The 72,089-nt window shown below is 42.1% G+C and overlaps 4 protein-coding genes across 4 annotated transcripts; 3 read left to right on the forward strand and 1 right to left on the reverse strand.

Annotated features, from left to right (window-relative positions):
• Positions 1-16,981: 16,981 nt before the first annotated feature.
• Positions 16,982-18,217, reverse strand: LOC140128689 (olfactory receptor 1500-like). The gene is made up of 2 exons (XM_072150388.1): positions 18,191-18,217; positions 16,982-17,914 (listed from the first exon to the last, which is right to left on the reverse strand). Exons 1-2 carry the CDS (start codon positions 18,215-18,217, stop codon positions 16,982-16,984), a joined length of 960 nt encoding a protein of 319 aa, XP_072006489.1.
• A 60-nt stretch (positions 18,218-18,277) lies between these two features.
• Positions 18,278-29,114, forward strand: LOC140128690 (olfactory receptor 5G9-like). Its single transcript, XM_072150390.1, has 3 exons — positions 18,278-18,365; positions 19,342-19,466; positions 28,182-29,114. Exons 1-3 carry the CDS (start codon positions 18,278-18,280, stop codon positions 29,112-29,114), a joined length of 1,146 nt encoding a protein of 381 aa, XP_072006491.1.
• A 133-nt stretch (positions 29,115-29,247) lies between these two features.
• LOC140128691 (olfactory receptor 5G9-like) lies at positions 29,248-39,274 on the forward strand. The gene is made up of 2 exons (XM_072150391.1): positions 29,248-29,391; positions 38,342-39,274. The coding sequence occupies exons 1-2, from the start codon at positions 29,248-29,250 to the stop codon at positions 39,272-39,274; spliced, it is 1,077 nt and encodes a 358-aa protein (XP_072006492.1).
• Positions 39,275-47,237: 7,963 nt separating this feature from the next.
• Positions 47,238-52,124, forward strand: LOC140128692 (olfactory receptor 2D2-like). Its single transcript, XM_072150392.1, has 2 exons — positions 47,238-47,276; positions 51,195-52,124. Exons 1-2 carry the CDS (start codon positions 47,238-47,240, stop codon positions 52,122-52,124), a joined length of 969 nt encoding a protein of 322 aa, XP_072006493.1.
• The last annotated feature ends 19,965 nt before the right edge of the window (positions 52,125-72,089 follow it).

Below are 72,089 nucleotides of genomic sequence, written 5' to 3' on the forward strand. Positions count from 1 at the left end.
GTGGGGTGTTTAGCATTCATATGCCTGCGCATACTGGTGGTAGTTAAGCTAGTAGTGGTGGAACCCCTGCTGAGCCTGGTTTGGCAAATGTTGCACACCACAGTCCGTCGGTCATCCGGTGTTTCCTTAAAGAACCTCCAGACTTCTGAAGATCTAGCCCTCGCCGCAAGAGCCCTCGCCACGGGAGCTTCACTAGTTGACACATTTGGCGCTGATGCACCAGCTCTGGCCCTGCCTCTCCGTCTGGCCCCACCACTGCCTCTTCCAACCTGTTCTGGTCGAGGACTCTCCTCCGTCTCAGAAGCACTGTGTTCACCCGGCCTCTCAACCCAGCTTGGGTCTGTCACCTCATCATCCTCCGATCCCTCAGTCTGCTCCCCCCTCGGACTTCCTGCCCTGACAACAACTTCCCCACTGTCTGACAACCGTGTCTCCTCATCGTCGGACACCTCTTTACACACTTCCACTACGTCAAGAAGGTCATCATCACCCACAGACTGTGACTGGTGGAAAACCTGGGCATCGGAAAATAGCTCAGCAGCAACCGGACAAGTGGTTTGTGACTGTGGGAAGGGTCCAGAAAACAGTTCCTCAGAGTATGCCGGTTCAAATGCCAAATTTTCCTGGGAGGGGGCAGACTGGGGGGGAGGAGGCTGAGGTGCAGGAGCTGGAGGAGTGGCGATTTCGGTGACATGGGTGGACTGCGTGGAAGACTGACTGGCGGTGGACAAATTGCTCGAAGCATTGTCAGCAATCCACGACATCACCTGTTCGCACTGTTCTGGCCTCAACAGTGCTCTACCACGAGTCCCAGTAACTTCAGACATGAACCTAGGGAGTGTAGCTCTGCGGCGTTCCCCTGCTCCCTCATCAGCGGGTGGTGTCTCACCCCGCCCAGGACCACGGCCTCTGACCCCTGCAGTAGTTGGACGCCCACGTCCCCGCCCTCGTCCTCTACCCCTAGCCCTCGGGTTAAACATTTTTAAAATGAGAGTTATAACTTTATTTTTTTTTTAACTTTTTTTTGTTTTTTTTTGTGTTTTTTGTTTTTTTTTGTGTTTTTTGTTTTTTTTTGAGTTTTTAAAACCAAACAATGCTATCCTATTGCTATGGCTATTTTCTAGCCAAGTATCAAAGCACACTACTATGCCAGATGAGATGACACTGAGTTAGTGCCTAATTGAAATCCAACCCCTACTAAATTTTCCCACTTCGGTCTATGCTATGGATATGTGCGTCACTAAGCGCAGAACACAGCGGTCGCAAGTCTCACTACAAATTGCTCAGAATTGGCTAGTACATGCACTGCAGAAAGTACAGCCACCAGCAGATCAACCAGAAATCAAATATATAGAACGCTACTGTAGGCGTAAGTAAGCTCTTTGTATTCTCCTATGGCTATTTTCTAGCCAAGTATCAAAGCACACTACTATGCCAGATGAGATGACACTGAGTTAGTGCCTAATTGAAATCCAACCCCTACTAAATTTTCCCACTTCGGTCTTTGCTATGGATATGTGCGTCACTAAGCGCAGAACACAGCGGTCGCAAGTCTCACTACAAATTGCTCAGAATTGGCTAGTACATGCACTGCAGAAAGTACAGCCACCAGCAGATCAACCAGAAATCAAATATATAGAACGCTACTGTATGCGTAAGTAAGCTCTTTGTATTCTCCTATGGCTATTTTCTAGCCAAGTATCAAAGCACACTACTATGCCAGATGAGATGACACTGAGTTAGTGCCTAATTGAAATCCAACCCCTACTAAATTTTCCCACTTCGGTCTTTGCTATGGATATGTGCGTCACTAAGCGCAGAACACAGCGGTCGCAAGTCTCACTACAAATTGCTCAGAATTGGCTAGTACATGCACTGCAGAAAGTACAGCCACCAGCAGATCAACCAGAAATCAAATATATAGAACGCTACTGTATGCGTAAGTAAGCTCTTTGTATTCTCCTATGGCTATTTTCTAGCCAAGTATCAAAGCACACTACTATGCCAGATGAGATGACACTGAGTTAGTGCCTAATTGAAATCCAACCCCTACTAAATTTTCCCACTTCGGTCTTTGCTATGGATATGTGCGTCACTAAGCGCAGAACACAGCGGTCGCAAGTCTCACTACAAATTGCTCAGAATTGGCTAGTACATGCACTGCAGAAAGTACAGCCACCAGCAGATCAACCAGAAATCAAATATATAGAACGCTACTGTATGCGTAAGTAAGCTCTTTGTATTCTCCTATGGCTATTTTCTAGCCAAGTATCAAAGCACACTACTATGCCAGATGAGATGACACTGAGTTAGTGCCTAATTGAAATCCAACCCCTACTAAATTTTCCCACTTCGGTCTTTGCTATGGATATGTGCGTCACTAAGCGCAGAACACAGCGGTCGCAAGTCTCACTACAAATTGCTCAGAATTGGCTAGTACATGCACTGCAGAAAGTACAGCCACCAGCAGATCAACCAGAAATCAAATATATAGAACGCTACTGTATGCGTAAGTAAGCTCTTTGTATTCTCCTATGGCTATTTTCTAGCCAAGTATCAAAGCACACTACTTTGCCAAATGAGATGACACTGAGTTAGTGCCTAATTGAAATCCAACCCCTACTAAATTTTCCCACTTCGGTCTTTGCTATGGATATGTGTGCCACTAAGAGCTAAACACAACGGTAGCAAGTCCCCCTGCTAATTCCTCACAAAATGGTACTAGATGCAAATTAAAATAAAAAAAGTAGAACGTTATTGTAGCCCTAAGAAGGGCTGTTGGGTTCTTTGAGAATCACTCCTGCCTAACAGTAAGCTAATAGAACACCCTAACGCTTTCCCTGACCAGCAGCAGCTCTCTCCCTAGCGGCATCCAGACACAGAATGATCCGAGCAGCGCGGGCAGCGGCTAGTCTATCCCAGGGTCACCTGATCTGGCCAGCCAACCACTGCTATCGACGTGTAAGGGTACCACGTCATGCTGGGTGGAGTGCAGAGTCTCCTGGCTTGTGATTGGCTCTGTTTCTGGCCGCCAAAAAGCAAAACGGCGGGAGCTGCCATTTTCTCGAGCGGGCGAAGTATTCGTCCGAGCAACGAGCAGTTTCGAGTACCCTAATGCTCGACCGAGCATCAAGCTCGGACGAGCATGTTCGCTCATCTCTAGTAAACAAGCTAAAACAAACGAATAAATATTCAAATTTAACTAAATCAGAACAATACGCTTTAAAGACTTTACAGAAAAACAATGACATAACCATACGCCCAGCAGATAAAGGGGGGGGGGGGGATTGTGATACAAGATACATCGGACTATAACAACGAATGCTTACGACAATTAAGGGACACCGAGACATATCACAAACTTTCATACGACCCCACTGACTCTTACACAAAACAATTGAATAACCTCATAGACGAAGCTTTGTTAACGCAAATTATAACAGAAAAAGAACATAATCATATTTTACACAAACACTACAGAGTACCAATTTTTTATTGTTTGCCCAAAATACATAAAGACACATCTAAACCCCCTGGAAGACCTATAGTTTCAGGTATAGGATCCTTAACAGCCAACCTCTCTCAGTATATAGACCATTTTCTCCAAGACTATGTGAAAAAAACAAAAAGTTACCTGAAAGATACCACCCAAATCATAAGGATATTGGAAAACCTAAACTGGAAACAGAACTGGATCATTGCAACACTAGATGTAAGTTCCCTTTATACATGTATTAAACATGATTTAGGCGTTGAAGCGGTAGAACATTATTTAAGGAAAACGGGTGATTTAAAAAATGAACAAATTTATTTTTTATTAGACTGTATCCGGTTTATTTTAGAACATAATTATTTTTACTTTGAAGGTGAATTTTATTTACAGGTTTCCGGTACTGCCATGGGCACCAGGTTCGCGCCAAGCTATGCCAATCTATTTATGGCATATTGGGAAGAACTCACTATAGATGGCAGACTTGGCGACGGCCTGGTGCTCTGGCACCGGTACATAGATGACGTCATTTTAATTTGGGATAAAAGTGAAATGGAGCTACACGACTTCATTACAATAATAAATAAGAATACATTCAATCTACATTTCTCACCCAATATAAGTAAAACAGGGGTAGAATTTCTAGATCTGCAAATAGATATAATAGAAAACAAACTGGAATGTAGTACATATACAAAACCAACATCTAAGAACAGTTACATATCCAAATATAGTTGCCACCTTCCCAGATGGCTAGAAAACGTACCCTTTGGACAATATAGACGCCTAAAGAGAAATTGTACAACAACTGAGAAGTTCGAAGAAGAGGCAAATCGATTAACAACACAATTTCAAGAAAAAAACTACACAACCACAATCCTAGCATCAGCCTTACAAAAAGCGAGACATTTAAAAAGAGAAGATTTAATAAAAGAAAAAACTCCACTTTCACAAAACACACAAACATCTGATGATACACAAGAAAATCGGAGAAAAATTATTTTACCATATAACACACAATATAAAAAATTACAGAAAATTATCACCAAACACTGGGATATCTTAAAGAATGATAAAACACTGTACACCATTCTACCTGAGAGACCACCTATCATTTACACTAAAGCCCCAAATTTGGGCTCCCAAATAGCTCCATCAATAAAAACTAAACCGAGAACTTCAAATGAGACTTGGTTAAATTTAAAAGGCTTTTTCAGATGTGGAGACTGTATTTGCTGTAAAAAGACTTCTTTTTCGAAACGAACTCAAAAAGTTACATCATCTAGCAACAAATTAGTACATAACATCAATGAACTCCTTACCTGCAATAGTAGTGGAGTAATCTATATGATAACTTGCCCCTGTAAAAAACAGTACATTGGGAGGACGATCAGATCCCTAAGGGAGAGAATTTCTGAACATCTGAGGAACATCAAAAAAGGACTAGAAACACACACTTTGTCAAAACACTTTAAAACAGCTCACAATATGGATGTAACACAATTAAAATTCTGTGCAATACAGTCCGTTAAAAAAGATTGGAGAGGTGGAGACTATATAGCTAAAATGTCTAGAATGGAATCGAGATATATTTTTACCTTCGACACCATGTCACCAAGGGGCCTTAATGCAGAACTTGAGATTTTTGTTTTTTTGTAAACTGGATGGAGGCAGCCGTAATATGGACCACATTGGTCCGGCTGTATACCAGCACATGTGGCCACCTTCCGGTTTCCCCCACCCAGAATCCATATAAACATAAAAATAAGAATAAAGTAATAAATACAAGATTATACATGTGTTAGTTCATTTCTTATATCTATCCTCTGCACTGATTTATCTGTATATCTGTGTATCGGTGTACATGTTCGTAACATGTCTGCCATTTTATACAACAAAATATGTCTATCAGTTAAAACAACATGAATCCATATTCCACTGCTAAATTTCTTTTATTATTTGGGTATATTTTTGTTTAACATTTTATTGTTTATAACCATGATCTATTGCAATACATGCATCGCAATAGTAACACTATTCGAAAAAGAATATAAGTAGGCTTTAAGTAGATTGGTCCAGGCCAGGTTTTTGCAGTCTGATCTAGCCCGTGGAGATCCAGACCAGACAATTTTCAGCCCGGAAGGGGCATTTAACAAAGTGCATCAACGAGGAGGTTTTCATTTCTAAAAAAGCTACTGAGGAAGAAGCATTGCGCTTCGAAACGCGTCTAACCGCAAGACTCTTATAGGATTTGAACATTCCCTTGAACATCAGATCCACCAATATTATCGCTTACAAAAACTAATAAGAAGATACTTACCTGTGAAGCGCTTGTGAACTTGAGCCTACCATCTGGAGCACTGGCCGATACGATTATACTCATCGATGAGCACAACACCATCTGCGGCATATTATAGTCGCTTAATCTGAACTGGGAGAGGAGAGGTTATGCGATAAAGCAGAACCGTGTGAGTAGACATCTTTCAACACCTTCCGACCGCGTCCCTGAACGGCGTCCACAAACTCCATCACACGTGGACAATCACAGATTCCAGCACACGTGGACAACGGCTACCAAGCAATCCACAGAGCACTTGGAGTTTGACCTCTTCTACATAGTAAAAGCAGCAATACAACCCTAGGGACATCTATATCAATTGCTGTCAACTAATCGTGAGTGCTCAAAACCTCTATTTAATATTACTTACAAAAAGGTAATTAAAAGCGATATATAAAAGAGTCTATACAGGTGTAGGGCCCTACATCCTGTTTAATAGCAAAACCTCCTGGATACTAATCTACCATAAAAAGCTAAAAATCTTTAACACAACTTTGATGCAAAATTCTAAATTTTAAATTTTTGACTTTTACAATTTTTATTTCATTTTTCATGCATGCATTTTTGATATTTTTGCTATATGCTCACCAGAGACATTAAGAAACAACTAAGTCTCTCTATTTGTCTACTTAAAGAACTAATTTGTAACATCATAGTATATAAGCCTACACACAGATTGTCTTCATGAGAAGGGATATTTTATGTACGTATTATATATATATGTAAGAAACGGACCAACTGAGTCCTTATGCCCCGTGGTTGAAACATCAAAGTGTATACAATATCCATCTGTAAAAAACGCTATATGGTCTGTTATAATTTAAGACCAAGTGTTTGTTGTAATTTTAAAAGAAATTTTTAATCAGAAATTGTTATTAAAATTATTATTCATTTCTGAAACCGTCTTTTGAGCGTGCCCACATCTACAAAAATTGTCAAACTCTCCTTTTGGGTCTTTTTGGTGTTAAGACCTATTGTGGTTGCACCCAAAATCGGTTCAACAGAGATCGATAAGTGCCACTAGACCTAGTATACAAAGCATTAGTAGATATGTGACCATTACTGTTAGTTGACATGAGGTTTGTCGTCAAGCTATATTTAAATTTTTTGATCAAATCTATTTTTCCTATTTCTAAAGTCAATAAAATGTTTATGCCTACATGCACACGGCTATGAATTTATGACATTAGCCAGCTGTACAGTCAACAGCTAGTAAATGCATTTTCTCACTTCTGTGGGATCATGCAGAAGGAAAACTGGCCGGGATACAAGACGGCAGGAATAGGACCCACATTATCGTTCACTGATGTAGTTTTTTATTATTGTCATCTGCTCATGAGCAACATCAATTGCTGAGGACATATCTACTGCAAAAATTTGTCTACAGGACCGTTGTTTGGGGCCTATAAAAGTGCACTCATCATGTTCAGTTAGTATAAGAAATATTACATCTGTTGTAAAGAGAGCCCCCCCTCCCCTAATTGTTAATGTCTCCCACACTTATGAAGCATCTCCTGTACGGCTTTGATTATGTCTGTATTCCTCAGACTGTAGATAATGGGGTTTATGAATGGAGTAAACACAGTATAGAGCAGGGACAGGATCTTACTGATTGTTAGAGTTTGTCCTTTTGTTGGGACAACATAAACACTGAACAACGAAAAGTAGAAGATGGAGACCACAATGAGGTGGGAGCTGCAGGTGGAGAAGGCTTTCTGTCTCCCGGTACTGGACGGGATCCTTAAGACGGCTAGAATAATATTCATGTAAGATATTACAATAATTGTGATCGGAATAAAGACAATTGGAACACTTATCAAAAAAATAACTACACGGATGGAAAACGTTTCAGAACAGGCAAGTTCTAGTAATGGGACAACGTCACAGAACACATGGTCAATGATATTGGGTCCACAAAAAATAATGTTAGAAATTTTTATAAAGTAAATAAAAATAATAGAAGATTCAATCAACCAACAAGTTATGGACAATTTCACAAAATGTGCGAGTGTCATGATGGAGTTGTAGTGGAGGGGTTTACAGATGGCCACATATCTGTCATAGGACATGACGGCCAGCAGAAAACATTCAAAAACTTCTGCGCCACAAAACAAAAAAAGCTGAGAAATGCACCCAATAAAAGTAATGGTTGCCCCATTTTTCAGCAGGATGTGCAGCATGTTGGGGACAATATCTGTGATCACTAGAAGGTCTCCAATAGACAGTTGTGAGATGAAGAAGTACATGGGAGTGTGGAGGTTCCTGCTGGTGGACACCAGGGTGATGATCAGCAGGTTCCCACATATTGTCCCACAGTATATGACAAGGAGAAGACAAAACAAAAATATTCTTAATCCATGGCTGACCTGAAATCCTACAAGGAAAAACTCAGTGACTTCAGTCACGTTATTGACCTGTGAATGGAACAAAATGGTTATGTTATAATAATCTAAAAACTGCGATATATAATATGGTGATAAAACTCTTTACAATTGTATTAGCAACACTTACATTAGAAATTTCTTGGTTCATGATATTCATATTAAAATGTGTATTTAATTTGTAGATAATTCCTTTTGGAGAAATGTCTTCAGGGCAATAGACAAAATTTCATGGTGCGCGGACGTCTGACACATGACAATGAGCCGGTACGAGAACAGGGCTAGTTATACCCTACACAACACTCCCCGGGCAACTAAAGCACGACTCCAAGGACTTTCTCCCAATCTCTCAGGAGTCTCCTGTGTTAGAGGCTAATAATGAACCTCATTATTATATCAACATATCCTTTTAGAATAATAAAATAACAATTAAAAATATGCATTAAATTAAAGAAATGTAAATGTCGGTTAGAAGAGTAAAAATGGACTTGAAGAAACACTGGTGCTTCCTCCAAAACTACCAGATCATAGTGTCTTACATTATATAGTGGTTGCCCTTGGTAGTGCAGCTCAGCTTCATTCTTTTGAAAGATCTACAAACAGGCCGTGCGACTGATGGACACGACATCGCCTGTGACATGGAGGCAGCTCTTAATGGACAGTTATGAAACCAGCTAATGGATGGTGGTGGCAAATGTCCCCATTGTAATATTTGCTACCTAACCTCCAGGCACATAGGCGGCTCCGCTGGTTCAAGAAACTTTGGTGCTCTGGAAAACTGCTGAACCTTTAATGTGGAAATTATAACGGGAACCTGGGAATGATTGTGGATTGTGACTCCTGGAACTAAATGCATCCACTTTTGCTCATGTTCTGGAAACTCATGTGCTACTTCTGACATCTGGCACTAAAACATAGATCCTCCAAACAGGGGCCAAATTCTGGGACCTAATTTAAATTGAACAGATTAATAATGATGGTTGAATGTTTATGGCAGGGAAACCACAGTCATCAGAATCCCTGAACTACACACGCACAGCCCAGGGGGTGCACTACCACAATATGTACCCCCAAATTAATGTTTATGTACCTATGTAATGTGACTACAAGAGCCACTCTGCTCACTGATACAGTCACACACTTATTGCTTGGTTGGGAAGTAACAGTTCTCCTTATGGAGACTTTGCCCCCTTGACATCATGAATGATTTCCAGGAAGCCTAGTGGCATGATGTAGGAATGAAGTCGAACCATCAGGAACAGATTCCCAGCTCAAGACAGCAACGTAGGATGCTGGTCATAGGTTTATGGACAACGAGTCGAAATATACGAATTATGATAGAGCTGCTTTTGAAGTTTAGTTTTCACGCAACGTGTGGAGGCAGTGGCCGCAGCCTCAGGTCTGTTCAGGCGACATAACCAGTGTGTACTCCGGCTACAAACAGCATTTCTAAGAACCTTTTGTGTAAGATCAAGCGTAGTACTGTTCTTATAAGAATTTGGCCTGGTTATGCGCTCCAGTGTCTGGGGTATAGAGAGCTGAACGCTGCGCATGGAGACATTAGTGGATGCTGTGGAGGATCGTGGAGGCGAAGGTGTGGTTTTTGAGTGGGAGGTGTTTGTGTCAGGGTCCTGGCCAGGGGGCTGACTAGCAGAGGTAGCAAATGACACAGGGGAAGGAGCAGTGGTGTGCCCGGCCGGAGGTGGGTGGCCATGGTTCCATTGAGTGGGGTGGTTAGCATTCATATGCCTGCGCATACTGGTGGTGGTTAAGCTAGTAGTGGTGGAACCCCTGCTGATCCTGGTGTGGCACAGGTTGCACACCACAGTCCGTCGGTCATCCACTGTTTCTTTAAAGAACCTCCAGACTTCAGAAAATCTAGCCCTCGCCACGGGAGTTTCACTACGTGAAACATTTGGCGCTGATGCACCAGCTCTGGCCCTGCCTCTATGTCTGGCCCCACCACTGCCTCTTCCAACCTGTTCTTGTATAGGACCCGCCTCAGTCTCACAAGCACTGTCTTCACCTGGCCTATCAACCCAGCTTGGGTCTGTCACCCCATCATCCTCCAATCCCTCAGTCTGCTCCCCCCTCAGACTTCCTGCCCTCACAACAACTTCACCACTGTCTGACAACCGTGTCTCCTCATCGTCTGACACCTCTTTACACACTTCTTCCACTACATCAATAATGTCATCATCACCCACAGACTGCGACCGGTGGAAAACCTGGGCATCGGAAAATTGCTCAGCAGCAACCGGACAAGTGGTTTGTGACTGTGGGAAGGGTCGAGAAAACAGTTCCTCAAAGTATGCCGGTTCAAATGCCAAATTGTCCTGAAAGGGGGCAGACTGAGGGGAATGAGGTTGCGGAGGAGGAGTGCTCACTTGGGTAACATGGGTGGACTGCGTGGAAGACTGACTGGTGGACAAATTACTTGAAACATTGTCCGCAATCCACGGCATTCCCCTGCTCCCTCATCAGCAGGAAGTGTCTCACCCCGCCCAGGACCACGGCCTCTGACCCCTGCAGTAATTGGATGCCCACGCCCCCGTCTTCTACCCCTAGCCCTTGGGTCCAACATTTTCAAAATTAAAGTAAAACAGAAATATAAACTGTATTTTTTTTTTTTTAAATACAAAACGTGCAGAAGAAATCAGACAGCAACCACAGAAGATAATTGCTATGGCTAATTTCTAACCTACACTGACAGCACACAAAAGGATTTTGTGCTGTGACTGTCACTTTAACTTTAAAAAAATGCCAATGTAACCCTAACAAGGGCTGTTGGTTTCTTGGAGAATCACTCCTGCCTAACAGTAATCTACTAGAACACCCTAACGCTATCCCTGACCAGCAGCAGCTCTCTCCCTAGCGGCATCCAGACACAGAATGATCCGAGCAGCGCAGGCAGGGTCACCTGATCTGGCCAGCCAACCACTGCTATCGACGTGTAAGGGTACCACGTCATGCTTGGTGGAATGCAGAGTCTCTTGGCTTGTGATTGGCTCTGTTTCTGGCCGCCAAAAATCTAAACTCAGCAAGATGCCATTTTCTTGAGCAAGCAAAATACTCATCCGAGCACCGAGCAGTTGCGAGTACGCTAGTGCTCGAATGAGCATCAAGCTCGGACGAGTATGTTCGCTAATCTCTACTAAAGAGTTCAATTGTTGCTTTAAAAGACCGTGTCAGTGCCCAATGTTCTGTCCCACACGATTCATCAGATAAATGATGAAGCTTGTTGAGTAGCATATAATTATCATGCAAACAGAAAGATTTAATTTCTGAAGCCCCGTAAATCTAAAAACGCTTATTAAACTCTCCAAATTGATAAATCCAAAATGTTGCAGAAACCTTGTTTTGCCTTTGAACCCCCATGCTCTGAGAAACTACTAACAGTAAAATGGCCCTAATGATGAGTGTCAAGTTCTGATTATGCTGAACATAAAGATGTCCGGCGCTCCAGGCTGCTAATTATGCACATCCTTGCACCTCCCTCTCCCATACTGATGTGCTGGGGGCGTGCATAATTAACATCCCGTAGTGTCGGACGTCTTGTGCTGCTAATTATAATTTTCTTTTCAGGTGATCCCGGCGTGTCAAGACTAGTAACAGACAGTGCCAGAGGAGCAGAGGTGAGTATTTATTGGGGGTTTTTTTTGTTTTTTTTTTCAGTGGATGATTTCCTTCAAAATATTTTAAAGTGGGTATTCAACATTAATAAAATCAGCTCTCATGTTTTAAGGCTCCTGTGTTCTGTTTATAGATTACCACAGAATAAAAGATACATGAGTTAATTTTTTAATAATATTCCAATAGTCATTGAACTGTTCTCACCTACACATGACTATAAATTTAGGACGTGCACCAACCATTAGTTGAACAACTGTTAAACGTGTTTTCTCACTTCTGTTGGATCATGCACAAGGCATACCGGCCAGGATGCAATATGGCAGAAATAAGACCTGCTTTATTTTCCACTGTTTTTATTATTGTAATTGGCTCATGAATGGTGCTCTACTGCTGAGGACACATGGCCTGTGAAACTGTACATGTTTGTGGCCTGTGAAACTGTACATGTTTGTGGCCTGTGAAACTGTACATGTTTGTGGCCTGTGAAACTGTACATGTTGCATATCTGTAAAGAGAACCTCCCGTGATTGTTAATGTATCCCGTACCTATGAAGCATCTCCTGTAAGGCTTTCCTTATGTCTGCATTCCTCAAACTGTTGATAATGGGGTTTATGAGTGGAGTAAACACAGTATAGAGCAGGGACAGGATCTTACTCAGTGTAAGAATGTGTCCTTTTTTGGGACAACATAAACACTGAACAATGAAAAGTAGAATATGGAGACCACAATGAGGTGGGAGCTGCAGGTGGAGAAGGCTTTCTGTGTCCCGATACTAGATGCGATCCTTAAGATGACTAGAATAATATTCATGTGAGATATGAATGTGTACGACCTGTGTACAGAACAAAATTGTTATGCCGTAATAATCTAAAAACTGTGATCTCTGCTGGATACCAACATTTATCACTGGATTCTACGACATATATTTTTATGTGCTTAGTGTTTATTTGGAAGATAATACTGAGGACAATATCCCCCTATTTCACATATTCTTTATATGGCTAAAAAATAGCAACCAAACCTTTTTAGACTTACATTTGTAGTTATTGAACCGTGACTAACAATTTTCCAGTAAATCTCTAACAGAGTCCTCCTCCGGTACTAGAAACAGAGATGTCAATGTGGTAAAAAGTATGAAAATAGCCAAAAGCAGTTGTCTCCAGTCTTTCTTTGTAGTGAAAATTACCCTCTAGAGCCCAGACAGGACCTTTTAGGAAGGGATGCTTTGTTTAGTGCCTGACAACCTCAGGAGGTCCCTGCTTGTCAAAGCCTGTAGGAACGTTAGTAAGTAATTCCAGGTCAACATTTTTTATAGGGAGTGTGAGCACTGACACCTTTTCCAGGCACATATCCTGAGTAAGGGGATCAAAGAATGAAAAAGTGTTTGTTTTTCTTTCCCGCCAAAAAACACAAAGAAGGATTATACTTGTCCCATAACTATGGCAAAGCTGATGATTATGTGCTCATTTACAGGAGAGGGTTAAGGGGTTGGGGTGCGCCTATCTCCCTAATTTCAAGAACCGGGTAAAATCAAGGAACACCCCTGATTTTAAACCTAGACTCCCCAGGTTTGATATGGGGTGAGAGGTAGCGAGGTACCTCGATGAATAGAAGCAATTGTATGGTTATGACATTTTCGAGGAATCAAATAAATATAAGAAGGAAGAGAATGGGAACATGAGGCTCTTCCAAGGGCAGATTTGCAATAAAACAATGTTAAAACAATGATAAGACCAGGAGCCTTCACATTAACATTGATAGGGAGTTGAAGCCAAGGTCCCCACACAGAATAGTAGGTAAGAAAGGGCCTATTTCCATTTATACTCTTCTCAATTTCTGACTATCTAGAGGAGCTTTTCTAGGCCCCTCGTTGCTCTGTCAGATTAATGGAGCAGAAGGCCCCTCATGATCGTTCTGCTCCATTAGTCTCTATGGAGCTGATAATGTTCGGTGAGCATGGTGCTTGGCAATTTCCTTCAGCTCCCCTTGATTTCGTGATCTGTGGGGGTCTTAGCACTGAGACCCCCACTGATCAACAACTGATCAGCTAGTTAGGACCTATCTCTTTGGACTAACTTTCCTTCATGGGAAACCCCCTTTAAGATGGAATGTTTGATAGCACCCGAGCAAGTTGTGAAGGAGGCTGCAATTCTCAGCTTAAATCCCTTTCAAATAATCACCATAATTAGTTTTTTGAAGTTTATTGATGAGGGTCTTGGAAATAGGTGCGGCTAATGTGTGAAAGTAACGTAGAAGCTTTGGTAATGCTATCACTTTCTACATTACTTCTTTCCCATCACACAATACTCCAACCCTGGATATTTTCTATAGGTAATTTTGGAGAAAAGAAAGAAGGGTTGAAATAATTATGTTAATTATCTGACACAGAAATGCGACCTATTTAACTCTTTCAGGACTAAGCCATTTTAGGACTTTAGGATCAAACCTGATTTTTTAAATCTGCCCAATGTCATTTGTAGGAGGTTATAACTTTGGGACATTGTAAGATATTAAGGGAATATAGGGATTGTTTTCTCCTCGCATATTGGATTTCAAAGTAGTTGAAAGTTTGGATGATAACTTTTGTGTTAAGCTATGAAAAAATGGAAATTCATTTTCAAAGTTCTAAAATTTCTGCTTTATATCGGCATGGGCCTTTTATGCATTCACTCTTTTTTTCTAGGTAATTAGGAGGTTCAGAATTTTTTTGTCTCATTTATATAAAAATCGCCCAAAGCATGTATTTAGAGACACCTGCTCAGCTTTAGGTGACTTTGAGAGGCCTAAAAAATGGTAAAACTTCATAAATTATACCATATTAATTGTTACCACTTCACTGAAACTTTGATAAAGACTTTTCCACACTAACATCAAAAATTGTTCACTGAGGATGTACAGGGAAAATATAATATAACTATTATTACTGTATATACTCGAGTACAAGCCGACCCGAGTATAAGCCGAGACCCCTAATTTTACCACCAAAAACTGGGAAAAACTATTGACTCGAGTATAAGCCGAGGGTGGGAAATGCATTGGTCACAGACCCCCCCAGTATATAGCCAGCCCCCTGTAGTATACAGCCTGCCCCCTGTAGTATACAGCCTGCCCAGCTTGCCCCCAGTAGTATTCAGCCAGCCCAGCTTGCCCCCAGTAATAAACAGCCTGCCAGCCCCAGTAGTATACAGCCAGCCCAGCCTGCCCCCAGTAGTATACAGCCTGCCCCCAGTAGTATACAGCTTGCCCCCAGTATCATACAGCCACCCCAGCCTGCCCCCAGTAGTATCCAGCTTGCCCCCAGTAGTATACAGCCTGCCCCCAGTAGTATATAGCCTGCCCCCAGTAGTATACAGCCTGCCCCCAGTAGTATACAGCACTGCCCCCAGTAGTATCCAGCTTGCCCCCAGTAGTATACAGCCTGCCCCCAGTAGTATACAGCCTGCCCCCAGTAGTATACAGCCTGCCCCCAGTAGTATACAGCCTGACCAGCATTACAAAAATAAATAAACGTACATACTAACCCTCCGGTGGCCCCGATGCGCATCGCTGCTTCCCCGGTGTCCGCGCCCATCTCCATCCTTCTGCCGGCCGGCAGGCTCATAGTATGACGTGCAGCTGCTGACGTCATACTAGGCACCGCCCAGGGGAGAAACATGGCGTCGCCCAGTACGATGTTGCTGAAGAAAGAAGACGGGCGCGGAAGCCTGAAGACGAGCCGCGCGGACATCGGGGGAGCAGCGCTGCACATCGGGGCCACTGTAGGGTGAGTGTATAAGTTTATTATTTTTTAAGTATTTTTTACTTGACTCGTTATTTCATTGACTCGTGTATAAGCCGAGGGGATGTTTCCAAAGATGTGTGAACGAAAACTAGCACCATACTGGAGAGAACGTAACACATAGGAGAAGAGCTTCTGTCTTTGGAGAGATTATTTCTCCCTCATGCTCCACAGACTCATAAATGCCTAAAGGTTCATGCAATAATGAAGGGTGAGGGCAGAGCTGATCGCCTACATACACACAGACTAGTTCACTGCCCACATTACACACTGCGGCTTAATGCAGTAATTGCGGCTTAATACATGTATGTATGTATGTATATGTGTATATATATATATATATATATATATATATATATATATATATATATGTGTGTGTGTGTGTGTATGTATGTCCGCTATAGGAATCAGTACCGTCGTGTTTACAATCACCAAATTTTGCACAGTTGCTCTCTGTGACTCATAAACATCATAAACTCGGTTTTGAACCAAAATTTTAACCCTCCAATTTCCAAAATACACTTATTACCCACCATATACAGGATCCATCATCTGCTGCTGCTGTGACAGTTAGAGCCGTGATTGGTTGCTATTCTGCCAGGGGTCATTAATATGAGCTCTTAGCTGTGATTGGCTACTATAGGCAATGATTAATATTATGTGTGAGGTAAGGCGGATAGAGACAGAGAGACAGGCAGGTAGAATGAGTGACAGAGAGACATGCAGGGAAAGAGTGAGAGACACAGAGTGAGAGACACAGAGATGGAGATACAGGCAGAGAGAGTGAGTAGGAAACTGACAGGGAGAATAACAGAGACAGGAAGGGAGAGTGAAAGACAGGAAGAGTGAGAGACTGGCAGGGAGAGTCATTGAGAGAGAGACAGGATGGAAGTGTGAGTGTGAGACAAAGAGACAGATATTGAGTGACTGAGAGACAGGCAGGGAGAGTAAGTGAGTTAATGAGGGACAAAGAGAAAAGCAGGGAGAGTGAGTGAGAGACAGAGATACAGGAATGGAGACTGAGAGAGAAATATGCAGGGAGAGTGACTGGGAGAGAGAAAGACAGCTAGTGAGTGTGAGTGAGGGATAGACAAGGAGAGTAACTGAGAGACAGACAGAAATGAGTGAGAGACAGGAAGAGAGAGTGAGTGAGTGACAGGCAGAAAAATAAGAGAAAAACAGGCAAGGAGAAATAAATATATAATTTTTTTGTCAACCAATTCTATTTTGTTATAGCTTAGAGCAGCTATTTACTCTCCCGGGCAACACCGGGATCTACAGCTAGTATTCGAATGAACACGATGCTATTGGTTGATGTTGTTACACTTAACATATATTAATTTTAAAAAGATTCTTATTGTTAATAAAATGAATTGCATTTATGAATTGTTTCCTGTATGGCTTTATTAATGTCCTTGTTCCTGAGACTGTATATAATGGGGTTGACCAAAGGTGTAAATACAGTATAGAACAGGGAGAGGATCTTACTGATGGTTGATGATTGGCCTTTTGTTGGGACAATATAAACACTGAATATTGTCCAATAGAATATGGAGACTACAATGAGGTGGGAGCTACAGGTGGAGAAGGCTTTCTGTCTCCCGGTACTGGTTGGGATCCTTAGTACTGCCAATACAATATTAGTATAAGATGTGACGATTATTGTGGTTGGAATTATTACTACCAGAATTCCCATAAAATAAATCCCCAAGTGGATGACAAATGTGTCAGAACAGGCAAGTTCCAGTAAGGGGACAATGTCACAGAATAAGTGGTCAATGATATTGGGTCCACAAAAAATAACATTTGCCGTCCTTATAATGAAAATCAATATGATAGAATAACCAAGCATCCAACAAAGAATGGACACTTTCACACAATGTCTACTGGTCATGATAGTGGAGTAATGGAGGGGGTTACAGATGGCCACATATCTGTCATATGACATCACCGTGAGGAGGAAACATTCAAAAGCTTCAGAGGCGCCAAAGAAATACAACTGAGATATACATGCTATAGAAATAACGACCCCTCCATTATTCAGTAGGATGTGGAGGAGGTTGGGAACAACATCTGTGATCACTAATATGTCACTGACGGACAGCTGTGAGATGAAGAAGTACATGGGAGTGTGGAGGTTCCTGCTGGTGGACACCAGGACGATGATCAGGAGGTTCCCACATATTGTCCCACAATAAACCACCAGGAGAAGACAGAACAGGAACATTCTTAAACTTTTGCGCATTTGAAATCCTTTAAGGAAAAATTCTGTCACAATAGTTAGATTATTCTCCTGTAAATAGAACAAATATAATATTAATACACAGAAACATTTAACGAGGACTATATAATTATACAATCATGTTATATAGAGTAGAAATATAGAAGCAATGACCTCCTTGTAGACTGAGGAATTCCAAGATTTAATAGATAATAGATAATGCCTCGATGGACCAAAAGTAGATTTTTTTTATTACAAGGGTCAAATTACTGTTTTGAAATGTTATAAAACTTCAGGCACATTCATGGGAACCTTAAGCAGAGCAGAACATTTCCTAGTAACACTTACATTGGTTATTTGCTTCTGGAAATTCATTTTGAAGTTGCCAACTTCTTTGAGAAGAAATGTGTGGGGGCAGTGATCGGCCTCACAGTCATGTCGTGTGGTGGTCAGAAACAGGAACATGAACCGGAATGGGATGAAGAGAAGATATTTATATACCTAGTAAAAGGCAATGTGCCAGGTATAACAAGTCCGGGGAGATCTTCTGTCAGTGTCTCATGAGTCCTCGGAGGATAAAGATAAAATAATAATTACCAAACTATTTCTTTTTTCCTTTAAACTTTTAATGAGTCAAAAAGTAAAGTACAGACAATAATCACATTACAGACTCGGCTTATCTGTGTCGCCTTTTAGCATTGAAATATTGCAATCAATATTGTTGTGTAGATGTGTGTGTACATACGGAGACAATTGGAGTACATAAAGGGGGTGTCTACGAGGAATCAAATAAGATAAGAAGGAAGAGAACAGGAAGGTGAGTATCAGGGCAGATGTGCAATTAAGCAGTATAAAAATACACAACAAGGCCGGATACACATCCATTCAGGTACAGTATATTGTCATTTAAAGGGTGAGTTCAGGAACATCCACATTAGCATTGATAGGGAGCGAAGCCAGGTTTCCTGCATGGAATACTTGGTAGTGATTTCCTATTTCCATTTGTACTCTAATAAATTTCTGACCATCTAGAGGACTTGCCACAAAGATTAGATTTGCTTAAAGGGATTTTACCACGGGCCATGTGAGGTCCTATCCACAGAATAAGGCCTTGTTGATCTTGGGGGGTCATCACTAAGATCAGCAAGTAAGACCCTTTTTTTGATGTCAGGAATTTAGGTTGATCATAATCGCAGATGTTGATCTCTTCAAAGCTTTGGTAATTATATTGGGGAGGTTCATCAATAAGGTATTGTTGCACCATGATCTGAAGGCGTTAGAGAAATGGGACAGGGTCATTTCTAGGGCTATAGAAACATTGTTGGACCATAAGACTGTAACTACAGCAGAGAGTTACAGTCTGCAAGATAAAGGTCTATTCTGTAGAAGAACCTTTGTCTAAAGCAATAAAAATATGATTCCCTGGATGAGGCAGAAGCCTTCTGTGTGTAAACACAAGTTTAATGTTTATGTTTTATGTTTTTACCTGTGACATACAGAGAGCAAATATCTGCAAATATCGGAATATGTGAATGTTAGCAGTTACTGCATTATTCTGCAAGACCTTAATTGTCCTGTCCCTAATATCCAGAAATCCCTTGATTATCAAGATGCTGTTGTCATTGTATAATGTGCACTAATACATAGATCATGAAAGTGATTTGTCATTGAATAGTGTGCACTAATACATAGATCATAAAAGTGATTTTGGCATTGAATAGTGTGCACTCATACATAGATCATAAAAGTGATTTTGGCATTGAATAGTGCACACTAATATGTAGACCATAATTGAGCTTTTGTCATTGAAAAGCATCTAGTATTAGATCTATTATAAAGTTGATGTCACTGTTTAGTTTGGCAACAACAGACGCAAACTTGAGGCAGCTGTGCTGCATTGTTTCCCATAAGCTTCCAATATGCCACTCTTTACTGTCCCACTATCAGACTTACACTGGGGATACCTTAATTGCTCATACAATACATTGCAGTGTAATGTATCTGTCAGTGAAAGTTTGCCTATTAATCCTAGTCTTGAACTTGACCATCGTATATGACCATCGTACATGGCAACATGGAGGTCTTAATCAGACCTCTGGCTGCCTCCCACAACACAATCGGTGCCATGATGTAACACATGGTCTCCTGCTGCTGATCAATCTGGCACACAACTAGTGCCAGCGTCATCCCGAGGACAAAAAAGATTGTCCTAATGGGGAAACAAGCCACTAAGTTGAACAATCTATTTTGTCCAGTGTTGAAACCAGTTAAAACAGAAGTATAACAAATAAAGTAAATAAATTATCTCCATGATCGCTGTGACCCCAAGAGTAAATGTTTCCACTTTTAACTGGATTTTTTTTTTTTTTTCAAATTGGATGACATTTGGAATTTTGGAATAATTGTTGGCATGTTGGCACTAGAAAGTACAATTAGCCCCAACATCTCTGTCAGCAGAAAATGAAAAAGTTGTGATTTTGGTTTAACTTCAGAAATGTGGCAAAATAAATACATTTCTTTTTGAACAACATTTTTTACAAATGTATTAAAACATTTAAAAAAAAACAAATAAATTCGGTATCTCTATGATTGTAATGACAAAAATGAAGGGGTGCTGTAATTTGGAGTGTGCAGCAAAAGCCGTAACAACTAAGCCATCAAGGAAACAGCACAATTTGATTTTTTTGCCTATTTTTACCATATTTGCAATATTTTTCCTGCTTTCTAGTACATGGTGATGATACCCCAGAATATAGACTAGATTTTATATGTTTTTCCAATTTCTGTTTTGCACAGAGCAAGAAGATGGGGCCGAACTGCCTTCCAATTTAGCTGAGTAGCTAGAACTTCAGAAGAGAGCGGCCTTATATCAGGGAAAGATTGGATGTTTCTGCACTTTCATTTGCTGAGAAGAAATAATTACTTAATAATTGTTAGGAGTTATGTAACAAATGCAATTAAATCATTCATCTTAATGCTTGTTAAACAATTGTACACATGTTTGTTGGTGGTTACACCCTGTTGAAAGCAAAAGCCAAAACCCTCATTTAGGAATCCTGATGAGTTCTACATCTGCTGGTTGAGCTCTGTTATCCCTATGTTGTGATGTCATTCACCTACTAGAACATCACTTTTAATGCTGTATATATAAAACGTGGCAGTAAACGCACTACTAACTGCTACATTTGGGACAAGAATCTTAAAAACACAGATGCCTTAGGGTAACAGGTTATGTAGTAGGGACCTGGAACCAGGTGATATGCTGAAAGTGTATAACCAGGACCCCAACTAATTAGGGAGTAAGGACTGCTCTAGGTATTCCCTGCCTGTGCCCAGAGGCGGTGAATGTTCTCCCCAGTCTAGGATGTAACCAAGTTCTTCTTAGTGAGCAGAGTGAGCAATATAGCTAGTAATTAATAATGTAAGGGGTTATTATCTTTTAAACCCAGTACATTAGGTTCGGTGGTTGGAATCAAGTGTGATCCCATTGCACACCAAACCCTCACACTCTGCTTTAGGATGCCAATGTGCTCACGTCCAGAGGCTTGATTGTACACTGCACCACTTAAGGGGGCATGTAACTACCTAGTCACAGGTTAGTATAAGTTTTTGGGGCGCTAGCAGGACCCCAGAGCAGCTCCGCTACACCACACCATCTAAAGTATAAGCTAGAATAGCCAAAAGATAGCCTAGGAGCTCCGCTAGTTAAAATTATCAAAGATTAGCCCGGAGAACCGGCTTCATCAGGGGTCGGGCTAATAATGAGCGTCGGCTCGGTCACGCCGAGTATATAATGGAAGAAGCTCCTCCCAAATGTAGATCAGTGGCCAATCCACTGTGTGGAATGATGACCAACCTCCAGAACCCTGATTGGTCCGGAGAGGCCAATAGAAACTGAATGGACCCGATCAGCTGTTCGTCTCCTGTCAGGAGGGCATACGTCACCCGATCGTCTCCATCTGCGCATGTCAAAAGACTTAGTGTGCGCGCGACAGTATCGTGTGAATCCAGTATCATATAATGTAAAGAGAGAGGGAAAATGTTAATGTTATCCATTAACTTTGGAGGTTATGAATGTGGCCAACCTAATATGGAAGAAAAGACCTGATCCTTGGTCTACCCTTCAGTTCAAGAATTTCCCCATGAATGTGGGTACATTACTGTCTAGTGATAGGGCTTTAACCATATGTAGCCCCTATTGTATACAGTATTTTATCACGGTATACAAAAGATCCCAGTTCTTACCATAATCATAAGTCCTGATAAACTACTAGTAAACTGAGGTGTGATACTCATAATAATGATGCGCACAAAAGGAATTTCTTCTTGATAAATTTATTGGAATACCTACCTATGGTCCAATAAGAGTAGTCATGACATCCACAGTGATGGTATTAGGACTATACGATGCCAATATAGAAAGTGGGGGCACCATCAACATACTTACAATCAATTGTAACTATCACACCTTTTTCAATATATCTCAGACATTTATACTTACTTGCTCCTGCTTATAGGTACGCGGTTCCCCCAGTTGGGTTGACAACTGCGCACATCAAATACTTATATGGCCGATGGCTACAACTGGGAACGTTTCGTGATAGTCACTAGATCAGTATCTTGCGTTGGGATTCATACGAAGTGGCTGGGCATGCGCAGATCCTGATAATTTCGCGCGCACACTAAGTCTTTTGACATGCGCAGATGGAGACGATCGTGTGACGTATGCCCTCCTGACAGGAGACGAACAGCTGATCGGGTCCATTCAGTTTCTATTGGCCTCTCCGGACCAATCAGTGTTCTGGAGGTTGGTCATCATTCCACACAGAGGATTGGCTACTGATCTACATTTGGGAGGGGCTTCTTCCATTATATACTCGCCGTGACCGAGCCGAGGCTCATTATTAGCCTAACCCCTGATGAAGCCGGTTCTCTGGCGAAACATGTTGGGGGGCTAATCTTTGACAATTTTAACCAGCGGAATGCCTAGGCTATCTTTTGGCTATTCTAGCTTATACTTTAGATGGTGTGGTGTAGCGGAGCTGCTCTGGGGTCCTGCTAGCGCCCCAAAAACGTATACTAACCTGTGACTAGGTAGTTACATGCCCCCTTAAGTGGCGCAGTGTACAATCAAGCCTCTGGATGTGAGCACATTGGCATCCTAAAGCAGAGTGTGAGGGTTTGGTGTGCAATGGGATCACACTTGATCCCAACCACCGAACCTAATGTACTGGGTGTAAAAGATAATAACCCCTTACATTATTAATTACTAGCTATATTGCTCACTCTGCTCACTAAGAAGAACTTGGTTACATCCTAGACTGGGGAGAACATTCACCGCCTCTGGGCACAGGCAGGGAATACCTAGAGCAGTCCTTACTCCCTAATTAGTTGGGGTCCTTTGAGCATATCACTTGGTTCCAGTTCCCTACTACATAACCTGTTAGCCTAAGGCATCTGTGTTTTTAAGCTTTTTGTCTCAAGTGTAGCAATTATTAGTGTGTTTACTGCCACGTTTTATGTATACAGCATTAAAAGTGACGTTTTAGAAGCTCATCATCTGTCCGGATATGGGTATCTTTGTGCTGCCTTAGGTAGATTTTTTCGTGTTAGCTATTGTTTCTTAATCCCTGCCGCGACAATAGGTCCATATATCTTTTTTTGAATTGTCATTCACCTACAACACATGACCTGCACCCCCATGTGTCAGACAAGGTGTCTGTCATCACAACGGCTTGGAATATTAAATCCTAAAACTCGGAAGTACAATATACTTATATACAAAAGCCTTATACAGCTCAATAACCGGAATGATTTCCTTTATGACTTTTGTACGGAGGGGAGCAGAAAACTGCTATGAGAAAAAAGGGGTCAAAAAATTCTCATAAGCTGTTGCTTGTCAATATGTATTTCTATAGCCGTCATAATGTTTTAGTCACTCTACATCTTTTAAGACCCTTTAAATATTTATTTACCATCTCACAAGAATATGAAGTGTCCTATGTATGACTTTCTTGATGTCCTTATTCCTCAGACTGATGGGAGTGAACAAAGTATAGAGCATAGACAGGATCTTACTGATGGTTGATGATTGTCCTTTGGTTGGAACGATATATAAACACTAAACATTGTCCAGTAGAATATAGAGACCACAATGAGGAGGGAGCTACAGGTGGAGAAGGCTTTCTCCCTTCCGATCCTTGACGGGACCCTTAATACTGCTATAATTATATAAGACACAATAATTAGAGATGAATCGGAATTTGTTTAGAATTCCAGGAAAACTTCAGTTCTGCACAAATCCAAAGTTTACGGTGAATCGTGTGAACAAATTTTTTTTCACGTTAATTAGCAAAATGTCAGCGAGCACAACTTGTTACATGGGGCAGAGAACTCTGGGAAGATGAAAGGAACACCGCGATCACATATGCAGACATGTAAGCCAATCAGCAACCAGCAGGCTTATGTAATGTCACAGCCCTATAAAAACAGCCATTTGCAATCCTGTCATTTCACACTGCATGTGCTGTCTGTATCGTCTAGCTGCTTGTACACAGTAGCTGCAGGAGTGATTTTTCTCAAAGTCCAGGTTGTCAGTTCTTGTGGTTCTGTATACCCCAAATTTCAATTGATTTTTGTTGCTAAAGTTGATACCAAGAAATCCACGAGTGACAAGGGGTGGACCAAAATAATAATGAATGAAAAGCGCTACACACATGAAAAACATACACTCACCGGCCACTTTATTAGGTACACCTGTCCAACTGCTCGTAGCGCTTAATTTCTAATCATCCAATCACATGGCGGCAACTCAGTGCATTTAGACATGTAGACATGGTCAAGACATGGTCTCCTGCAGTTCAAACCGAGCATCAGTATGGGGAAGAAAGGTGATTTGTGGCCTGTGAACGTGGCATGGTTGTTGGTGCCAGAAGGGCTGGTCTGAGTATTTCAGAAACTGCTGATCTACTGGGATTTTCACGCACAACCATCTCTAGGGTTTACAGAGAATGGTCCGAAAAAGAAAAAACATCCAGTGAGCGGCAGTTCTGTGGGCGGAAATGCCTTGTTGATGCCAGAGGTCAGAGGAGAATGGGCAGACTGGTTCAAGCTGATAGAAAGGCAACAGTGACTCAAATCGCCACCCTTTACAACCAAGGTAGGCAGAAGAGCATCTCTGAATGCACAGTATGTCGAATTTTGAGGCAGATGGGCTACAGCAGCAGAAGACCACACCGGGTGCCACTCCTTTCAGTTAAGAACAGGAAACTGAGGCTACAATTTGCACAAGCTCATCGAAATTGGACAGTAGAAGATTGGAAAAACGTTGCCTGGTCTGATGAGTCTCGATTTCTGCTGAGAAATTCGGATGGTAGGGTCAGAATTTGGCGTCAACAACATGAAAGCATGGATCCATCCTGCCTTGTATCAACGGTTCAGGCTGGTGGTGGTGGTGTCATGGTGTGGAGAATATTTTCTTGGCACTCTTTGGGCCCCTTGGTACCAATTGAGCATCGTTGCAACGCCACAGCCTACCTGAGTATTGTTGCTGACCATGTCCATCCCTTTATGACCACAATGTACCCAACAAGTGATGGCTACTTTCAGCAGGATAATGCGCCATGTCATAAAGCTGGAATCATCTCAGACTGGTTTCTTGAACATGACAATGAGGTCACTGGACTCAAATGGCCTCCACAGTCACCAGATCTCAATCCAATAGAGCATCTTTGGGATGTGGTGGAACGGGAGATTCGCATCATGGATGTGAAGCGGACAAATCTGCGGCAACTGTGTAATGCCATCATGTCAATATGGACCAAAATCTCTGAGGAGCTTCCAGCACCTTGTTGTATCTATGCCACGAAGAATTGAGGCAGTTCTGAAGGCAAAAGGGGGTCCAACCCGTTACTAGCATGATGTACCTAATAAAGTGGCTGGTGAGTGTATATACAACAACAGATCAGACAAGACAACATAAAAACATTTAAATGAGGGAAAACAGGGAATGTATAAAAATCAACACAGGAAGGACACCTGATAATGCTCTTGTCTTCAATTAGAGCCCCGTTCTAACCACTGTCCTATGAAAATATATTTTGTACACGAAAATATACATAGAGCAAAGGAGTGGGCATGGGACAAAGAGAAATATAAAGTACAGACAATATTGTATATAGTTATACGATACACCCAAAGGGCACACATCAAATGTCACAACAACGAGCCCAAGGCTCCTATAGAAATCCAGAGCCCACAATGAACAAGAGGGAAAATATGATGAAAAATATTCCTAGCTCTGCAAAAGTATTACCGTGTACTGCTGGACAAAGTGGAAGAACAGGGCTCAATGCGCCCCATGCATATCACCGTGAACCTGAGGAAGCTGCGGTAGTGAGGTGGGTAGCCGTCACCAGCAGCAGCAGGACAAGAAGCAGACCCTGAAGCAGGTGGTGGCCTACTTAAACAGCACTTTACCACCTATGATAGAGGATCTACTGGACTACTGGGCAGCCAAACTTGATGGCCTTTGTCAAGATCAACCAGGCATGGATCGGCTAGGATTTCAACTCACCAATGCCTTAGGCATCAGATTAGATCAGCCATGATGCCTCCTCCAAATTTTGAGAAATGACTCTGGATTCTAACTACCTGCCTCAGCCACTATTCTGATAAAGCCACCTGTATGATGCCACACATGTGGTGCCAGTTGCTCCATCTGCCTCCCATCATCTTTACCAGGGACTGGAATTGTCATCCAACTCCACACTCTGTCATTGTGCCACTTTTTGACCTTCTGCTGCTGCTGCTTCTGCCGGCACCTCCACACTCTGTCATTGTGGTACACTGTGACCTACTATGCTGCTGCTACCTCCATAATTTGTCCTACTTATGCTTCTCCCAACTGACCGCTGTCTCCCTGGAAAACTCTGTGGTTTCCATAATGCTGTTTTCACCCTCCATCACTCTATGACGTTGCCACTATGTTTGGTTTTCCCCTTCATTTCATCTGTCAGAAGGAATGTAAATCTTCAGGATTGATAGCCAAAAGCAGCAGTGGATACAGAACACACAGGACATGCAAGTATCCCATTTACTGCTCATCTCTGTTCTGGATCCACTACTGTTTGTTTTTAGCAATACTGATGGATTATTGACCGATTGAAAGAGGACACTGACGGAGGAAAAGAAGGGCAAACTGATCAGTGATATCAATGCAAAATTACTGACGACACCCTCTACACTGTTTTGGGGGGTTTCTACATGTATCAGCGTTTAATAGAACAGGTTCTGTCGTAATCTATGGAATCATCTGATGTCACAGTAAAAAGAGTGCACTCTGTGATGTTATAGTGGGATCTTGGCCCTCAGCTCAGTCCTTTCTAGCTGGCACAGACGTTACCTTGTCAAGCTGCATTCCCGCTTCGCTTATTTGGTGAAGTTGGTCCCTGTGGGTGCCCATAGAATTGAAGAGTTAAGTGATTCTAAGAGCCGCGGTTGTCATGTGAGTGTCATACTAAAACACAGGATTGTTTAAAGACAAAACCACGCTCCCTATGCATATTTAAGCAAGGCACAACGTTCTACAACACCCTACAGGCTCTCTGCAGTCAGGAAATACCTGTTTTTTAACATGATTTGACATGATTCGATTCTGGTCGAAACTCAAGATTCGGAAAATTTTGCGAATCCAATTTTTGATAAATTCGCCCATCTCTAATGTTATGACAAACTTTTCAACATATCTTTACTATACAAATTTTCTATAAAAATAATTGCATTTCATATTCTTAAGAAAAGATTGGTAATTATTATTTTATTCTTATTCTATGAGGACTCATGAGACACTGGCAGAAGATCTCCCCGGACTTGTTACACCTGGCACATTGTCTTTTATGAAGAATATAAATATCTTCTCTTCATCCCATTCCGGTTCAAGTTCCTGTTGCTGACCACCACACAACATGACTGTGAGGCCGATCACTGCCCCGAGACATTTCCTCTCAAAGAAGTTGACAATTGAAAATGAATTTCCAGAACCAAAAATCATCCAGTGTAAGTGTTACTATGGAATGTTCTGCTCTGCTTAAGATTCCCTTAAAATTTTTTTACCCTTTTTGACATGTCAGTGCATTAATGCTTTATTATTTTAACAAAAAATGAGTTAAATAATATTTTATAATCTTGAAGTTCTTCAGTCTACATGGAGGTCGTTGCTTCTATTTTTCTTCTCTGTATAACATGATTGTGTACTTGTATTGTCCTCAATAAATGTTGTTGTTTCTGTGTATTATATTTATTTTTATATTATATTATATTATATTTGTTCTAATTACAGGAGAATAATCTGACGGTAGTCACAGAGTTTTTCCTTATAGGATTTCAAATTCGCAAAACTTTAAGAATCTTCTTGTTCTGTCTTCTCCTGGTGGTTTATTGTGGGACAATATGTGGGAACCTCCTGATCATTGTCCTGGTATCCACCAGCAGGAACCTCCACACTCCCATGTACTTCTTCATCTCACAGTTGTCTATTGGTGACATATTAGTGATCACAGATATTGTCCCCAACCTTCTCCAGGTTCTATTGAACAATGGAAGGACCATCACTTTTTTAGCTTGTATATCTCAGTTGTATCTTTTATGTGCCACAGAAGCTTTTGAATGTTTCCTCCTCGCAGTGATGTCCTATGACAGATATGTGGCCATCTGTAACCCCCTCCGTTACTCCATGATCATGACTAGTAGACATTGTGTGATATTGTCCATTCTTTGTTGGCTGCTTGGATTTTCTATGATTTTGATTTACATTATAAAAATGGCAAATATTATTTTTTGTGGACCCAATATCATTGACCACTTATTCTGTGACATTGTCCCCTTACTGGATCTTGCCTGTTCTGACACATTTGTCATCCGCAAGGAAATTTCTTTTATGGGAATTCCAGTAGTAATAATTCCAACCACAATAATCGTCACATCTTATACTAATATTGTATTGGCAGTACTTAGGATCCCAACTAGTATCGGGAGACAGAAAGCCTTCTCCACCTGTAGCTCCCACCTCATTGTGGTCTCCATATTCTACTGGACAATGTTCAGTGTTTATGTTGTTCCAACAAAGGACCAATCGTCAACCATCAGTAAGATCCTCTCCCTGCTCTACACTGTGTTTACACCTTTGATCAACCCCATTATGTACAGTCTCAGGAACAAGGACATCAAGAAAGCTGTACAGGAAAGACTTTATAAGTTCATTTTGGTGTATTAACAATAAAACGGTCTTCACAAATTGTGCTAAGTTTATAAAACCAATATATATATATATCAAAGGTGTTAGTGCTTCACGCTGTAAAATATTGCATAACAGTTCCAAAGAGCGATCTCACTAAGTCCTTGGTAAAATGAAAATTGAAGATTTCTTCGGATATTCCTCCTGTCCCTCTATCCGTTTCCTGTACTGGATCCTACAGAAGACCTCGTTCCAAATTCGTAGGTTCAAAGATCCTATACTGAAAGTTTGTGGACAGATATTGCGGATCACCATGGTAAAGAGTAAAACATTTTTCATTTTCACATGCAAAAATAGTGTAAAATTGGGCGTATCAGAAATTTTCTTAAAAGACGCCAAACATCTTGCCCGACCTAGGTTTCGCCCTCTTAGGCTTCTGCAGGTCCTGGTGTTTGACGTAATCTCCTGTGTTTAAATATAAAATAAGGTGCATTGGTCGCAATAGACATCCATTCTAAAAATGGTTAAGATGGAGGAATGTGCTGTTATTCCTTATATTTTCCCCACAGTTTGCACAATAAAATGACATTTACATTCTCATATCGATGTAAGTTCATTGCATGGATTTGTACATTAAAAGTTTTTGCCTCCCACAAATGTACTGGTTGTTCCTAGCTGCATTACCATTCTCATATTTCTCATAAATTTTTAGCTATATATAAATTAAAGGGATATTCCGGGAATATGAACGCCAGAAATCGGGGTGCGGGCTGTCAGACGATCTGACGGATTCCGACAAACCGTGGAATTTAACTTGTAAATTGTGTCGCAAGCCAAGCACTTACATGCATCGGGAGGAAGATGGTGAACTCCAGCGGACCTCAGTGGGGAAGCAACACATGCAGGAACTCAGGTGCACGGTCTTAGTGAATCGTGTCACAGTGCATTCCGGATGGATGATGCACTTTCGGAACTTCGAGGGACCGGGTAAGTATATGTGCCCCAAAGTCACAAAATGGAGCTTAATTAGTTTGATTTTATGATTCACAAAATGTTATGGCCTCTCTAAAGTTATCACCAAGATGGCTGCCACTGGAAACTACAAGTCCCATGATCCTTTAGTTCTCAGTAACTCCTCCTACCTAGTATGCACTGCTCCCAGTGATGTTGTAACAGGTTTTCTTGCTCTGTTACCATAGTAATGATGTGTAACTGCCATCACCAAAACACCTCTATGAATAGTGCCCTATAAATCAACCATTTGAAACCATTTTTTTGTTTCATCAAGTTTTACTTCTTTCAAATATATACATGTATTTACATCAATTCATTTTCATTTTCTTAAATCTTCTTATATATTACAACATTTTTTCGGCTAGTGTACGTACGTCCTAGTGAGTGTGCTATCACATGAATTTTAGAGATATAAAGAAATTCACCTCAGTCACCTCAGTCTCAGCCCTGGGGCCTCCAAACATGTGAGTGTTGCGAAGAAAAAAACTACTAGAACGCCAAATGAGGTGAATTTCTTTATATCTCTAAAATTCATGTGATAGCACACTCACTAGGACGTACGTACACTAGCCGAAAAAATGTTGTAATATATAAGAAGATTTAAGAAAATGAAAATGAATTGATGTAAATACATGTATATATTTGAAAGAAGTAAAACTTGATGAAACAAAAAAATGGTTTCAAATGGTTGATTTATAGGGCACTATTCATAGATGCGTTTATTTGGTGGACCAGGAGATCCCCGAAGCCCTAGACCTAAGATTCACTAAAATACCTCTGTATCTCATTATCAAATACGTCTGTCCAATCACCAAAACACCGCCATACTGGATGCTGCAACCAACGACTACAGCCAAACATAGTGGTGATCACATGACCTTCCCAGGCAGCTGCAGGACATGTGATGTGGACATGTGAAATTAACGGACTGATTAAATGGCTGGTAGCATTTTAATTCACAGTACATTCTACGGCATCAGCATTTTTTGCTAACCGAAGCAAAATTTTAAATAATAACTAATTACATATTAACTTATATTTTAAGGACCCCTTTAACTGCCTATGATATCCCAGCGGTACACAACCCCAACCCACCCTCTATGTTTATCCAATCACAAGCTCTTGCTAAAAAGACTAATGAATTGTCAGAGCCAGTACACAGCCTTTCAAACCAATAATGATGACTCTCTTGTAAGCATCTAATACGATCTAATATGAAACTCATCTCTATATTGGGCCATAATACAACTATATCGCAGAGGTCTGTATCGGGTGCAACAGAAACTGTCATGGGGGACATTAATCATAGGGGGTCTCAGGTTTCGCCTATTTCTGCGTCTGGTTTGTTCTCTTTTTAAGCTTGTGATTTATGATGGATCTCGTTCTGCCTTAGTAAATGTGTTTTGTCCAATTCATTAGCGCCTAATTTTGCGCCAAATTTATCTCTAATTTTTACCCTACAAAGTAAATCTCATTAGTGACTAATAATGGAACGAGATTCAACAAAGGTGACAGAAGGTTCAGGGCGTCATCTCTGCACATAAAGTCTCAGCTTGTACAATGTTTGGACCACATTGTGCTGTAACTACAGGGACTAAAAGAGATGTAAAAAAAAAAAAATTCTTACTGAAAAGTCTTTGCCTTTTTTATTTTAATGTACAGGAAATGGAGTCTGATAATATTCTCAGATCTGTACAATAAGACAATAATCACTCCCAGAGATGATCCCACAGACAATGATGAAGTCGTTACTGGAGAAATTTTACATTTTAAAACTGAGCTGAAGGATTTTTTATTTTGTATAGAGGTAATTTTTTCATTTGGGAAGAAAAGACCTTTGTTTTCAGTAAAAGAAAGGGAAGTGCGGCTCCTCAAGGTAGGTGCATTTTTGCGACTTTTTAGACACAAGATAGTGATAGATGCCGTGCAAACATCTGTATAACAGCCGCTCACTATGTTAGATAAGGTGCGGGGACTCAGAACCACTAAGTGCCGGACTTTTGCTTGTACCCAAAAAAGTTGAAAATTACAAACAAATTTACTAACTGCGGCAAAAAATTGTGCAAAAAAAGGCAAAAACTGTCTAAAAACTATGATCAATGCATAATGCGATATACTTGTGTTATGCTTTGCAATAACAAATGAGGTATTCAATAGAGAAGTCCAAAACACAAGCGAGAGATCAGAAACCAAGAGGTAGACAAAGCAAGAGAAAGAGCTAGTGTGAACATGGCTAGAAAACAGCAAGAGTTCAGCAAGTGGTGAAGGCTTAGCTGGACACTTAGGGTGATGCCAAACATGGCGTTTTGAACTTGTTTGTGGTCCATTTTTAAGCAGTCAGTTAAAAAAAAGAATCCGTTTTTGACCAGTTTTAATTGAGATAATTGGTAAAACCTGTCAAAAATGGATGCGTCTTCAAAAAAAGCATGCATTTTTAAAAAAACGCATACGTTTTTTAACAGACTGCTTAAAAACAGACCAAAAACGGTTTCAAAACGCCATGTGTGGCATCACCCTAATAGGGAGACTAGGCCCTGCTGCAGGTGGAAGGATGAGGAAATTACAGGTCCACGGGCCTAACTCTTGGAAGACAGAAGCAGATTACAGAAAGCGGGATGTGGCAGATTTCAGGTCAGTCAGCCACTAGAGTCCAGTGGGATGAGACAAAGCTCGATGGGGGACATGTATCATTATTTCTGCTTGTCAAATTGTCTAATTTTAGCGACTTTTGTCGTATTGGCGACGTTTTTGCAACTTTGCACTGAAGGTTTTTCAAGTCCGCCTTGGTCTGCACCTCTCTTGTATCCTCTCTTGTATATAACCTCTCACATGGCTTGTATCCTCTCCTGTATATAACCTCTCACATGGCTTGTATCCTCTCCTGTATATAACCCCTCACATGGTTTGTATCCTCTCCTGTATATAACCCCCTCACATGACTTGTATCCTTTGCAGTATATAACCCCTCACATGGCTTGTGTCCTCTCCTGTATATAACCCTCTCATGGCTTGTATCCTCTCCTGTATATAACCCCTCTCATGGCTTGTGTCCTCTCCAGTATATAACTCCTCACATGGCTTGTATCCTCTCCTGTATATAACCCCCTCACATGGCTTGTGTCCTCTCCTGTATATAACCCCTCACATGGCTTGTATCCTCTCCTGTATATAACCCTCTCATGGCTTGTGTCCTCTCCAGTATATAACTCCTCACATGCCTTGTATCCTCTCCTGTATATAACCCCTCACATGGCTTGTATTCTCTCCTGTATGTAGGCCCTCACATAGCTTGTGTCCTCTCCTGTATATAACCCCTCACATGGCTTGTATCTTCTCCTGTATATAACCCCTCTCATGGCTTGTGTCCTCTCCTGTATATAACCCCTCTCATGGCTTGTATCCTCTCCTATATATAACCCCTCTCATGGCTTGTGTCCTCTCCAGTATATAACTCCTCATATGGCTTGTATCCTCTCCTGTATAAAACCCCTCACATGGCTTGTATTCTCTCCTGTATGTAGGCCCTCACATGGCTTGTGTCCTCTCCTGTATATAACCCCTCACAAGGCTTGTATTCTCTCCTGTATGTAGGCCCTCACATGGCTTGTGTCCTCTCCTGTATATAACCCCTCACAAGGCTTGTATTCTCTCCTGTATGTAGGCCCTCACATGGCTTGTGTCCTCTCCTGTATATAACCCCTCACATGGCTTGTATCCTCTCCTGTATATATCCCCTCACATGGCTTGTATCCTCTCCTGTATATAACCTCTCACATGGCTTGTGTCCTCTCCTGTATATAACCCCTCACATGGCTTGTGTCCTCTCCTGTATATAATCCCTCACATGGCATGTGTCCTCTCCTGTATATAAGCCCCTCACATGGCTTGTATTCTCTCCTGTATATAACCCCTCACATGGCTTGTATCCTCTCCTGTATATAACCCCTCACATGGCTTGTGTCCTCTCCTGTGTATAACCCCTCACATGGCTTGTGTCCTCTCCTGTGTATAACCCCTCACATGGTATCCTCTCCTGTATATAACCCCCTCACATGACTTGTATCCTTTGCAGTATATAACCCCTCACATGACTTGTATCCTCTCCTGTATTTAACCCCTCACATGGCTTGTATCCTCTCCAGTATATAACTCCTTACATGGCTTGTATCCTATCCTGTATATAAACCCACACATGACTTGTGTCCTCTCCTGTATATATCCCCCTCACATGGCTTGTGTCCTCTCCTGTATATAACCCCTAACATGGCTTGTGTCCTCTCCTGTATATAACCCCTCACACGACTTGTATCCTCTACTGTATTTAACCCCTCACATAGCTTGTATCCTCTCCTGTATATAAGCCCCTCACATGGCTTGTATCCTATCCTGTATATAAACCCTCACATGACTTGTGTCCTCTCCTGTATATATCCCCCTCACATGGCTTGTGTCCTCTCCTGTATATAACCCCTCAAATTGCTTGTGTCCTCTCCTGTATATAACCCCTCACACGACTTGTATCCTCTCCTGTATATATCCCCCTCACATAGCCTGTGTCCTCTCCTGTATATAACCCCCTCACATGGCTTGTGTCCATGTGGATATGAGACATTTGCAATAAAAAGTCTCAAAAAGAAGTCAAAATCTGCACCTGCCACATGGAAAAACTGAACATGTATCACAAGTAAAATTAACTGATCATACATAAGGCGCAAAAAAGAGCTGCCAATTGTCTCAAAAGTTCACCGCAGAAAAACAAAACTATGATACATGTGCCCCATTGTCTCATAATCCTTCCAGTATAGGCAGAGGAGAAAGCAGGCTGAGACATGATATTCAGAGACAAGATTCTCTGCTATTAGAGCAGTGGGTGTATAGAACTCTCTACCGCAGGACGTTGTGATGGATGGTAGAGGGTCGATTAGGGTCTCAATGAAAAGATGATGAAGCCATTTATTTTTGCTGCCTTGTTTGTAGTCAGGACGGATCCATACTATGGGCAAACTGGTATCAGCCCACGAAAAGAATATTTTAAAAAGTTCTATTAAACTATGGAAAGTCTGTAATTCCATACATTGAGTTATTTGTTCTGTTTCTGTTTCCTTAACCTTTACATCATATAAGAGAAAGGAGGGGGCTCTGCTGAGCATTTGGTTTTATGGTTTTACTGTTTTTGATATGAGGGACCCACAGACTATTTCTTTTATATGGATTTGTTTTATAATATTTTGTATTATCCCAAATAAGCAACTCATCATTTTTGTATAGAGTAAGTGGTGGGGCAGAACCTAAGGCCCAATCCACATTTGCGAGTGTGACACGATGAACTCGCATCATACCCGCAACGCGTGCTGCCCTTATCGCACGGCCTGAATACTACAAACAGGAACTAAACGGACATGCTGAGTTCAGTTACGGTTTGCAGCGTTCGGGCCGGGAAATCTGGGAAACACGCATTGCGAATGTAAAGCGAGTTCATCACATCACACTTGCAAGTGTGGAAGGGCCTTATCTTTTTATTTCTTTTTAAAAAAAAGCCCATTGGTTTGCAATCAAAGACAATTACTGTTAACCTCTGTATCCAGAGTCTCCAATTGTTTGGAATTATACTCAATGATCAGCTGAATTAAAGTCTGAGATGTCCTCCCATTTAGTGCAAAAGGATTGGTCATCAAGGCCAAAGGCTGGAAATACCTGGATACGAAGACCTCTTGGGATCATGTTTTTCACAATGTAATTCTCCAAAGATAATCGATTCCACAATATTTTAGTCCGTTTATGTAGCAGATTTTTAAAAAGCTTAACAATGTACAACTGCAAGTAAAGAAACTACTTTCAACCAACAAACAGGAAACACGTAACCTTGATCTGGAAGACTCCTTTAAAATTTGGGAGAAGCAGATCAAAGGCCAAAAATAAAAAAAATTTCAAAGAGATGCACATGACTTGGCCATTGGAAGAAGTGAAAAACCACAAAGAAAGGTCTATTAAATCGGACCCCTTCAATGTCATCTCTTTCCTCCATAGGGGGGATGTCTCTAACCTTCTCTGACAATGGAGATACCAGACCAGTGAGAAACAACAAAAGAAGATATGAACCATATCAAAGGCAACAACCAAAAAGATGGGCCGAAAAGATGGCGACAATGAGGGGAGAAGACCTACACTTAGGGTAATAAATCTATCAGAGAGAGGACTTACTAAGGCCCAAATGGAGGGGATAATTTTTTCTCCTACTGACTGTTTTGACTGTTTCACAGACCTGCACCTGTTTGCCAGGAAGCTTGATCCTAACAAGGACTGTTGGGTTCTTGTAGATTCACTCCTGCCTAACAGTAATCTAATATAACACCCTAACGTTATCCCTGACCAGCTGCAGATCTCTCCCTAATGGCATCCAGACAGAGACTGATCCGAGTATATTTAAGGGTCACCTGATCAGGCCAGCCAATCACTGCTATCGATATGTAAGTGTACCACGTCATGCTGGGTGGAGTGCAGAGTCTCCTGGCTTGTGATTGGCTCTGTTTCTGGCCGCCAAAAAGCAAAACGGCGGGAGATGCCATTTTCTCGAGCAGGCAAAGTATTCGTCCGAGCAACGAGCAGTTCCGAGTACGCTAATGCTCGAACGAGCATCAAGCTCGGACGAGTGTGTTCGCTCATCTCTACTCAGTACCCTAAGGTTCCGTGTTTTTATTTACTTCCCAAGGTACACAAACGCCCCCAAAATCCACCTGGCCACCCAATTGTTTCGGGCATGGGGAGCCTTTGTGAACCAATTTGTAAAATTTGTAAAATCGATCATCATCTTCGTCCATTGGTAGAAACACTACCTTCATATCTGAAGGACGCCATGGATGTGTTGAGGAAGTTTAATGGCCTTCCGTTAGATCCTGATATGTATATCGTCACATGTGATGTTGAGTCATTATATACCGCGATTCGCCACAGTGACGATATATCAGCTACCAAATTCTTCCTTGAGTCCTCTGACCTTGATCCTGATTTAGTGAAGTTTTTGGTAAAGCTTTTGGAATTTGCCCTCTCACATAATTTTTATGATTATTGACTGATTGAAACCGGACACTGACGGATGAATAGAAATGCAAAATGATCAGTGACCGTAATGCCAAATTATTGCCGACACCCTCTCTACTCTTTGGGGGTTTTCTACATGTATCTGCGTTTAACAGAACAGTTTCTGACGTAATCTATGGAATCATCTGATGTCAGTGTAAAAAGAGTGCACTCTGTGATGTTATAGTGGGATCTTTGCCCTCAGCTCGGTCCTTTCAGTTACCTTGTCAGGCTGCATTCCCGCTTCACTTATTTGGTGGAGTTGGCCTAGGTAAGTGCACATGGAAGTGAAGAGTGAAGTGATTCTAAGAGCCACGGCTGTCATGTGAGTTTCATACTAAAACACAGCATTGTTTGAAGACCAAACCAGGCTCCCTATGCATATTTAAGCATGGCACAACGATCTACAACACCCAAAGGCTCTCTACAGCCAAGAAATACCTGTTTTTTTAACTTCATTCGTTATGATTCGATTCGGGTCGAAACTCGAGATTCGGAATATTTGGCGAACTTGACAAATCAAATTTTTGAAAAATTCGCCCATCTCTAATGTTATGACAAACTTTTCAACACATCTTTACAACACAAATCTTGTATAAAAATAATTGCAATTCATATTCTTAAGAAAAATATTGTTAATTATTATTTTATTCTTATTATACGAGGACTCATGAGACACTAACAGAAATTCTCCCCGGACTTGTTGCCCCTGGCACATTACTTTTATGAAGAATATAAATATCTTCTCTTCATCCCATTTCTGTTCATGTTCCTGTTGCTGACCACCACACAACATGACTGTGAGGCCGATCACTGCCCCGAGACATTTCTTCTCAAAGAAGTTGACAATTGAAAAATGAATTTCCAGAACCAAAAAACATCCAGTGTAAGTGTTACTAGGGAATGTTCTGCTCTGCTTAAGATTCCCTTAAATGTGCGAAATTTTTTAACAGATCACAAAAATTTTTGACCCTTTTTGACATTTCAGTGCATTAATGCTTTATTATTTTTACAAAAAATGAGTTAAATAATATTTTATAATCTTGAAATTCTTCAGTCTACATGGAGGTCGTTGCTTCTATTTTTCTTCTCTGTAGAACATGATTGTGTACTTGTATTGTCCTCACTAAATGTTGTTGCTTCTATGTATTATATTATATTTGTTCTAATTACAGGAGAATAATCTGACTGTAGTCACAGAGTTTTTCCTTATAGGATTTCAAATTTGCAAAACTTTAAGAATCTTCCTGTTCTGTCTTCTCCTGGTGGTTTATTGTGGGACAATATGTGGGAACCTCCTGATCATTGTCCTGGTGTCCACCAGCAGGACCCTCCACACTCCCATGTACTTCTTCATCTCACAGTTATCTATTGGTGACATATTAGTGATCACAGATATTGTCCCCAACCTTCTCCAGGTTCTATTGCACAATGGAAGGACCATCACTTTTTTAGCTTGTATATCTCAGTTGTATTTCTTTGGTGCCTCAGAAGCTTTTGAATGTTTCCTCCTCGCAGTGATGTCCTATGACAGATATGTGGCCATCTGTAACCCCCTCCGTTACTCCATGATCATGACCAGTAGACATTGTGTGATATTGTCCATTCTTTGTTGGCTGCTTGGATTTTCTATGATTTTGATTTACATTATAAAAACTGCAAATGTTATATTCTGTGGATCCAATATCATTGACCACTTATTCTGTGACATTGTCCCCTTACTGGAACTTGCCTGTTCTGACACATTTGTCATCCACATGGAAATTTATTTTATGGGAATTCCAGTAGTAATAATTCCAACCACAATAATTGTCTCGTCTTATACTAATATTGTATCAGCAGTACTAAGGATCCCAACCACTACTGGCCGACAGAAAGCCTTCTCCACTTGTAGCTCCCACCTCATTGTGGTCTCCATATTCTACTGGACAATGTTCAGTGTTTATGTCGTTCCAACAAAAGGCCAATCATCAACCATCAGTAAAATCCTCTCTCTGCTATATACTGTGTTTACACCTTTGGTCAACCCCATTATATACAGTCTCAGGAACAAGGACATCAAGAAAGCCGTACAGGAAAGACTTTATAAATGCATTTTGGTTTATTAACAATAAAACGGTCTTCACAAATTATGTTAAGTTTGTAAAACTAAATATATATAGCACAATAAGTCAGTGAAAATATTCAGAACATTTTGTCCCTGAGTAGTTGGAGCCTTCCATAGGCTCCAGTTGCGACTTTTTTACTTTAAATAGTAGAGTGCTAGTATTAAAAATCATAAACATGTTAGGTTTCTCCACGTCCCAAAATACCGATTTTATAAAAATGTAAAAAAAGATTATTCGCGCCCTTGAACACTGTAACGGGAAATAGCGCCCAATTGTCTGAATCAACACTTTTTTCCATCTTTACATCCATGATTATTTGAATAAAAAATTAACAATGAAATAGGTCTAAATGGATATAAATGAAAATGCCATCATGTATCTCAAAAAATGACAACTGTGCATACTTAAAATCAAGCCTATAGAAATGATCTTGTACGTAACCCATGGCCTGTCTCCATTATATTTTTCTGGGATCTTTATTTGGTCTCACAGTTCAGATTTGGCCAACCTAAAGCTGTTGTGTGCATGGCCTTAAAGTTGTGTTCAGAATGCAATTGTTTAGAGAGGAGAACATGGACAATACAATGACAACATGAAGCTCAGGTCCATTGACTGAAAAACAAGACCAAATCCATAACTCTCCACCACCGTGCTGGAAGGTCAGTATGGGTCAGTTTCAGGTTCTTGAATGTTTACGCAGGTTTTGTTTTAATCCTTATGTGGATCTTCACATTAGAAATCTACATTGATCTTTAGTAACCAAAGGACATTTTTCCAGAATTTCAGCGGTTGGACTGAATGCAGTTCTCCAGGGACAACTCTCCATTGCCTTATGTCGGCTCATTCATAGATCCCAATTCTTCTGCTAATGCCTCTGCTATTTGCCGGTAGTAGGAGGGACTGCTCAATGCATGGCTGTTTCTCTTCCCCTTGGTTCCCACTTCCAGTCCTTCCCCATCCATGGGCCAGGCATGTGATTGCAACGAGATGGGTTAGGGATGACACAGAAATCCGAGCACTAACCCCTGTAATAAGACACCAAGCGACGCACAATCCTCATGAATATTCCTTTCTCCCTTCTGGGTTTGACATCTCAGGTCTCATAACTGCAAGGGGCTCACAATTACAATGAACATATATTAATATTTGCTTGTGATTGGGAGCTCATTTTCCTAAAAAAAAACTCTTTAATTTGTGCTGTAATGTTGAGGTTTTGTCCTCCGATACTTTCACTTGTTCCATAGTCTTATCCTTATTGTATTGTCCTGAGGAGGACACACAGGAAGCAGGATATCTGAGGCTGGGAACTAGTTGGGTTTTTTTCAGGCTATGTAAACATTGTACTTTTTTGGATTTTCTGAGACTGGTACCTGACCATGAGCTGGTCCATAGAAGGTCAAAAATTGTTATAAATGGAACCAGAAGTTTACAGTATTAGCAAATTTGAACTTGTTCAGTTTCGAAAATGGATGTTCACAGGCCAAATTAAATTGCATTGTAGAAATGCTTGAATGGACAGAACATTCATATTTCAAATTATCTTTTTATACCTGTGCATATAACAGTTGATGCATCTTCACCCAGAGAGAAATGGCAGGACACCATCAAAGACAATGAGCCCTGGCACTGAGCCCCCTAACCAGTTTCTTCCTGCTTATTATGCCCCCCTTAAATGGAGGCCAATAACTGCTCGATGTTTCCTCCTAGCTTGAACAACAGGGGCGTAACGATCCTGGACGCAAGGGGTGAAACGACGACCAGTCCCCACGGCAGGAATCGGCCCGGGTCGGGGTGATTACAGTAATATAATGAACTGTGACAGCCTTGGTCTGGTCTGGTTAAGTCATATGGGGGAGAGGAGCCACAGGCTGATGTTCCATTCTATTCCCTCACTGTGTGTTCGCATCAGAGCTCCGCTACGATACTGTTGTAAGCTGCGAATGGGACGGGAAGTAAGCTCAGTGTCCCAGTGCCGGCAGCGTTTGACCTCACTACGCTGCTGGTGCCGGGTGCGTTACTCTGTCTGCAGAAGAGAAGCCAGGAGGAAGATGGAGGATTTAGGTGAGTTTAATTTAATTTTTTTTCTTTGGTCCCAGGAAGTGGTAGGTCATAATTCATGGGGTGTATAATTTAAGGGGCAATTACATCCCAACACTAGGAATCATACATACTGTATGATTCCCTTATGATATCAAACAGTTTTCATACAGTAGCAGTAGGACATGGGGGAATTGACACAGGGGAATCAATCAGTAGCAGGAGGACAGAATTCGGTGTACAGAGCTGTGACTGGTGTAATTTTTGTGACTTTTGATGACGTTTTCAATTCTGCCATTTTTAGAACTGTACGGCCTTTCATCACTTTTTATTGATTTTTTAAATATTTTTCAAAATGGCAAAAAAGTGTATATATTTATATCAGTTTTAGGGAAAGGGAAACCAATACATAGACAAAGCAAGAGAAAGAGCTAGTGTGAACACGGCTAGAAAACACTTTGACCAGCAAGTAGTGAAGGCTTAGCTGGACACTTAAAGGAAAACTCGGCCCTGCTGTAGGTGGAAGATGCAAGTAATTACAGGTCCATAGACTTAACTCTTGCAAGACAGAAGAAGATTGCAGAGAGAAGGGGTGTGGCAGATTTCAGGTCAGTCAACCACTAGATCCCAGTTCAGACTGCCAGAAGAGACAAAACTCAATGGGGCACATTTACTTACCCGTCCCGTTGACGCCGCCAATCTGGAATTTCCGTCGAGGAGTCGGAGCTGCCATGATTCGCTAAGATTGTGCGTCCAATTTCCTGCATGTGTCGCTTCCCCTGCTGAGGTTCGCCGGAGTTCACCATCTTCTTCCTGGTGCATGTGAGTGCTGATCTTGCGACACAATTTGGTTTTTAAATGACGCGGTTTGTCCGAATCAGTCTGGTTGTCCCACGTCCACGCCCCTGATTTGTATTGCCTGCAATCTGATCATGTGCGCCAAAAACCTGGGGCAATTCAGGGCAAATCGGAAAAAATTGCGAACTCAATGGAAATGCGTCCAACGGACCCTTAGTAAATGTGCTCCAATGTCTCCTAATCCTACCCGCATGGACAGAGGAGAAAGCAGGCGCAGACATGACATCCCCATTGTCAAAGACAAGATTCTCTCCTATTAGAGCAGTGGATGTTGTGATGGATGGTAGAGGGTCACATGGGGTCTCAATGAAGAGATGATGAAGCCATTTATTTTTGTTGTCTTGTTTGTAGTCAGGACGGAATCCATACTATGGGCAAACTGGTGTCAGCCCACTAATAGAATATTTTATAAAGTTATATTAATCGATGGGAAGTCTGGGATTCCCTACTTTGGGGATCATTTACTAAGGGCCTGAATAGCTCCTTTTCATCGGGTTTCCCGAAAACTACCGGTTTGCATCGAATTGCAGACAGTCTCCATAAACACAACTCTTGAACATGAACAAATTATTAGCCATTACAACATCTAAGCATTGAATTTCACAGTCTTATTGCTCTTAATTCATTAACGAATCCCTGTCTATGACAAAAGTAAAACTGCCTCTAAGGGATGCCTCTTTCCACATCAATGGTAGAACTGCCTCTCCTCTAGCTGTAGAGGATTCCCCCTGTCTATAGTAATGGTAGAACTTCCTCTACTCTAGGTGTAGGGGATGGCCCTTGTCTGATGATAAAATCACTGATCCTTTAGGTGTAGTTGATTCCTCCATCTATTGTGATGGTAGAACTGCCTCTCCTATAGGTGTAGTGGATATTCCCTTTCTATGGTGATGGAAGAACCGCCTCTAGGTGTAGAGGATACCCCCTATCTATGGTGATGGTAGAACCTCCTCTCCTCTATGTGTAGAATCGCCTCTACTCTAGGTGTAGAGGATGCTCCCTGTCTATGATTATAGTAGAACCACCTCTCCTCTAGGGGTAGAGGAGGCCCCCTGTCTATGATTATAGTAGAACCACCTCTCCTCTAGGGGTAGAGGATGCCCCCTGTCTATGGTGATGGTAGAACCTCCTCTCCTCTAGGTGTAGAGGATGCCTCCTGTCTATGGTGATGGTAGAACCTCCTCTCCTCTAGGTGTAGAGGATGCCCCCCGTCTATGGTTATGATAGAACCTCCTCTCCCCTTGGTGTAGAAGATGCCCCCAGTCTATGGTGATGGTAGAACCTCCTCTCCTCTAGGTGTAGAGGATGCCCCTGTCTATGGTGATGGTAGAACCTCCTGTCCTCTAGGTGTAGAGGATGCCCCCTGTCTATGGTGATGGTAGAACCACCTCCCCTCTAGGTTTAGAGCAGGCCGCTGTCTATGTTGATGGTAGAACCTTTTCTACTCTAGTTCGAGAAGTTGCCCCTGTCCATGGTGATGATAGAATCTCCACTATGTGTGTAGAGGATGCCCCCTGTCTATGGTAATGGAAGAACTTCCTCCCCTATAGGTATAGAGGATGTCCCCTGTCTATGATGATGTTAGAACCGCCTCTATTCTATGTCTAGAGGACGTTCCCCTGTCTATGATCAGGGTAGAACCACCTCTCTTCTATGTGTAGAGGATACCCATTGTCTACACAGATGGCTGAGCCACCTCTCTTCTAGGTGTATGGGATATCCACTGTACATGGTGATGGTAGAGCCACCTCCCCTCTAGGTGTAGAGGATGCCCCCTATCTATGGTAATGAAAGAACCACCTCTCATTTAGATGTAGAGGATGCCCCCTGTCTATGGTGATGGTAGAATATCCTCTCTTCTAGGTGTAGAGGATGCCCCCTGTCTATGGTGATGGTAGAATATATTCTCTTCTAGGTGTAGAGGATGGCCCCTGTGTATGGTAATGAAAGAACCACCTCTCATCTAGATGTAGTAGATGCCCCCTGGATATGGTGATGGTAGATCTCCCTCTCCTCTAGGTGTAGAGATAGCCCTTTATCTATGATAAAGGTAGAACCTCCTCTCCTCTAGGTGTAGAGGATGCCCCCTGTGTATGTTAATGAAAAAACCACCTCTCATCTAGATGTAGTTGATGCCCCCTGTCTATGGTGATGGTAGAACCTCCTCTCCACTAGGTGTAGAGGATGCTCCCTGTCTATGGTGATGGTAGAACCTCCTCTCCTCTAGGTGTAGAGGATGCCCCCTGTCTATGGTGATGGTAGAACCTCCTCTCCTCTAGGTGTAGAGGATGCCTCCTGTCTGTGGTGATGGTAGAACCTCCTCTCTTCTAGGTGTAGAGGATGCCCCCTGTCTATGGTGATGGTAGAACCTCCTCTCCTCTAGGTGTAGAGGATGCCCCCTGTCTATGGTGATGGTAGAACCTCCTCTCCTCTAGGTGTAGAGGATGCCCCCTGTCTATGGTGATGGTAGAACCTCCTCTCCTCTAGGTGTAGAGGACGCCCCCTGTCTATGGTGATGGTAGAACCTCCTCTCCTCTAGGTGTGGAGGATGCCCCCTGTCTATGGTGATGGTAGCACTGCCTCTCCTCTAGGTATAGAGGATGCCCCCTGTCTATGGGGATGGTGGAACCTCCTCTCCTCTAGGTGTAGAGGATGCCCCCTGTCTATGGTGATGGTAGAACCTCCTCTCCTCTAGGTGTAGAGGATGTCCCCGGTCTATGGTGATGGTAGACCCTATAATCCTCTAGACATAATAGATGCTCCTTGACTTTACTTTTTCATCTAAAGTAGAGGAAAGAGGAAACATGACGCACATAACAATTTGAATATTTCTCTTCAATGTTTTTTTTGGTGGTCTCTAGGTACAGGGGTTCATTTTATCTGTAAGGTAGAGACTTTAATCCTCATTTCCCTCTATTTTTAAGGGATTTTTGACACAGAATAGTCTACAGTATGTTTCAGGACTATGGTATCCCTTTACCAAGTATAATAGAGACTTCAATCCTGATGTCCCTCTAGTTTTCCAGTGATGCATTATATGAATACCAATAGAGATATCCACTACAATAGAATAGCAAATAACCGGTCCCTATACTATCCACAAAATGAATACCAATAACAGTATATAAGACCTTTGCATAGAAGTCAAAACACAATAGTTAATACAATAAAAAGCCTTTAATCTTTATTTCAACATGGCAATCGAAAAGACAAAAAATGTTAAAATCATCACATAAAATACACAACAACAAACACACAAAAAGCGATGGTGGATAGTTAATAGTACGATCAACCGTCCCAATAGACATCTAAGCAGATCACACCCCCTTGAAGAAGCGACGGAAAAACGTACGTCTGGGTGCTGTGGTGGTGGTCTGAGAGCTTTAATATTTTTTGGTAGGCACCTATGTATATAACGCCCTTTTTGGGGCAATAATACTGTTTGGTTCCTGTATATATGTATACACAGTGTTTTATCTCAGGATCTGCTTACATGTCTATTGGGACGATTGATCGGACTATTAACTATCCACCATCGCTTTTTGTGTATTTGTTGTTGTGTATTTTATGTGATGATTTTAACATGTTTTGTCTTTTCGATTGCCATGTTGAAATAAAGATTGAAGGCTTTTTATTGTATTGGCTATTGTGCTTTTCTGTACTGTGGTCTTAAATACTGTTATTGGTATTCATTTTGATGCAGTGTAGCCTGCTTTGCAGGTCATGGAGAACGAGACCTCAGAATTGAAGTCTCCACTATACTTCATAAAGGGACCTCCTGAGCCCCTAGTCCCTCCCTGGCCACCGACCTCTGTACACATTAATGAGAGTTGTACCCTAACTGCACAACCTAAAAAGGTGCAGGTCCATTTTACACTTTTTATCATTCATTACAAACATTACTTCCCCATGAATGTTGTTTCTTTCTCTCTATCCATTGCCATCTTTTTTGAATAAAGGATAGATAGATAGATAGATAGATAGATAGATAGATAGATAGATAGATAGATAGATAGATAGGTAGATCAAAAGTCTCCATTACCTTCTCTGTGATGCCGACTTAAAGTTCTCTGTGAGGTGTTTTGGAAGTCCCATGTCCCAAGCAGCTAAGAGGGAAGTGCTTGGGCCCTCCATGGTTTTGCAGGTTTTATTAAAAGGACCAAAACATGGAAAGTTTCTGAAGTTGTGGCCATTTCTATTACCGTGTGTGAGTTCAGATCCAGTTGAGTTTCAAAATTTTTTGCTGTAATGGGACCAAGGATTATCAATAAAGCTTCATAACAGACACCTTACAGCTGATCATTACAGCCTGGAAATAAAGTAAAGCATTCGGAGATCACAGTTGGCAGAGAGGTCCGTCTTTATCTAGGAGTTGTCTGTAAGTTGGGTGCTCTTAAGTAGAGGACCGTCTGTATTGTCTGTGATATCACGCCATGGCAGCAGGCGTGATATCACAGTCAATACAGACGGTCCTCTACTTGAAGCTGTATTCACTGACAACATGCTACTTGATCAATGAAGTTGTATTGTATTGTTTAATTTGCGCTAAAGACCTGACCTGCTGGTCAATTTATAAAAGCCGCTTTGAAGTCATAACATCAACTCATTCACTTGACATTTTTGTCACTTTTCCTGGGTGTTTTCAAGGTAAAAACTGTCTATCACTAACAGAAAACAACTAATTAGAAAACCATAGATTAGATTCAATTAATTAACGCACCAAATCCTCAGAAGAACCTTCCATAAATGTCTCCCGAGGCTTCACTAACCTACACCTGGAGACCACACTGAGGATATATATTGGTGTATCCGTGCACGGGGCATGACATATCTAACATCTGCTCAACATTCATCATCTTGTGTGTACTTAATCTTTGGACAATAAAATATCATTTCTTTTTAGCTCCAAATGGAGGAAAGAAATCTGAGTCATCTAATAAGAAAACGCTTCACTTTTTGTAGATTATTGTGATGCTTTATCATATTTTCTTAGGTCGCTTTTGTTTACATGACTGGAAAGTCCATCGATCTCTCGCGGGTCTGACGCAATACTCAGCAGTAACGGATTATGGTGCCAGTCAATCTCCCGGGGGATTTCTCCGTCAAGGTGATTTCATGTTGGAATAGATTCCTTTATTCATTTTGTCGTTGTCTTTACTTTATCTGTAGGATATTTGCTATTATGAGATCGCTCCCTGCTCTATATTGTGTATATAGAAGTATAGAAGTGGACTAAAGTAAGTACTGGAGGTCCAACTAACCAAAAAAAAAAAGAAGCTACTCTTTTGGGTCCAGGTCACTACATATCAGTGAGGCTTCATGGTCACAGGATCTATGAGTTTTGGTTTGGATCGATTTTTGAAGTTCATTTAGAAATCCTTGCACTTTGGGTGGTTATTGCGTAGACGCAGGGTGGGTCCTAGCACATCACTGCAATCTACACTTCAGCAATTTATAGACTATGCTGGGCGTACACTTACTGGTAGTCAGCTCTACTAATGCTTTTAGTATTCAGTTAATTTACCAGCATCATTGATTATAATAGAACTTAAAATTTTTGATGCCGGGAACTCTCATTTAGTGCACTTTGTTCATGCTGAAAAATTGTGGCGCAGACAGAGCTATGGCACATGGACAGAATTGTGGTGTACGGTTCCACTTAGCAGTAACTCAGAGATTTTTCTGTCTTGTCTGACACAGAGCTGTCATGACACAACAAAACTGGCTCCAACACTTAATAAATGTGCAAGATCCAAAGACGTTGCATCAGGGCAAAGTAGACAGAAAACAGGCGCAGACACTTTATAAATTCAGGTACAAGTAGTTCCCATGTTCTTTCTAGTGCAAAGTCAGACAAAAACTGGCAGAAACACTTTAATAAATGTGGCCCAATGTTTTTATTAAAATTAGGTTTAAAGAATTTTTTTTAAATAAAAAATTTGAACCCGCTTCCTGTGACTTGGTGACCTTTCACTGATGACCCTAAAAAACATTGGATGTGAACAATTGAAAAACTAATTTTCTTTTCAAATCTCTTATTATTTATTGGATTTTAACAATTTTGTAAGATAACAAGAAAATATTCATAAAACAGATTTCATAAAATATTTGAAGATCTACAGACATTGAGGACATACACTCACCGGCCACTTTATTAGATACACCTGTCCAACTGCTCGTTAACACTTAATTTCTAATCAGCCAATCACATGGCGGCAACTCAGTACATTTAGGCATGGAGACATGGTCAAGACAATCTCCTGCAGTTCTCCCGAGCATCAGTATGGGGAAGAAAGGTGATTTGTGGCCTTTGAACGTGGCATGGTTGTTGGTGCCAGAAGGGCTGGTCTGAGTATTTCAGAAACTGCTGATCTACTGGGATTTTCACGCACAACCATCTCTAGGGTTTACAGAGAATGGTCCGAAAAAGAAAAAACATCCAGTGAGCGGCAGTTCTGTGGGCGGAAATGTCTTGTTGATGCCAGAGGTCAGAGGAGAATGGGCAGTCTGGTTCGAGCTGATAGAAAGGCAACAGTGACTCAAATCGCCACCCGTTACAACCAAGGTAGGGAGAAGAGCATCTCTGAACGCACAGTACATCGAATTTTGAGGCAGATGGGCTACAGCAGCAGAAGACCACACCGTGTGCCACTCCTTTCAGCTAAGAACAGGAAACTGAGGCTACAAGCTCATCGAAATTGGACAGTAGAAGAATGGAAAAACGTTGCCTGGTCTGATGAGTCTCGATTTCTGCTGCGACATTCGGATGGTAGGGTCAGAATTTGGCGTCAACAACATGAAAGCATGGATCCATCCTGCCTTGTATCAACAGTTCAAGCTGGTGGTGGTGGTGTCATGGCACTCTTTGGGCCCCTTGGTACAACGCCACAGCCTACCTGAGTATTGTTGCTGACCATGTCCATCCCTTTATGAGCACAATGTACCCTGTAACATCTGATGGCTACTTTCAGCAGGATAATGCGCCATGTCAAAAAGCTGGAATCATCTCAGACTGGGTTCTTGAACATGACAATGTGTTCACTGTACTCAAATGGCCTCCACAGTCACCAGATCTCAATCCAATAGAGCATCTTTGGGATGTGGTGGAACGGGAGATTCGCATCATGGATGTGCAGCCGACAAATCTGCGGCAACTGTGTGATGCCATCATGTCAATATGGACCAAAATCTCTGAGGAATGCTTCCAGCACCTGGTTGAATCTATGCCACGAAGAAAAGGGGGTCCAACCTGTTACTAGCATGGTGTACCTAATAAAGTGGCCGGTGAGTGTATATAGTGCAAATCAGGTAACAAAACTTATCAGACTGCAAAAAACTATAAAGCAATAAACCTAAAATAAAATCATGATGATGTAACCTGAGGTACGTAGATGTTCTCCACTGGGGCTTAGTCTGTGCTGAGCAATGGATGGAAGGAATTTTTATAGGGGGGTGTATATAGGACTACAATGTGAATAATAGGGGGAATGGAGAAGTTGGGTCTTTTGATGGGGATCTTAGGATGCCTAGCCATTTTGGATAACTGTCATTGTTCAGGGCACAAATTTCCCCCAAGAGACATAACTGAGACATTTTATTCACCCATTACCAGTTTAACGCTAGTGTGTGGGAAACAAGGATTTTGCTGCCGAAATCATCTGAAGCAATAGCGGTTTATAGAACTCCTTTTGCCAGGATGAAGGGATTAGGTTTAGGTTTATCACTTGCTCTCTGAGGGGAGAAGCATAAAAGCACAAGCTGTGGATGGTAGATTCTACAGGGGCATAACTTAAGGGGGTGTAGAGGGTGCGGTCACAACCGGGCCCAAGAAGAAGGGGCCCATTTGGTGTACCTTTCCCATATGAGAAGACTAGGACTATAAAGAATACATTATATTTGGGGGCCTGGCACACATTTCGCACTGTACCGATTCCATATCTGGGTAGTTCCACCAATTGTGTATAAGGGTCCCTTTGCTATGTAGGCATCTCCAGCACAGATCTTATATGTTAGTGTCATATTTATGCAAAACCTTAGGAGTTTTGTACCATTTGCTCTCTAATTTATAGCTAGTCTCCTGTAGTGTGAAACATCTGGAGGGAACTGAGTCATGCTTAAAGGGCATTTACCACAAGGATGAAGGACTAGATGCAAATGAGCCTGAGAGGCTCCAAGCTCCATAGGTATTAATGGAGCTTGGAGCCCCTCAGGCTCATTTGCATACAGTTTTTCATTTTGGTGGTATATGTCCTTTAAGAAACAGTCCTCTCTCTTACTTCAACAATAAGCAGTTCATTTCTCTTTCCCGGGCCTGCAGAAAACTTGGTTGAGAGAGAGAGAGAAAGGCCATTCCTTGAGTTGTGTTGGAGATATACAAAAAGCAAACTGTATGGTACTGTAAGTAGGAACCAACTTTTACAACCCACATTAAAAGAATACAAGACAGGTAAAGTCCACCTTGATTCTGCACTCCTAATTCCTAAAAATTATAGCAAAAGTATAAATAAACCTTTATTGATTCCTGTACACATTAAGGGGAAAGACAGACATTTAAAACCAAGAACACATTTTTCAAATTTGTATATTTGTAGCTATAGGTAATATAGATCCCAGTGGCTGGCAGGCTGCCACCACCAGATGAAGGAAGCATGCCAAAACACGTGTCGGGTTGTCAGTCTTCCGGATAGACACTGGGAACTTTTAACGCAGGTATGACACACTAAATATGGCTTCTGTCCATCTACTGAGTATAAAACTAACATAACCGGATGCAATCTACAATTTCATTTAATGTCCAATATGGACAGTTTCTAAATGTTCAGCCACTGGGATTTATATTACCTAATCTAATTTGGTAAATATAGGATGGAGGGATTTTGCAGATGGATTATATGGGACTGCATACCGGTCCTACTTTCTTCCACTTTTTGAAATATTCCAAGTTTGTTGAGAGCAGCTAAGTAACATCTTGATGTTTCTGGATAACGGTATCGGAAGTTTTTTTCCACTTTTGTTCTAAATGTAGGAGAACAACTTCACTGCGGACATAAAGTTTTTCCTCTTGGGATTTCAAGGAAACCAATCTTTAAGAATATCTTTGTTTTGTCTTACACTGGTGGTTTACTTGGGGACAATGTGCGGGAACCTCCTGATCATCACCCTGGTGTCCACCAACAAGAGCCTCCACACTCCCATGTACTTCTTCATCTTACACCTGTCCATCAGTGACATCTTACTAACCACAGATATTGTCCCTAACATGCTCCACCTCTTACTGAATAATGGAGGGACCATCAGTTTTACTCGTTGTATTATTCAGTTTTATTTTTTCTGTGTATCTGAAATATCTGAATGTCTTCTCCTGGCGGTGATGTCTTATGACAGATACGTGGCCATCTGTAACCCCCTCCGCTACACTTCTATAATGACATGGACCCAGTGTGTGAAATTAACCGCCATCTCTTGGTTGGTTGCTTTTACTATTATATTGTCCGACAACATTTCAGTTTCGATGTTAGATTTTTGTGGACCAAATGTTATTGACCACTTTTTCTGTGATCTTGTTCCTCTATTGGCAATTTCTTGCTCTGATACATTTATTGTTGAAATGGAGATATATTTGCTAAGTTTTCCATTTGCTGTCATCCCGATCATCATAATCATCACATCTTATGTCAACATTATCTCCACCATTGTAAAAATCCCATCCAGTATCGGGAGACAGAAAGCCTTCTCCACCTGTAGCTCCCACCTCATTGTGGTCTCCATTTTCTATGTGACTCTGTTTAGCATTTATGTTTTCCCAACACAAGGTCAGACATTGACCGTGAGTAAGATCCTCTCCCTGCTCTACACCGTGTTCACTCCCTTTATAAATCCCATCATTTACAGTTTAAGAAACAAAGATATTAAAATAGCAGCACAAAAAGTTACATGGAAACATATTTTATCATAAAATAATTTGCATGATCAACAGATATTTTGCAGTTACTGAATGATTTAGCCATTATGTTTCATATTTATGATTATCTGATAGAAAATGATAAACATAGTTTCATAGTTTATACGGTTGAAAAAAGACACTTGTTCATCAAGTTTAACCAAGGAAGGGTAGGGATTGGATGAGGAAGGGATTTAGGGGAAACAATTCTATATAACATAACCATCAATGTTATTTAGGTGTAAAAAGGCATCTAGACCCTTCTTGAAGCTCTCTACTGTCCCTGCTGTGACCAGCGCCTGAGGCAGGCTATTCCACAGATTGACAGTTCTCATAGTAAAAATCACCTCTGGTTGTCTTGTGAACAGTACAAGAATAGTGATCAGGGATCCCAGTGAGGCTTGGGCTGCTGTCAGCAGTTAAATGGAAGCCGGCACCTGCAGGACACCAATTTCCTGTGGTTCATTGTTTTCTGTGATGTAATTGGGGAGAAACAACCTCCAAGAGAATGGCATGATGGATGGACTGAGGGTATTCAAAGAGTTAAACTAGTGATTGGTTCCAGCTACAATTGGGGATGTTAAATGGCAGGGAATGAGCCAAACCCCAACTGAAGTCTGGGTTTGAGGGAACAAAACCCTCAATGTTCAGCAGAGATTTGAACATTAAGGTTTATACACCCATACAAGTCGATTAAATTATGCAGACTTTTTGTCTCAATGTAGTAATATTTGTTAAAGGCAAATAAGAAATTGAAATGTTTTAGCATCAGTTTATACTATGAAAAATGGAAATATTTATAAAATTTAGAGAGATATGAAAAAAAAATAATATATAAAACGATTTTCGGGGATTGGGAACACAATGAAACAATAAAAATATCAACATATTTTTTGAGTAATGCAATGTAATGTAATTCTTTATATTCTTTATTAACAAAGGAACTAAAATTAAAAAAAATCATAGTCAGACACTGACTGACACATTGGGGCAGATTTACTTACCCGGTCCGTTCGTGATCCAGCGGCGCGTTCTCTGCGCTGGATTCGGGTCCGGCCGGGATTCATCAAGGCAGTTCCTCCAACATCCACCAGGTGGCGTTGCTGCGCTGAAGTTCCCTGAAATGCACTGAAGTTCACAATCCTATCCTGGATGAAGGTGAGTGCAAGCTCCGCGACACAATTTCCTTTTTTAAATGCGGCAGTTTTTCCGAATCCGTCGGGTTTTCGTTCGGCCACGCCCCCCGGTTTCTGTCACGTGCATGCCGGTGCCGATGCGCCACAATCTGGTCGCGTGCGCCAAAATCCCGGGGCAATTCAGGTACAATCGGTGCAAATCAGAAATATTCGGGCAACACGTCGGGAAACCGCGAATCGGGCCCTTAGCAAATGACCCCCATTGTGGTAGTCACATAATTTTCAGGTTTTGCAAAGTTTTTACAAAGTGACCTAGTGCGACCTAACCCGTAAAAACCATATATAGAATGACAGAGCAGTTACTTTCGTAACAAGGGTAAAAAACCAATTATTGAGGTTGTACCTTCAAATAAGGGAGAATACATTAAATGACGTGCCAATTATATGTAATGAGGTCTGGTGACGTCTAGGAGAGGCCTGGAAGAGGGTATGCAACAGAATTGTAGATCAAGTAGATTTAGGAACTATTTTGACCAGTTTTTAGGAGTTTAGAGAACTTATTGTTTTTTCTAGAATTTGGCTACATTCACACGATGTATGCCCGACGTACTACGGCATGCAATGGTGCCGAGGAGAGGAGCACTGTTCACCCTGGCCCCTCTCCATAGAGTAACATAGAGCCTGGCGCCGTATTCCGTCGAAGGATAGGTCTTATCTTTCTATGGGCAACGGTACGGTGCTGCGCTCCTTTACGGTGCCGTGAGGCCATTGAAATGTATGGTGGACATACACTCACTGGCCACTTTATTAGGTACACCATGCTAGTAACGGGTTGGACCCCCTTTTGCCTTCAGAACTGCCTCAATTCTTCATGGCATAGATTTAACAAGGTGCTGGAAGCATTCCTCAGAGATTTTGGTCCATATTGACATGATGGCATCACAGTTGCCGCAGATTTGTCGGCTGCACATCCATGATGCGAATCTCCCGTTCCACCACATCCCAAAGATGCTCTATTGGATTGAGATCTGGTGACTGTGGAGGCCATTTGTGTCCAGTGACCTCATTGTCATGTTCAAGAAACAAGTCTGAGATGATTCCAGCTTTATGACATGGCGCATTATCCTGCTGAAAGTAGCCATCAGATGTTACAGGGTACATTGTGGTCATAAAGGGATGGACATGGTCAGCAACAATACTCAGGTAGGCTGTGGCGTTGCAACGATGCTCAATTGGTACCAAGGGGCCCAAAGATTGCCAAGAAAATATTCCCCACACCATGACACCACCACCACCAGCCTGAACCGTTGATACAAGGCAGGATGGATCCATGCTTTCATGTTGTTGACGCCAAATTCTGACACTACCATCCGAATGTCGCAGCAGAAATCGAGACTCATCAGACCAGGCAACGTTTTTCCAATCTTCTACTGTCCAATTTCGATGAGCTTGTGCAAATTGTAGCCTCAGTTTCCTGTTCTTAGCTGAAAGGAGTGGCACCCGGTGTGGTCTTCTGTTGCTGTAGCGCATCTGCCTTAAAGTTGGACGTACTGTGCGTTCAGAGATGCTCTTCTGCCTACCTTGGTTGTAACGGGTGGCGATTTGAGTCACTGTTGCCTTTCTATCAGCTCAAACCAGTCTGCCCATTCTCCTCTGACCTCTGGCATCAACAAGGCATTTCCGCCCACAGAACTGCCGCTCACTGGATGTTTTTTCTTTTTCGGACCATTCTCTGTAAACCCTAGAGATGGTTGTGCGTGAAAATCCCAGTAGATCAGCAGTTTCTGAAATACTCAGACCAGCCTTTCTGGCACCAACAACCATGCCACGTTCAAAGGCCTCAAATCACCTTTCTTCCCCATACTGATGCTCGGTTTGAACTGCAGGAGATTGTCTTGACCATGTCTACATGCCTAAATGCACTGAGTTGCCGCCATGTGATTGGCTGATTAGAAATTAAGTGTTAACGAGCAGTTGGACAGGTGTACCTAATAAAGTGGCCGATGAGTGTATATATGCTGTTTATATGTTGACTGTATGTACATCCCCCATACAATCGTGTGAATTTAAAAAAAACAGGAATAAATTGGGGTTTAACGTTGACTATGTACGGATATTGTCACATATATATTTTGGCCTTATGCTTGGAAGTGGGCAACTTTGTGACAGGCATTAAGTGCAAGGGAGTTGGTCCCTGTTGACATGTCTGGGGTCTGAAGCTCATGCAGGCACCAATCGCCAGAAACAGATGCTGCCCCACCAGGTGAGATTACTAATTATTATTTAATTCCTATAAAATTCACGGGGATATGTTCTCATTCCTTTGAGGAAGCATGAACACGCGAAGCGTGCATCCTCCATGGTCTTGGGACTAACAATAGGGGTAAGATTGGAGACGAATTATGAGATATATACCTAATGTTTACATCTGTTAGAGATTGAGCATCTTTATTAACCCTAGCACTTTATATTTGCAATTTGTATTGACTTTGAGGTGTTCATCCCATAAAATTTGTGTGATTTACATGTAAAATTGATGGAGACTTAATGCGGTTCAATTGTAAAATATGTAGATGAAATTGTGTTGATATCACTGTCATTAAATTGTCTGTTGTTAATGTTGAATAAAGATGACATGATCTAAGAATCCAATGGTTACTCCATTTATTGTTGGGGTTTGAATTTGCATTAGGAGTTGGTCTGTGGTATTTATTGGGGGCCTTTAATGAGATGGGCCCTGCCTTTTGAGATATGTTATACTTGTTTAATTTTGGGGTTTCTTATCAGGATTAGAGTGAGTTGCACATTATTGCATAATTCTGCAAAAAAAAATATTCAGTACATCACGGACCTGGCAGATATCAACTTTGCAGTGCGAGGGAAGGAAATTATAACCTAAGAGACATTGCGCTAGCCCAGGGTCATGGATGATGCTCTTTGCTGCAATTTTGGACATAAATTCAGAAGAGGTTAACTCTATTACACTTCCTACAAAGATGAAAATAACCTGTTTCTCATCATAGTCTCCAGCACATGAGGGAGTAGGAGGGAAGCATTTTTGCTGGCTGAACAGGAGAAGAGTATTATCTCAGAGCTATTTTTAATACTGGTCCCAGTAAAAACTTTCTTTTGATATTTTTTAAGTCTATATCACCAATCTTAAGGTGGGATGGTGGAGGGTAGATCTGTTTTTCTTTTTAAAGCATGAGAAGGTTTAATGTCTCTGGATGAGCTTTCAGCTTTAAAACGAAAACAGGAAGACAAAAGGGCAAATTTACTAAGGGTCTGAATCACGTTTTTCCGCCTGGTTTCCCGAATTTTCCCAATTTGCGCCGAATTGCCCTGGGATTTTGGCGCTTGCGATCGGATTGTGGTGCATCGGCTTTCATGCGACAGAAATCATGGGTTGTGGCCGTCGGAAAGCCCGACAGATTTGGAAAAAAGGCGGAATTTAAAAGAAAAATTTGTGTTGCAAAAATAGGATGTAGGATGTAGCCCAGGGTATAGCTGGGGCACATTACACTAGACCACAACTGGGTGAAGTGTGAAATAATTAAGTAGCAAAAGTTGCATCTGCCATAACAATTTCCTTACACAAGTATCACTGCTTACACAGTAAGGAATCCCTGTCTATGGCTATGGTAGATCCACCTCTCCTCCAGGTGTAGAGGATGCCCGCTGTCTATGGTGATGGTAGAGTCTCCTCTCCTCTAGGTGTAGAGGATGCCCCCTGTCTATGGTGATGGTAGAACCTACTCTCCTCTAGGTGTAGAGGATGCCCCCTGTCTATGGTGATGGTAGAACCTACTCTCCTCTAGGTGTAGAGGATGCCCCCTGTCTATGGTGATGGTAGAGTCTCCTCTCCTCTAGGTGTAGAGGATGCCCCCTGTCTATGGTGATGGTAGAACCTACTCTCCTCTAGGCGTAGAGGATGCCCCCTGTCTATGGTGATGGTAGAATCTCCTCTCCTCTAGGTGTAGAGGATGCCCCCTCTCTATGGTGATGGTAGATCCACCTCTCTTCTAGGTGTGGAGGATGCACCTCTTATACTATATGGAGATGGTAGAACCCCCTCTCCTCTAGGCACAGGATGCCCCCTGTCTATGGGGATGGTAGAACTGCCTCTATATCTCCATCTGTGGGCTATAAATGACTACAAGGGGCACTGAGGCCTCCTGTTGGGTCTCCATATATGTGAGTAAATGGTCTCTGTTGATGGCTGCTGATTTTCTTATTTGGTTGTTTGTCACTTTTGGTCTGTAGCTCAACTGGAGAAATTCAGACCTGAGCTCCAGTAGGTGTTTTTCCAGATCTTTCTTGTCTGATAGATACGGTTGTAGTGTATGGCCTGGCTGTATATGATAGATACGGTTGTAGTGTATGGCCTGGCTGTATATGATAGATACGGTTGTAGTGTATGGCCTGGCTGTATATGATAGATACGGATGTAGTATATGGCCTGGCTGTATATGATAGATACGGATGTAGTATATGGCCTGGCTGTATATGATAGATACGGTTGTAGTGTATGGCCTGGCTGTATATGATAGATACGGATGTAGTATATGGCCTGGCTGTATATGATAGATATGGTTGTAGTGTATGGCCTGGCTGTATATGATAGATACGGATGTAGTGTATGGCCTGGCTGTATATGATAGATACGGTTGTAGTGTATGGCCTGGCTGTATATGATAGATACGGATGTAGTGTATGGCCTGGCTGTATATGATGGATACGTTTGTAGTGTATGGCCTGGCTGTATATGATAGATATGGTTGTAGTGTATGGCCTGGCTGTATATGATAGATACGGTTGTAGTGTATGGCCTGGCTGTATATGATGGACTGTCTGGTATGTTTGTGGGGGGAGCTGTTATTTCTCAGGTAGGCCGTTCTGTCTGTTGATTTATGGTATATTTTTGTGGTTAAGCGGCTTTCTTTAATTGGTATTGTGTTATCCAGAAGTGTATCTCTTTATCTGAACTTAACTCATCACAGATGGTTTTATCTTTTGGTAATTTAGGTGCAACCATAGTATCTCTAATCTCCATAATGCAGCTTTCCCTCATATATGAACATTGTCATCCAGTAAATAAAAAGTAGTGAGTATACATATCGTAGTGCATCAATTTTCAATAAATAAATACATAAATATTGCCACTAGGCATTCATCCCATCACGCCATGCTGTGTTTGTATATAGAAAAACAGCGCATGTCTGCAGATGGTTGCTTGGCAACCACCGACGCAACTCGTACATGAAAACGGGGTCGAAATGATTCACTTATAGTGCTTGATCACGGCTCTAGTACAACACTCCCCTATAGTAATCCATGGCCTTACCTACGGGTGGCGGGGGCAAGACTCCGGTCAGTGTCGCTATGACATCGCGATCTCGTTGCTGCACTGCTCCCAGCACAGCCAAGACCTCCCAGTCATTCCGCGTCACCTACCCAGGAGTCATCATGCTCTCGCGAGATCCACACACATCGGTCAGTGGCCATTTTGGATACGGGAGAGCGGACATCAAGCCAGTACACGGGTAAGTATTTCAAGATAAAAGTGGGGCAGAATGGCCTTCATTATATCGGTAATGTACCGTGCAGCATGATTATATAGGCCATGGATTACTATAGGGGAGTGTTGTACTAGAGCCGTGATCAAGCACTATAAGTGAATCATTTCGACCCCGTTTTCATGTACGAGTTGCGTCGGTGGTTGCCAAGCAACCATCTGCAGACATGCGCTGTTTTTCTATATACAAACACAGCATGGCGTGATGGGATGAATGCCTAGTGGCAATATTTATGTATTTATTTATTGAAAATTGATGCACTACGATATGTATACTCACTATTGTTATCTATACACTGTTATTGGATCATGATGTCACATTATGAATGATTTATCTGTATATGTTCCTTGATGATGTCACATCCTGCGGGGGATATAAACCCGCCTTGTAACACTGTTACCATTACTTGAAAATGGCTACATTGAGATAGCTGAAACGTTGTAATTCTCCACTGGTGAAATAAACACCTGTTTGTCACGGAGTGCTGCTTTTCTACTTTTTATTTACTGGAAGACTGGGATCCTTGAGTCGGACCTATACAAGCCTGCACCCTACCCTCGGATAGAATCCGTATTCACAGTGCCGCTTCATCTCCTTAATCTCTAGCTGAACATTGTCATCATTATGAACTATCCTTAAAGTTTACTTTATTCTTTTCAGACTTTTCTACTTTTGCAATTAGTTATTAATTATTCTTACTTTTCTAGTTGAACCCAAGAGACACGTGGAACAAAGAGAAACCATCTGCAGAGCGGTGACAGCTCAGGATATAAATGTGCAGAGACAGATAGTATCCTGGCTGTTCCGTGAGGAAATGTTTATGTGTCTGATCACCTCACATCATCTCATAGAAACTGTAAATGATGGACCAGGAGGTGATTTACCTCTTCTAAATTCAAGAATGATAAGAAAATGGAAGAGTCTGATGTAAGTAAAAGCACCTTATAGCCCAATAGACTGTGAGAAAGGAAAGATTCAATGCATATTCACTAGTTTCCTTAATATTTTAACTTTATTATACAAAATGTACACATTTGACTAGTAAACCCATTCTTTTTAGTTATAGCTATAAGGAGTTATTTACTTTCCTGGGATCTATAGCTAGTACATTCTGAATGTGAGAGGAAATTCTCTATTTCAATGCACATTTTGACACATTTGGACCAGAATACCAGGATAACAGGAAGACCTATCCCACATTTTGTTTTTTTTCCTGTCCAAATAAATTTGGAAACCTGAGAGTGCGCTTTCTTGGAAAAAAAAAAGAAAAAACTCTGATTACCAGATTATTAGTGGTCCTAAATATAAGCAGGTAACAAGGGTGGATCATGATTTTGCAGGCTGCTATTCTGCCACAACAAAATAAGATTGTTTTGGAATATGAATCCAGCTCCTTATCTATAGCAGGTAGGAAAGCAATATATGCTGGAATAGCAGGTTAGATGGGTGGGTAAATTAAACTCCCAGGGAGGGGATGTTGGTGTCTTACCAGTCCAGGTCATACATGCTTCTTAGTTGGGTTAATTCTTGGACAGGTCTGTCTCTGACCATCTCTGTCTCCAACTGTCTCTGTCTCTGATTGTTTCTACCTGAATCTGACTTCCGTTTTCTCTGTCTGTCTCTGACTGTCTCTGTATTAGTCTCTGACTGTCTCTGTCTCTAAATGTCTCTGAAGAACTGTTTAAGTTGCCCATGCCAACCAATGTCAGCTCAAGTTTCATTTTCCCACAGCTGAACATAAAATTACTAGCTGTAGATCTCGGCACTGTGCAGGATATGAAAGTAACTGCTCTTAGCTATGACAAAATAGAATGGGTTAAGAAAAAATATTTTATATATCTTTCTCTGACTGTCTCTCTCTGACTCTGTCTGTGTTTCTTTGACTGTCACAAATTGTGTTTGTCACTGACCGTGTTTGTCACTGACTGTCTCTGTCTCTGTCTCTGATCATCTCTTTCAGTGACTGTCAGTGACTGTCACTTTATCAGGGAGCCACAGCAGCAGCTGAAAATGGCTCCTGTATATTGGTGGTTAATGGGGTGAGAATACTCATATTCCAGTAGATAAAAATGAGATGATAAGATCTATGAGAAGGATATAACACACAATGACACTATCCGGCTCTGCTAACTCTGTTTGTCTCTGTTTGGGTGATGCAGAGTAAGACATTGCAGAAAGGAGAATCTATTCATGAGAAGAATCTGACCTTCCCGACCCTAAAGTCAGAAGATTAACGATCAGATCCCGGGGCAACCAAAATTGTGTACACCAGGACTGATAGAGACGGGTTGGAATTATATCTGTGAAATGTTGTATCCTGCAATGTTGGAACTGATGCAGGATTTCTAGAGCTCTGTTTAATGAGGTTTTGGTTTAATCTTCAAAAGATTATTATCTTCTTCTTCATGGCATAATTTACTGCTCAGGTAAAAGTAACTGAGCTTTTCTTATTTTTCTTCCTTAATGTAGGTTAACAATCTGACTGATATCATGGAGTTTGTCTTACTTGGATTTCAGGGAAGTTCACAGCTAAGAATTTCACTGTTCTGTCTAATCTTTGTAGCATTCTGGGTCACAATATGTGGGAACCTCCTGATCATCGTCCTGGTGTCTATGAACGGTAGTCTCCACACTCCCATGTACTTCTTCATCTCACAACTGTCCATCAGTGACATCCTACTAACCTCCGATATTACCCCCAACATGCTCTACATCCTTCTGAATAATGGAGGGACCATCAGTTTTGTTGGCTGTATGACACAATGTTACTTCTTCTGCTCTGTAGAAGGATATGAATGTTTCCTTCTCACACTGATGTCATATGATAGATATGTGGCGGTCTGTAACCCTCTGAGCTATGTCTCCATCACACAAGTACCTTGTGTGTGCAGCTCGTCATCTTTTTTTGGTGGCTCAGTTTATTCATTGGATTTATTTATATTTTCACCCTCTCAAGGCTGAAGTTCTGTGGCCGAAATATCATTGACCATGTGTTCTGTGATCTCGTTCCTTTACAGGAAATTGCTTGTTCTGATACATTTTCCTTGAAACTACAATTGTATATACTGAGTGTTCCATTTATAATCATCCCCAGCATCATAATTGTTATTTCTTATGTGCTCATTGTCCATTCAATTTTACAAATTCCATCCAATATCAGTAGACGGAAAGCCTTCTCCACCTGCAGCTCCCACCTCACCGTGGTCTCCATATTCTACTGGACAATGTTCAGTGTCTATATTCTTCCCAGAAGTGGACAATTATCAGAGGTGAATAAGATCACATCTCTGCAAAGAAAGATATTAAGAAAGCCGCACAGGACACTATTCATAGATATCTCTTATAGAAATTGTATATGGATTTCTGTAGCTAGATACAGCGTATAAGTATATCCCCGATCCTGGTCAATATTGTTTCTATAGTTTTGTCCTACGGTTTAATTGCTCTCCCTTTTTCAAGAAATTCTTGCAACAGGCAATAATAATAATAATAACAATAATATAATTATTATTATTTATATTGCTCCATCATATTCTGCAGATTTACAAATCATAGGGAAATATACAAATAAAATTCTACTTTACACAGTACAAACAGTCATATAAAACAATAGAAGTGAGGGCCCTGATCACGAGAGCTTACAGTCTACGAGGATGAGGGGAGACACAAGAGCTTACAGTCTACGAGGATGAGGGGAGACACAAGAGCTTACAGTCTACTAGGATGAGGGGTGACACAAGAGCTTACAGTCTATAAGGATGAGGGGGTGACACAAGAGCTTACAGTCTATGATGATGAGGGGGGACACAAGAGCTGACAGTCTATGAGGATGAGGTTGTGACACAAGAGCTTACAGTCTACGAGGATGAGGGGTGACACAAGAGCTTACAGTCTATGAGGATGAGGGGGGGGGGGGCAAGAGCTTACAGTCTATGAAGATGAAGGGGGTGACACAAGAGCTTACAGTCTATGAGGATGAGGAGAGGACACAAGAGCTTACAGTCTATGAGGATGAGGGGGGGGACACAAAAGTTTACAGTCTATGAAGATGAGGGGGGTGACACAAGAGCTTACAGTCTATGAGGATGAGGGGGACACAAGAGTTATAACAGTTTCTACAATGGTTCAACTATTTTTTTCTTTTTTTTTTATAAAGGAACAGGATATAATAATATTATAAATAAAAATGCTGCTGCTTGAACCAGTCATCAGCTTCATCTAATATACAAAGTCCAAGGTGAAAGTGACTGCAGAGAAGTCTGGAGCTTGGTATACGTCTTGTGTTTTCCGGATAACCAACGGGTGGAGGACACAGGATGGGTTAGTAAAGAGAGAGTTGAAATTTCCTGCAGTAAGAGAATGTGCTAACCGACGGGTGGAGGACACAGGATGGGTTAGTAAAGAGAGAGTTGAAATTTCCTGCAGTAAGAGAATGTGATAGACTTCCGAAAAAGAGGAGTTTTAAGAGCACGATTGAAGCTTTGGAGGTTTAGTACTAACTAGTCTGATAGTCCGGGTAATAGTATTCCAGAGAATTGGTGCTCAGAAGAGAAAAATGTATAGGATCTCCAATAACAAGCACTGCCGAGTTCTAAAGTAAAAACACTCAAATAAAAGGACTAGAAGAAATCCAGCAGAATGTACTAGTACCATAAGTAAAACGTAACTTTTAATAATTACTGATAAAATAATTTCACAGTGAACCACAATAGTATGCACAACAACCATCTAGTCAGCAAATGCACATCAGAAAGGGAGCTCATTCAGACCTCCAATATGTCTCGTCTGACACGGTCCCCAGTAATACCTCACCATGCCTTAGTGCTTTCCTGTATAACATATGACACGGTGCATCATCTCAAAACCACGGACCAACATTAATCCGGACAGTAAGGAATAATAGGGTGGATCTCACCAGTCTTCGATGCGCCATCTCCTGGTCGAGCGGTACTGGTCCGGAGGTACAGGACCTATTAAGCCCTACAATCGCTTTGTATCCTAACCCCCCAATATTGCTCCCGCCCTGACAAGGACGGTCCCAGTACTGTCCCTTTCAGACCCTGTTAGTCCCTAATATGTAATCCCTACGCGTTTCGTACGTCATGTGACGCACTCATCAGGGGAATAAAGTAATGTAGTGGGCTATGCAGTCTTGATGCTAAGTATGGCTGCAAAAGCTCCACATCAAAGGGTTAAAATGAATTAAAAACGAGCAGTGGCCCGTATAATACAAGTTATACTAGTATGGTGGCTAGATGTAGTGGCATGGGCGCCACAATCTGGTGCTCTCACACTTTTAAAGTTGATGCTGCCCTCTCCCATGCGAAGTCAGAAAGCTGATAGGCTGAGGACTTCCCTCCGTCAATGAGTGGGAGGAGCTATGATGTCACGAAGTGGGAGGAGCTGTGATGTAACTTCCATCTGTCACAGAATGGGAGGGCTATGACGTCACATAGTGGGAGGAGCTATGGCATCACTTCCCTGCATAACATAATGGGAGGGGCTATGATGTCACAGAGTGGGAGGAGCTATGACGGCACAGAGTGGGAGGAGCTATAGCCGGGGATTCCCCTGACACACCTCCTCCCTCCTCCTTCCTCCCTCAAAGTATTTCATCATAGAGTGGGAGGAGTTGCTTCCGAGCAAGCTCAATATGCGCCACACCCCCTCGCTACTCCTCCACTCAGACATTGTTTCGTCATTGAGTGGGAGGAGTCAAGTATGGGCGGATTCGGCATGAGAAGGCAAAAAGCCCTTGGCGTAACCACACCGGATACGCCCACACTCCGCCCTCACCTCCACTCCAATGGGATGCTTTAGGATGCAGGTAGAGGCGGACGGAAGTGTTGTTAAAGTCACCATGGATACACTTCAATCATCCTGTATTCTAGCGTTATTGTTGCATGTTAACTAAATAAAGGCGTATTATGCTGTACATAACCATCGCTTGATATGTAGGTATCCAAGTGCGCAGATTTGCGCAATCTAGTTGGTTTATAGCTGGCAAGGTAATTTAGACATTTAAATGAAAAGGACAGACAGAATGAGACTTTCCCAAAGAGGGTACATGCAGAAGAAAACCCCCACTCAAAATTGCTCTAGAATTATATGAAGCAACCAAAATTTAGCATCTCATTTAGACCTTTCGGGGCCACCATGTCCAGCAGAAATATCCACTTCGTTTCTTGCTGTAGGACTAGCTTGTCCCAATTTCCCCCCCTTTCCGGTCTATTGATTACTTGGATGCCAAGTAAAATGAATGTCACAGGGGCAAAATGAATGTCACAGGTAATTTTGGGTGCAGTGGGTGTGTAGCCTGTCCCTATATGAAGAGATGCAAGTCCTTCACATCATCAGTCACTGGTAACTCCTACATGATTAAACAGTACATTAACTGTAAATCTGTAGGAGTAATCTATAGAGTAGTCTGTGAATGTAAAATGGAGTACGTGGGCAAAACAATCTGTGAGTTTAGGAGAAGAATTGGAGCACACCTAGGCGATATAGCTCCTGGTAGGGACACGCCGCTTGCCCGCCATGTGAACTTAGTCCATAATGGTGATGCCAGCAAGATCTGTTTCCATAGACCGGAAAGGGGGGGAAATTGGGACAAGCTAGTCCTACAGCAAGAAACGAAGTGGATATTTCTGCTGGACATGGTGGCCCCGAAAGGTCTAAATGAGATGCTAAATTTTGGTTGCTTCATATAATTCTAGAGCAATTTTGAGTGGGGGTTTTCTTTTGCATGTACCCTCTTTGGGAAAGTCTCATTCTGTCTGTCCTTTTCATTTAAATGTCTAAATTACCTTGCCAGCTATAAACCAACTAGATTGCGCAAATCTGCGCACTTGGATACCTACATATCAAGCGATGGTTATGTACAGCATAATACGCCTTTATTTAGTTAACATGCAACAATAACGCTAGAATACAGGATGATTGAAGTGTATCCATGGTGACTTTAACAACACTTCCGTCCGCCTCTACCTGCATCCTAAAGCATCCCATTGGAGTGGAGGTGAGGGCGGAGTGTGGGCGTATCCGGTGTGGTTACGCCAAGGGCTTTTTGCCTTCTCATGCCGAATCCGCCCATACTTGACTCCTCCCACTCAATGACGAAACAATGTCTGAGTGGAGGAGTAGCGAGGGGGTGTGGCGCATATTGAGCTTGCTCGGAAGCAACTCCTCCCACTCTATGATGAAATACTTTGAGGGAGGAAGGAGGAGGGAGGAGGTGTGTCAGGGGAATCCCCGGCTATAGCTCCTCCCACTCTGTGCCGTCATAGCTCCTCCCACTCTGTGACATTATAGCCCCTCCTATTATGTTATGCAGGGAAGTGATGTCATAGCTCCTCCCACTATGTGACGTCATAGCCCCTCCCGTTCTGTGACAGATGGAAGTTACATCACAGCTCCTCCCACTTCCTGACATCATAGCTCCTCCCACTCATTGACGGAGGGAAGTCCTCAGCCTATCAGTTTTCTGACTTCGCATGGGGGAGGGCACCCTTTGATGTGGAGCTTTTGCAGCCATACTTAGCATCAAGACTGCATAGCCCACTACATTACTTTATTCCCCTGATGAGTGCGTCACATGACGTACGAAACGCGTAGGGATTACATATTAGGGACTAACAGGGTCTGAAAGGGACAGTACTGGGACCGTCCTTGTCAGGGCGGGAGCAATATTGGGGGGTCAGGATACAAAGCGATTGTAGGGCTTAATAGGTCCTGTACCTCCGGACCAGTACCGCTCGACCAGGAGACGGAGCATCGAAGACTGGTGAGATCCACCCAATTATTACTTACGGTCCGGATTAATGTTGGTCCGTGGTTTTGAGATGATGCACTGTGTCATATGTTATACAGGAATGCACTAAGGCATGGTGAGGTATTACTGGGGACCGTGTCAGACGAGACATATTGGAGGTCTGAACGAGCTCCCTTTCTGATGTGTTTTTGCTGACTAGATGGTTGATGTGCATACTATTGTGGTTCACTGTGAACTTATTTTATCAGTAATTATTAAAAGTTACGTTTTACTTATGGTACTGGTACATTCTGCTGGATTTCTTATCGATTTATGGATGTATTTTTCTTGACTTGAAAAGTGAGTTAGCCAACTAGGCAACCTTTTTCTGTCTTGTTCGGATTCAAATAAAAGGACTAAGATGATTTATTAAAATGATTAGAATAAGATACAAAAATAAAATTTTAAGCATGCTTTGTGCTGGAGCCTCTTAGCAGTTAAAGACGCTGGATCATTTATTACATGGGTCATCATAATGAATTTACCGCAAAAATCTCTCAACAACATTAAATTGGTGCAATGGACCTAGAAATCCCAGTACACGAGAAAACTATGTCCTCTGTTACAGGCAGTGACATTACAGGTAAGGCTAGCTGTCGACATGTAATGCAATGCTCTTGGGCTTTCCATAATAAAACACATAACAGTCACCATGTTTGGAAACACCATTGTCAGGATCAGGACCAGTGAACCCATTGTACCAACACAAACAGTGAAGTAAGCCGACTACTGGGAGCAGAGTCTAAATGGAACCCAGTTTTCACCAGAGCCCACTACAAAGCGAGCTCCACCAGGTCACTCCACTGGTGCGACTTTGCCTGCGGTGGCTACCAAGGCAGGGTACTGAGTCGTGAGGCAGAATGATGGTTGGCAACAGGCCGGAGGTCAAGACAGACAGCACTGCATGTTGTCCTCGGGCTCCCAAGGATCTTTTTTCAGGCCCAAACCTCTTCCAGTCAACAAGGAAGAACCTCTTCCTTCTAACCGTCTTCATATCCAGGACCTCCTTAACCTCAAAGACATTGGTGGAGTCAGCCTCAGGATCAGGAGGAGGCATTTGCTGGGAGAACCAGTACAGGATGACTGGCTTCAGAACAGAGACATGGAAGGAGTTCGGGATGCGCATAGTGGAAGGAAGGCAGAGCTTATACGCCACAGGTTATATGCGCCTCAGCATCTCAAATGGACTAAGAAATGAGGCTTGAGTTTGTAGCTGAGAATCTTCAGCCAGACATATCTGGCAGACAACCACACTTTATCACCTGGTGAAAAGATTGGAGCTAGCCTGCGCTTCTTATCAGATTGGATTTTGGGTTGGGCGAGCACCCGAAGTAGAGATTGATGTGTCTGCTCCCAGATGGATTTGAGATCTTGAATCAACAGGAAAATCCGAGGGGACAGACAGAGGGAGAGGTGGGTGTGGGAGTCATCCATAGACAATTAAGAAGGGAGCAGCTCCATCAGATTCAGAGTACAGGAAATTATATAGGATTTCTGCCCAAGATAGGAGAGTAGACCAGTTGTCTTGAAGAGCGGGGACAAAGTCCTTTAGGTAGCAGCCTAGAGTCTCTCCACTTGTCCATTAGAATGTGGATGATACGGAGAGGAGAAGTCCAGCCTTACTTGTAGTAGGTTGTACAATGAACACCAGAACTTGGAAACAAACTGGACCTCTGGGTCAGAGAGGATGTGCTGAGGAAGCCCATGAAGCCAGAAGATGTGAAGGAAGAACAGGCTGGCAAGGCGAGGGGCAGATGGCAGACCTGGCAGTGGAACAAAGTGGGACATCTTAGAGAACCCGACCATGACCAGCCAGATGACTGTAACCACAAGAAGAGGAATGAGTATAAGATTATAGACTGGGGCCAAAGGAATCCAAATAGATACTGTATCCAAAACAGAGAGAAAGGGGATGCACAAAAGCGGCCCATACAAAATATACTTAATTAATTAATAATTAATCAATCAAAAGCAAAATAGAGACACACACAGAATAAAAGCAATTAAAAATGTGTCACAATAAGGCACAATAGCTCCCACTGGGAGAGGGAACAAAGTCCCAGACCCAGAAGCATCCCACACCCCTTCCTCAAAGACTCTCTGGTAACCCCCTAATCCTACACACAATATATAAGTATGTATGTATGTACCTCACAGAAAAAACAAGTAGAAATTCAATGTATTCCGATGACAAAAAATGAATGAGGTAGGACAGGCAGGGGGAGAGAAGATGAATGTGGGTGGGAAACCCCACACGTTGCGTCACGCCACCGTGACTTCCTCAGGGGTAGTAAAGGTGCTAAGGTTCTGTCCCGCTTATATACGGAAACAAACAAGCGGTTACCTTTTTGCCAGGTGTGTGGAGCACAACGTCCGTGTAGTCACACGGAGGTGATGAACCCTGACCCGGAAACAAATTGCCACGCATGCGCTGTAGGTAGCATGGTACAAGTGAAAAAGACAGCAGTATAATACATAGACACGCCGAAACAACATACATGCGCATGCGCCAATCGGAAACCAGCCGCTGCTGAGACAATGGGGCAGATTTACTTACCCGGTCCATTCGCGATCCAGCGGCGCGTTCTCTGCGCTGGATTCAGGTCCGAACGGGATTTAATAAGGTAGCTCCTCCGCCGTCCACGCTGAAAAGCATTTGAACGCGCTGGAGTTCACCGGCTCGGGCTGAGTGAAGGTAAGCGCGTCCCGAGCAACACATTTTCCATTCTTAAATGCGGCGGTTTTTCCGAATACGTTGGGTTTTCGTTCGGCCAAGCCCCCCATTTCCGTCTCGCGCATGCCGGTGCCGATGCGCCACAATCCGATTGCGTGCGTCAAAATCCCGGGGCAATTCAGGCAAATCGGAAATATTCGGGTAACACGTCGGGAAAACGTGAATCGGGCCCTTCGTAAATGACCCCCAATGTCTGTGATTAGAATGATTAGATAATATATATAGATCGCACAAGCGGGCCTTGAAATACGGTAACCAATGTGCGCTATCACTAGTGATAAAAACCCGACTGCACATAGTGAAAAATATCTAACATATCAGGAGTGACAGCCGGATGACTGTATTACCGGAAGAAGGTGGAAGATCAATAGTAAAGTCCATATCCATGTGAGTCCAAGGGCAGCTGTGTATAGGCAAATTCAGAATCAGACCTGCTGGCTTGAGACGTAATGACTTGTTTAGGGAACAGGAAGTGCAGGAACTCACAAAATCTCGTACATCCTTAACCAGGCCTGGCCACCAGTAAAAACAAGAAATAAGAGCAACAAAATGTAGCATCCCAGGGTGCCCAGCCACATGAAAGCAATGTCCTTAAGTTAGTATCCTCTTCCAAAGAGCAGGTCAGACATAAGTCTTGCTAGGAGGAAGCTTCCGTACGTACACAGGAGCGGCAACAATCAGCCGTTCAGCAGGAACAATATGTCTGAGAGCCGGTTCTTCCCCACTTACATCAGAGGTACGAGAGAGGGCATCAGCCTTAACATTCTTTTCTGCAGGATGGAAATGTATCATTAAGTTGAAGCAGGATAAGAAGAGGGAACAACAAGCCTGTTGAAAATTGAAACACTTAGCAGTCTGGAGATATATATATTGTGGTCGGTGACGACCTTGTTCCAGAAGATAACGCCATACTTCCAAAGCTAGCTTTATAGCCAGAAGCTCCCGATCACCTTTTTGGGTGAAAACGGCTCCAGCACCATCTGATGAGGTGTCAACCTCTAGCAGGAATAGTTTTTCAGTATCAGGATGGGAGAGAATGGAAGCAGAGGTAAAAGCAGAGGTTTAAACTCAGAGAAAGCTTCTTCAGCCACCAGAGGCCATAGTTTTGTTGTCAGAGATTTTCTTAGTCAGTGCCACAATGGGAGACACGAGAGAGAGAAAATGTGGAAAGAACTTTTGGTAGTAGTTAGTGAAGCCCAGGAATCTCTGGATAGCTCTAAGACCTACTGGGAAAGGCCACTGAAGTCAACTAGGCAGGATCCATCTGTAGACCCTTGTCAGAGATGATGTATCCAAGGTAAAGAAGACTCTTTTGGTTAAATTGGAACTTCTCAAGCTTGGTATGTAGGCTAGTGGCCCTCAGATGCCTGAGAACTTGCCGTACATGGGCCCGATGGGACTCAAGGTCAGTGGAGAACACCAGGAAATCTTCAAGACCACGACACTGGTATAAAGTAAGTCTCTGAAAATGTTGTTGACAAACTCCTGTAATACTGCTGGTGCATTACAGAGTCCAAACGGCATAAGTAGGTACTTGAAGTGCCCCTCTCGAGTATTCAAGGCGGTCTTTCATTCATGGCCTTCACTGATGATGACAAGATTATATACCCCACGCAGATCCAGCTTGGTGAAAACCTTGGCGCCACTAAAAGTTCTGTCATCAGAGGTAGTGGGTAGCGGTTTTTCACCTTAACTTTATTAAGCGCGTGGACCGAGGGATCCTTCCTTCTTGGCCACAAAAAATAATCCAGCACCGGAAGGGGATGAGGAGGCAGGGTAGGGGAGGAGGTCTTGCATATAAAGCCCTTTTGCAGATTCTCCTTCACATAAGCTGACATAGCTGTGGTTTCAGGTAAAAATACACTCAACTCCGTGGAGGAGACATGCCCGGCATCAAATCTATTGGGCAGTCATAGGGACGGTGTGGTGGTAGAGTCTTCGCTTGGTTCTCCGAAAATACATCAGTAATGTTCATGTATGAAGTGGGGAGACCCATCGGAGAGACTGTGGTGGATATGGGATGTAGGACCACCAAACAGCGAGATTGGCACTTCGGTCCCCAGCAAAGAACCTCACCACGGGCAACCCTTGCAACCATGGGAGACCAAGTTGAATGGTATATATGGATCTGGGTAGGACATAGAAGACATTCTATTTTTGTACTGGACCGAATGAAAGAGGATCTGCCCTCTGACAGAAGAAATGACCAGCAGCTTCTCCAGACGAACCACAGGAAAATTATGCCAGGAGATCAGGGCACCCAACATCCACAAAGTTCCCTGCAGAGCCGGAATCCAGGAAGGCTGAAGCTTGAACCTGGCCACTTGTTCACAAGGTTAAATAGAACTGGGACATTCAGGCGTGGAGAAGCTTTGGTGTCACCTAGGGGCGCTTCTCCCAGGAACCCCAGGTGCATGTGTTTCCTGAAAGCTGAAGACAGACTGGACAAGTCTCAGGAAAGTGCTCTGGGCTGGCATAATAGAGGCAGAGATTACCTTCTCTGGAATGCTCTTGAGGAGATGGATGAGCTCTATCCACTTGCATGGGTTTCTCTGCAGCAGACATGGAAGACTGCTGAGGTGGTCTTTGAAAGACAGGAGCCAAGCGGTAAAATTGTCAGGTCCTGACTTATGCTTGTTGAACAGCTGCTCCTCAGAACATTCTGAGAACTGGATGTCAATCCAAGTGACCAGAGAGATGAGACCACTCAGAGAAGATGGCAGG

Source organism: Engystomops pustulosus, chromosome 4 (genome assembly GCF_040894005.1).
Source record: "Engystomops pustulosus chromosome 4, aEngPut4.maternal, whole genome shotgun sequence".
Classification (NCBI taxonomy): Eukaryota; Metazoa; Chordata; class Amphibia; order Anura; family Leptodactylidae; genus Engystomops; species Engystomops pustulosus.

Bases quoted from the DNA above. Each gene is read 5' to 3' on its own strand.
- LOC140128690 (XM_072150390.1), top strand. From the start codon at position 18,278: ATGTCGTGTGGTGGTCAGAAACAGGAACATGAACCGGAATGGGATGAA. The intron at 18,366-19,341 runs GTATAACAAGTC...TGTGACATACAG, and splicing joins AGTAAAAGGCAATGTGCCAG to AGAGCAAATATCTGCAAATA. The intron at 19,467-28,181 runs GTATAATGTGCA...TTCTAATTACAG, and splicing joins ATCAAGATGCTGTTGTCATT to GAGAATAATCTGACGGTAGT.
- LOC140128691 (XM_072150391.1), top strand. From the start codon at position 29,248: ATGAAAATTGAAGATTTCTTCGGATATTCCTCCTGTCCCTCTATCCGT. The intron at 29,392-38,341 runs GTAAAGAGTAAA...TTCTAATTACAG, and splicing joins AGATATTGCGGATCACCATG to GAGAATAATCTGACTGTAGT.
- LOC140128692 (XM_072150392.1), top strand. From the start codon at position 47,238: ATGGTGCCAGTCAATCTCCCGGGGGATTTCTCCGTCAAG. The intron at 47,277-51,194 runs GTGATTTCATGT...TTCTAAATGTAG, and splicing joins CGGGGGATTTCTCCGTCAAG to GAGAACAACTTCACTGCGGA.
- LOC140128689 (XM_072150388.1), bottom strand. From the start codon at position 18,217: ATGAATTTCCAGAAGCAAATAACCAAT. The intron at 17,915-18,190 runs GTAAGTGTTACT...TTCTATTTACAG, and splicing joins TCCAGAAGCAAATAACCAAT to GAGAATAATCTAACTATTGT.